Source organism: Lygodium microphyllum, chromosome 25, assembly GCF_053477565.2.
Source record: "Lygodium microphyllum isolate KBCC chromosome 25, Lygodium_microphyllum_v1.1.10, whole genome shotgun sequence".
NCBI classification, from domain to species: domain Eukaryota; kingdom Viridiplantae; phylum Streptophyta; class Polypodiopsida; order Schizaeales; family Lygodiaceae; genus Lygodium; species Lygodium microphyllum.
Genome location: NC_141159.1, coordinates 111,879,073 through 111,951,161, shown reverse-complemented (window position 1 = coordinate 111,951,161; position 72,089 = coordinate 111,879,073). Strand labels below are relative to the sequence as shown.

The following is a 72,089-nucleotide window of genomic DNA, read 5'->3' as shown; positions in this document are numbered from 1 at the left end:
CACTGCTCATCCTAAGCTTCTCCTTTTAACACTTGTAGTAGGATTGTAATAGTAGGGGACCCTCTGAAACCTATCCAATCATAAGATCCCTTTGTTTTGCAAAACTTTAAATATCACACTTGATAATGGCAATCATCATAATCGATTTTCTCTCTCCCTTTCGTGGCCCTCCCTCACTACACCATGGACAAAAGATTAAGGTGAAATCTCCTTTCTCCCCCCAACCTTTGTGGATGTGAACCTTCATACACTTGTCCTCAATATCAATTGTTCTATAAGAATACTAAAACCGGTTATTTTAATACCATGCCATAATTATACTCCTAAATCACACTAATATAAAGTAAGATCCTTACTAATAGCCACACACTAGCACCATTCTCTTTCTAGGGTTTACATGCCTATGATTTTGACACGACTAGGATGTTACAAAATTCGCTAATGATCTAGCTTTCACTATATACTTAGTCCATTTAATTAATACTCATACTTAGCTCTACAGCAATGGCCAATAATGTTTTTAAATAAGAACTCTTAATAAATAGTTACATCTCAATAGTCTATTAACGGAAAATGTTTGGGATGGAATCTCCTTCTCTTTCTTAACTCTTGTATGTGTATACCTCATTCACATTTTGTACCTACACTTATCGGTAATTTTATCTAGTCTATAGGATTACTAAAGCTTTGTATATACATTATTATCATGCTAAAACTTATAACTCACACTAGTATGATGATGGATCCCCACTAAGGCTCACACACTATTGACCACCCAATTGCCAACTATTTGGTTCTTACATATATCTAGATATGTTTTATATGTTTCTTAAACAAGAACTCTCAACAAATAGTTAGCTCTTGATAGTTTATTAGGGATAAGTGGTTGAAATGGAATCTCCTTCCCTTCCCTAATTCTTGTATGTATAAACCTCACTCACATACATACCTACACTTATTGATAATACCATCTAGTCTATAGGATCACTAAGACGTCATATATACATTACTCATGTGTTATCGTCAAGCTACAACTTATAATTCACACTAGTATAAATATGGGTACTCACTAATAATTGCACACTATTGACCACCTAATTAGCAACTAATGATTACTTGCATATATCTAGATACGTTTCGTAGTTGGCTTTCACTTGCCTAGGAGGCACATGTTTGCACATACCCACAATAAGTCATTGGGTGTGATCAAGCTCTCAAGAAGCCTCAATTATGCTACATCTTATGGCTATTCAATTAATTCATAAAGATAGATGGGTAGTATTGAATAGAACACCCCTTAATAAGAGGCTAGGGCCCCAAGCTAATCTTAGCACACTAGCATTATAGGTGTAGTAGGAAAATAATGGCATGGTGGGCAAGAAGTAGAGGCATGCCTGCACTAACATATGAACACACATTTCCTATCATGAATTGCATGGTGGGGTGACTTGCTTGAGTTGTTGCACCAAACACACACATATACATAAGAGAAAGCTTACTCAAGAATACAAGAATAGAGATGGAGGCCGAAATGCTTTCTTGCTGGTTTCTTCTTCTTCTTTCATACACAATACAATGTACACAAAGTATACATAAGATGCAACATAAAGAAAAGTGGCCTACTAAGTCAAAGAGTGCATAACTGACTATACTAAAATCAATTAGTGCTATAACTATGCCATAGGTAGGTGCAATAGGCTAAATATAATAAGTGACAAGTCAGTGGCCATGTGAGGATCATAATGACCATTAACATGCTAAGTGCAGATGTGTAGACCTATCTAGCCAACTGGTCTATTATCAATGTCCGCACATGTTGAGCTTGCTATCTCAACACTCCCCCTCAAGCTTAACTATATCTCTACAACTCCAAGTAAGCTTCAAAATTTTTGAAGCCTCTCTACGCTCAATGTCTTCGTGAAAATGTCAGCTATTTGATCATGTGTGTGTTGACATATACCAAGTCAATCTCTCCTACGAGTATCTTCTCTCTCATAAAGTGGTAATGTACCTCAATGTGTTTTGTTCGAGCATGGAACATTGGGTTCCTAGCTAATTGTATGCTGCTCATGTTGTCACAGTGAATGACAATCGGTCCGTCTCCCCACACATCCAAATCACCTAATAACTTTTGCAGCCATACCACCTCATCTACTCTCCCATAGTAGTACCTCTATACTCAGCCTCTGTACTCGATAAAGCAACTGTAGGTTGCATTTTATTGCTCCATGTAACTGCTATACTACCAAGGAAAAACATGAATCCGTTGGTAGATCTTCTATCAAACATGCTACCAGTCTCCAATCTATGTGTATATAATCCAAACACTTACATATCCTTACCTGCCTCATAAAAAATTCCATAATGCAAAGTGAACTTCAATACCTCAATATGCATCTAACTACATCCAAATGAGGCTTTCTAGGCATGCACAAATTGATTGGTAAGGCCAATAGCATAATAATAGCTCAAGTTTGACCTTGTGAGAGTCATATAAATCAAACTTCCTACTATCCTTCTAAACAAAGTAGGGTCTTCTATCTTATCCCTAACATCAGTACTCAACTTCACATTTTGCTCTATTTGCACTAAAAGAGGCTTACATGCTATCATACCATACTTGGAAAATATATCCAAGCCATACTCCCTTTGGAACAGCCATATACCATTATCAAATCTAATCACCTCAATACTAGGAAAGTACCTCAGCTCACCCAAATTCTTCATCTCAAACTTCTTCTTCAAAAGGTCCTTGACTTTAGCAATCCCATTGGCACTGTCACCTATAATAATCAAGTCATCCTCAGAGATGACTATGATGATCACGCCTACATCTCCCTTTCTCACATAAAGTGAGTGATCAACATCAAAAACATAAAAGCCAACGTTGACATGATACTCTCCAATCTTGTTAGACCATGCTCCAGGTGCTTACTTCAGCCCATACAACACCTTCTTTAACCTACACATATGTGGGATATTCTAAATCTTTATGACTTGTTGGTTGCTCCATATACACTTATTGTAATTCACCATACAAGAAGGCATTCTTGATATCCATTTGCTGCAAACTCTAACCTACTACCAAGGTAATCACATATCTAATAATTGCTATTCTAGCAACTAGTTTGAATGTCTCTTCATAATCTATATAATATGTAGCATAGCCTTTTGCAACTAGCCCAGCCTTATATTAGCTAACAAAACCATTTGAATTATGCTTGATTTTGTAGGCCCACTTATAGCCAATAGCTTTCTTGTCCTTAGGCAATGGTACTAGATGCCAAGTCTTATTGGCTTCTATTGCAACCATCTCTTCATCCATTGCTACATCCCAATGAGCATGACTAACAATATCCTCAAAATAAGTGGGCTCAACATCCTCAACCACCTTTACCATATAACCATAATGGTAAGCTATATAACCTTCAAAACCAAATCTTTTAACAAGATATCTGACCCTGTTAGATCTGTGTACTACTGAATCACTTAGTGGAGCCTTTACATTACCATGTACTCTTTGTACACTTGGTGTTCTAACTGAAGGAATACAATGCTCATTATCCAAACTCTCTAAACCATTGGAATCTCCATTAAATCCTAAATGACTAGTAGATATATCATTACCATTTGACACTTTCTTCTTCCCTTTGTCTTTGCCTGCAACAGTTATAGGTGCATCCAAAGACATGCTACTATTCGGGAGACTAAGGGCTAACTATAGATGTAGTACTAGATGATGTTTTTGGTTTACTAAGGCTTCATGATTCTTGCTTTTTTTTTAATGCACATAACTATCATGATTATCATTATCATCCAATGTATCACCACTAGATACCAATTGCTCATCTCATAAAAAATAACATCCCTCCTCTATAAAGCATTATTGGGGGTCATTCCATGAATTGTAGTTGTGGAAGTTCTATTCATAATATACACATCAATATGAAGAGTTTCAAACCAAAAATATTTTGGCATATCCTTTTCCATTATCAATGCTCATGTAACTTCTGCAACATATCTATTTTTCCTTTTTGCAAACCTCATTTTACCATGGGGTATACCTACAAGTAAATTGCCTTTTATACCATGAGACCTCAAGAAGGCATTGAGAACTCATTAGAGAGATACTCTCCCCCTCCATTTAATCTCAAGCACGTAACTTCAAGCCTTTTTTTGTTTCAATAATAGCCTTTAAATTTTTGAAGTGCTCAAATACATCACTCTTTTTCTTTATAAAATACACCCACAACTTGACCAATTATCAATAAGCGCGACAAAATATTTGTTGTTGCCACCAAGAGATATGTTATGTGTAGGCTCCCAAACATCTGTATGCACAACATTAAGTATGTTTCTGCTCAGATCTCTATCATACAAAAGATGTTAACTTGCTTTCTTATCAAACTGATATGCTTCACACACTTATGTTTTTCTACAACTCTAAAAGCAAGCAACCCTGTAACTAATCCTATGAACTACATTAGTTTTAGCCTTTGCACATTTGCATGTCCAATACATTTGTGCTATATTTCAATATTTGCAACTACTTCTTTGCCTTTAGCATACATGGCAGTATTCATTACAGAAATTCTAGCATCTAAAGTGAACATACGACCAACTCTACTTCCTTTTGTGACCAACCTACAGTTATCATTGAATTCTTCTACAAACAATCTTTTGCATTAAATTAAATCTACAACCCTTGCTCTACCATTTGGCTAATATAAACTAAATTTTTTGTGATTGATGGCACATAGAATACATCTAACAGACTCTTTGTCCCATCGATCATTATCCAAGGACAAGGAAACCTTTTCAGTGTGTGAAAGTGGATGGCATGAATCATCATCCATTTGCACATAACCTAAATTTTGTAAATCCTACATCTTTCCAAAGCATTCAATATGACTAGCCATATGATTAGATGCACTTGAATCAATATCTCATACATCATCATGTGTCCCCTTTCTATAATAGCATTCATTATATGCTATACAACAAACATACACTAATTTTTCCCTTCATTTTGTCATGAAGATGATGCATAATTTCCTTGTTGCAATTTACCATTGCGGATATTATCCTTCTTGGCATAACAATGGGCTGCAATATGATCTATTTTGCCACAATAATGACAAACAATACCAAAATTGCCAAAATGTTTATTCTATCGTCCATCTCTTTCTTTAGAGATCTCCTTATCTCTAAATTTTCCATAGCCTTATACAATTTACATTTTATCGATCTGCTAATTTAATCTATTTTGTTGGTTATCACCAACACGTTCCATACCATAGCCTCTTGAAGAGGATCTGCCATGTCCCCTTCTTGAACTTGAGTAAAATGCTTGGACTTATTCATAACTTCTTTCAAACGATTCACCCTATATATGATCTCTTTAGTGATCATGAGAGAGACCATCATCAAAAACTAGAAACAACTTTTGTATATACATAGAAGTGACAAATGATTTCTAGACCTTCTCATTATTAAGTCCACCCAAAGTAGATGAAACCAAATCATCATCATTAGACATTGCATCAATAGGTGCTTAGGCACTTGCAATGCTTCTCACTTTTAAAATATACTCATTTATAGTATCTTCTATTTCTTCAAAGTATTCAACTCTTGCTTGAGTTGAATCTTCGGTGCTTTTGTATTTACTAAAAATATATTCTAAAAAATTATCCAAGCTATATGTAAAGTTTCTACATTTTGTATATGCCCTGACATAGTATTATCAATGATTGCAGATAGCCAATACATCATCTTTTTGTCTTTTGCATTCCATTCTTTCCAGCCTTTAATTCATCTGTAATCATAAGGCCACTTAGCTTTGACTTCTCTTCTTCACTTGAAACAAACTCGTAAAGGCCTTTTCCAATAAGGAAGTCTGTCACACAAAATTTCCACGATGGTTAATTGTTCTTGTCCTAGCTTCTCAATGATGGGGTTTCCATAGTTCTTTGCCATTTTCACAAAATTTATACAAAATAATAAGCAAGTATTCTCCAACATTTCACAATAAGTACACAACAACACATGAAGTAGTCTTTTTCATTGATTGCTCAAAATAGTACATATAATATGTAACCTGTTTAAAGATAAAACTTGATTTTCTTTTTGGTAAATGCCTCAAAACTTATTGATTTATAATTTGTAACTTGTGTACCCACTTTCGATTTATAAAGTTGAAATTATAGTATATCATGGAACTATTGTCCACAACCTTGGAGATAAAAAACGGGATTTGAAATAATCCCCACCAAATCTCACAGCAATTTGAGATTTTTGCTTTGCCCTACTGTTGGTACCTCCATAGGCATTATCCAAGAGAAAGAGTGGAAGAATGGGAGAGCTTCTTACCCATTGCTTGCTTGCTCAAATCCTTGCTTCATCTCCTTTAGTTCAATCTTCAAAACTAATCTCTCTCAGTGGCGCTACTCTGATACCATGTCGTGAATCATGTGGTGGGGGACTTGCCTGTGCTATTGTAGCAAATACATCATACACACAAGAGGAAGCTCACTCAAGAACACATGAAGAGAGATGAAGGCCAAAACATTCTCTTCTTAGTTTCTTCTTCTTTTTTCACACACAATATACTCTACACAAAGTATAAATAAGACAAAACATAAAGAAAAGTGGCTTACTAAGTCAAATAGTGCATAATTGACTATACTAATTGACTGGTGCTACAACTATGCCAACTATAGGTAGGTGCAACTGACTAAATATAATAAGTGATAAGCCAGTGGATTTGTGAGGATCATAATGACCATCGATGTGCTAAGTGTAGATGTGCGGATCCATCTAGCCAAGTGGTCCATCATCAATGGCCATACATATTGAGCTTGTTGTCTCAACATTTCCTGACAATTCTAGTTAGAAATAACTAAATCCCAACCCCCCTTTCCCTATTAAGCTTGTTGGGATAAAGGGCAGTGCCCGTGTTCGCCCATAAGGGCCAGGCTATACATAGTACATATACCTATCTAAAACATTATTGAGGTACACTCTTCAATACCACAAATCATGTGTCTCTATCTCTTCTCTCTCTCTCAACCTGCATCTCTATACAGAAGCTCCATCGCAGTTAACTCAACAAACTGGTATCAGAGCTTGGTTCAAGCAATCGGGAGCTTGGCATTTCTTCAAGTGCAGGAGCTTGAAGTTGAAGAAGAGTTCATTGTGAAGAGTCTATAGGCAGGGCAACAAGATTTGAAGCTTCTTCTTGAAGCTTGAAGCTTCCCTCTTCATTTGATCTTGTTGGTACCATCATTGGTCACTTGGGGACCCTCCCCATCATCTCCAACACTTGGACTAGCATTCTAATCCCTTCAGGGTTGAAGGTGCCATCAGCATGGGTATGCAGATTAGTTTTCAGCATGCTCAGGACATATAGCAACTGCTCCTCTTTATTTGGCATCATGGTTGTGCTCCAAACTTTGCATCTAATGCTTAGCATTGAGCATTGAAGTGTATTTTACATTTGGGGTTGATACACATTCAACTTCACATCTAAAATACAGAGTATTCAGATATGTAATAAACAGGGAAGCACTTGCTCTCTTGAGATTGATGCTCATTTGATGGCTATTGGATGTATCTTGATGTTGGATGTCTCAGGGATCATGTGGCATTGTCTTGAGGTAATTCGAAGCTAATCTTGGCAATCATTTTTCTCAATTTTTAGACTTGTGGTTGGAATACACAATCCATAGCCTGCAATTTACACAGCTCTCTGTCCTTTAATGACATTGGTCATTGGACATGTATGTGAAAGGTGAGAAGGATCGAAGCTTGCACGCGAGCTATGGCGGGAGAGAAAGAGCAAGAAAGAGAGAGACAAGAAATGGGAACTCCAACAGTCACAATGTGTGACCGGGCCTTCCTCTATTTACTAGTCACTAAAATGAATGTAAAGAATAAAGTGACGTGACGGGTGCCCGCCACTTGCAGTGTGCAGTGGCGGATACTGTCAGTGTAGTAATACACGGGGCGGCACGGCGGAGGCTCCTTTACCCCAACAACCTCCCACTTAAAGGCGAATCTGCCCCAGTGAGAGAGAAAAGAAAAGAAAAAGACAGTACAACTGTACAAAGGTACAAGGGATGAGGAAAGGCAACATCTCATCCAATGCCCATCAATCTCCTGAGGAAGGCATAGCGCTCAGTAGTGAGGCTTTTCATGAGCAGATCTACAGGATTCTCGTCAGTGGAGATCTTGACAAGGTCAACAGACTTGTCCTCCACGACACCACGTATGAAGTGATACCTCACCTCAATGTGTTTCGTCTTTGCATGGAAGACCGGATTCTTAGCCAATTGAATGGCACTTATAGAATCCGAATGCAGTGTAGGTATAGCATCAATTCCAAGGTCAGCAACTAGACGGCCTATCCATATGGCCTCCTTGCAAGCCTCAGTGGCTGCAACATACTCGGCCTCAGTGGTAGGCAAATCTGTACACTTCTGAACCCGGAACATCCAAGAGATAGCACCTCTAGCATAGGTGAATACATAGCTAGAAGTGGACTTCCTACTATCTGCATGTCCTGCATAATCGGAGTCAGTGTACCCCATGACCCTTATATCCTGGCTGCCATAGCAAATACACATATCTGTTGTGCCCTTCAGGTACCTCATGATACCCTTCACGACATCCCAATGTTTCCTGCCAGGTGTAGCCATATAGCGTGCCACAACACCAACTGCAAAGGCAATATTTGGACGAGTGGCTATCATGGCATACATCAAACTACCCACGGCTGAAGCATAAGGGATCTGGGCCATCTCGGCCCTTTGCTCATCTGTCTGCGGACAATCGGCCTGTGATACCTTCACATAAGAAGGCAATGGACAGCCAATAGGCTTTACGTCCTGCATGCGGAAGCGCTCAAGGACTTTATGAATATACTCCCTCTGTGACAAGTAGAGGAGTCCCTGATGCGTGTCGCGTCTAATGCGCATACCAAGTATGTGAGAGGCCTGTCCCAAATCCTTCATCTCAAAGCTCTTTTTCAGCTGAGATTTAAGAGCATCTAGCTCATCATGAGCTTTCCCTGCTATCAGCATATCATCCACATAGAGTACCAAAATAAGCAATGAACCATCACGGGCTTTCTTCGTGTAAAGACACGGATCCATAGCACTCCTGCTGTAGCCCTGTGATTGCATAAAGGCATCAAACTTATGATACCATTCCCTAGGTGCCTGCTTCAAGCCATAAAGACTTTTCTTCAACTTGCACACTAGGTGCTCCCTGCCAGGTTCTGCAAAGCCCTTAGGCTGCTCCATATAGATCTCATCATGCAAGTCCTCATGTAAGAAAGCCATCTTGACATCCATCTGATATAGATCTAAGTCAAGCTGAGCAACCAAAGCCAAGACCAAGCGCAGGGTGGTCATCTTAACCACAGGAGAAAAAGACCTCATCAAAGTTTACACCATGCTCCTGCTTAAAACCCTTTGCTACCAATCTAGCCTTGTATGCCGGCTTGGGGTGTCCAGGGGTACTTTTCAGCTTGTACACCCACTTGCATGGCAAAGCCTTCTTGCCCTTAGGCAAGGCAACCAAATCCCAAGTCTCATTTTTATGCAAGGAGTCAATCTCAGACTGCATAGCCCTCTCCCAGGAGTGATTGTCACCCCTGCGCATAGCCTCATCATAAGTGAAAGGCTCTCCTGCATCTGTAACCAAAACATAATGCATAGAGGGCTGAAATCTATCAGGTGGACGTCTATCTCTAGCAGACCGTCTCATTGCAGGCTCTGCTGCCTACCCAGCTGCCTGTCCAACTGGCTATGCAGGAGCTCTAGGCTCCTCCTGAAAGATCACTTTGCGGATCTCAACCACCTTCTCAGGCTACCTGTGCATCTTGTCTTCATGGAAGACTACATCATGGCTGCGTGCTATTTTTCGCGCCTGCGGATCCCATAGGCGATAGCCCATCTCTCCTGAATCACCATAACCAAGAAAGATGCATTTAATGCTCTTTGGATCCAACTTACTCCTCTTGTCCTTGGGCACATGGCAGAATGCCTCACATCCAAAGACACGGAGATACGCATAAGAGGGTGGCTTACCAGCCCAAACTTCCTCTGCAACCTGGAAATCCAATCCACTAGAAGGCGATCAGTTTATGACATGCACTACCGTACTAACTACCTCTGCCCAAAAGCTCTGTGGTAGGCCTGCATGGCTAAGCATAGAGTGGACACGCTCCTGAATAGTCCTGTTCATGCACTCAGCCAAACCATTCTGGGCAGGGGTGTAAGGGCGGTCAACTGATGCTTAATACCCGTGTCATCACAAAATTGCTCAAAAGCACGTGAGACATATTCTCCCCCATTGTCAGTCCTAAGGCATTTCAGCCTATACCCAGTCTAGTTCTCAACAAGAGCAAGCCAACGCTGTAAGACTGTCAAGACATCGGAATTTTGCTTTATGGGATAAGCCCACACTTTCCTAGAAAAATCATCAATGAAGGTAACAAAGTACTTCGCGCCACCCATAGACATACACGGCATGGGCCCACAAACATCTGAATGAACCAAAGCCAAGGGCTCACTCATGCATGGCCTACCCGATTTCTTATGCGTAGACCTATTCTGCTTACCATAAAGACAATGATCACACGAGTCAAAACGTGCATAGTCCAAAGGCGGAAGATACTGCAAACCAGATAACATTTTCATTCCCTTCAAAGACATATGTCCCAAATGGGCATGCCAAAGTGATACATGTGGGATAGAGCCCACTGCCAAAACATGGTCTACAGAAGACCCAGATACAACAAGAGGATAGAGGCTACCAGCCTTGGCGCCTCTAGCAAGCACAAGTCTGTCTCTGGTAATCTTCCAGGCAGAATTCCCAAAACAGACATGAAACCCTGCATCATCCAACTGTCCTACAGACATAAGACTACGTGTAATCGCAGGTACATGACGTACATCCCTGAGCAAAAAGAAATTGCCAGTGGAAAATTGCAACTGAATATCTCCACAGCCCACAATATCAAGAGACCTGTCATCTCCAAGTTTGGCTGATCCAGATACAGTACGGTAAGAGTGAAACTACTCACGGTAAGGTGTCACATGGAAGGACGCACCTGAATCCAATAACCAGTACTGTGCATACATACTAGGTGTCTCAGTCAAGTGTGAGGCATCAGAAGAACTAGCTGCAAGTATGAACTCATCACCACCATCGGAATCCTCGGTCTGCGTGACATTAATTTCCTCAATCTTGACGCTGGACTTGGCAGGTACTATGCTGCGATCAGAGGACTTCTCCTGCACTTTCTCTTTCCCCTTATCCTTGCGCTTCTCATTGCGCAACTCATGACACTGTGGTCTGATATGGCCCTTTTTCCCACAATGATGACAAGTGACATTAGCGTTGCGTCCACGCGACTTACTACACGACTTTCCACGAGATTTAGACCGACCCTTTTGCGAGTCACGGCCACGGCCATGACCACAATCATTCCTATCATTCCTGCCTCTAACTGTCAAAGCATGTGAAACACGAGAGGCATCCAAGTTTTTGTGATTAATCTCTTTTTGCAGAAGAGCACTCTCAGACATCATTCAGTTTCAGAGTAGCACTAGAGGCACATAGGGCAGTGCGGAATACATCCCATGACTCATTCAAAGTCCCAAGCAAGAAAATAGGAGTTACTTCCTCTCCAAAGGTGATATCTTGCGAAGTCAGGTTCTTCAGTATAGCATGGAACTGGCTCAAGTGAGCCGACATAGCCGCATTATCCTTCATGCGCAGATCCATAAGCTGCTTCAACCAGTGCATCTGACTCGCCGGACTTTTCTTATCATAAAGATTCTTGATCTTATTCCATAGATCCCATGCACTCTGTGCTTCCTCAAATACATTATAATGTACATGTTCAGTGAGAGACAATACAATCGTGGACTTGCATAGCTCATCAAGTTCAAGCCAGTCGTCATTGTCCATAGTTTCAGGCTTCTCCCCGCTCAACCGAAGTGGCTTAATATGAGATTTCTGCACCAAAACCTACCAAATTTGACTCTTCCAATAAGAGTAATTGGTACCATCCAACTTTGTGATGTTAAATATGGCATTATCAGTCGAAGAGGATGCCATAATGCAGGCTGAAAATGCACAGACAATGTAAAACTGCTGGCTGTTTTACTGCAGAAAATGCCCAAAATCCATTGAAATGAGCTCCAAATGGCGAGAAAAGTGTGCCAAAAGATGCTGCCCACTTAGTACTAGGTGCGACCAAATCAGGATATTTTAGCATAAAAAATACTGCTCAGTCCACCAATAAATGCTTGCTGTAATAAATTTCAGAACTGCAATAATGAGAGCAAACTATCCCAAAACTGGATCTAATGTCAACTAAACAATGCTAGGTCCAAAGCCGGCATAAAGAGGACAAAGCAAAGCCAAATGACAGTGAAAATACATGATCATAACACCGAGAGATGTCAAATAGCATCTGCCAGTAAGAGGCACACCCCCAGACAATCTAGGCAAAATGTACCTGCAACTGCCAAAACCTGACACAAATGAGTGTCTGCTCAAAAGAAAGCGGATCCAAAACTGAGACTCAGCTCATAAGCATCTTGTGAACCAAGACATATACTCAATGCAACATCCAATTGTCGGAGTATAATCCCAAAGTCTCAATACATCTGTAACTGCTCAATGACATAGACTGCTTCAATACATGTAACTGCTCCAATAGCATGTAATCCCTGCTCAAGGTCAAGTAAGCATGCAAGATGCTCCCACTGGCACAAAAGGCGTACAAACGAGCTCAAGGGCTCAAGCAACCCAAGACAAAGTACCAGTGACAAGTGACCAAGTCAATGCGTCATACGCATCCCAAGAGCATGACATACATGAAGCAATTGATGGAAGCAACCAAGTAAATGATCAAACTGAGTCGAAATGCTCAAATACATCCAAGGCAAAGCTCCCAATGTCGGTAAAGCATAGACGAACCAAGCGGCATATATCACGAACCAAAGCATGTAATGTATGAAGCCTAAATGTCAAGCATAGACATGAGGCATAAGCGGTCCAAGAGCATGCCAAGTCAGTCCAAATGCCAGTGAATACCAACCAAGACGGAGCTTATGCATAGCTCAAATACATTCCATAGATTCAAACATGAGCTCAAAGTCGTCCCCAAATGTCAGATACATGATGGCAAATCCCAAAGCATACATCCGGTACCAATAGGTAAGTGACAAAGCATCCAAAGTACCTTCAGCCCACTGTTATTACAGCCAAGTTTGACAGTCAAAACTGAGAAATTTCAGCCAATATTTCAGGCCAAAATCATGGCATAATCATGTGCATACATTCCCAAGGCACTAGGCATCATGTAGGCTGCATACGGGTATCAAACAAGGTAACCGAAGTAGAGTATAAACATCAAATGCCAATGCCAAGTGTGGCTGCCCTGTTTCCAGCACTGTATAACAGTAAATGACAGTCCCAAATCAGCCAATATTTCAGGCCAAAATCATGGCATAATCATGTGCATACATTCCCAAGGCATTCGAGCATCAAATAGCACAACCGGAATGGAGTGTAAGCAACAAATGCTAATGCCAATGGTGCTGCCCTGTTTTTAGCCTGTTATGATAGTTTATGATAGTCCCAAATCTAAAGAAATCAGCCCCAAATGATCAAGACCAATGCCCAAAGCTTGAATGACATCAAACATGAAGTCTAATAGCCCTCTTGATCAAGGTAGAGAGCAAGAAGCAATGGCCAAGTGTGGAGCTGAAGTAGACGAGTGCTAACAGCCTGGAAAAAATGGCGCAATCTACCCTGTTGGTGCTGAACTTGCTGCTGCTCCACATGGGCTGAAAGGGGGTAATGGGGGGCTCAAGAAGGGCCTATCAAAGGCCTATGACAAGCCTCTTTGAGCCTTGATAGGTGTAAGGCACAATATGAGGGGAATAAGATTCAAGGGTTTGAAGCCATGGCTGCCCTTGCTGTTTGCAACCTGTAGACTGAAATAAAACCATGAAAGAATGATCAAATACCTCAGTACCAATGCCTTGAAGGTGCCTCAATAGGCCGGGAAGGTGCTCGGGAAGCCGGGGAGTGACGGGAGCTTGGGGAGATCGGATATGGCTGCTGGGATGGAGATCCAATGCAAGAAGGGAGTCAATGCGAAGCTAAGCAAGCACTGAGTCGAGCTCGAGCAAGAGGAAGCCAATCTCTGATACCAATTGAAAGGTGAGAAGGATCGAAGCTTGCACGCGAGCTATGGCGGGAGAGCAAGAGCAAGAGCAAGAAAGAGAGAGACAAGAAATGGGAACTCCAACAGTCACAATGTGTGACCGGGCCTTCCTTTATTTACTAGTCACTAAAATGAATGTAAAGAATAAAGTGACGTGACGGGCGCCCGCCACCTGCAGTGTGCAATGGCGGGTACTGTCAATGTAGTAATACACGGGGCGGCACAGCAGAGGCGCCTTTACCCCAACAGTATGTTGATGTGTATACATGCTCAAGTGATGTCAAGACACTAAGGAATGATATGCATGTGTATTGAAGTGCATTTGGACTGATTTTGACTGAGATTTCACTCAGTTTTGATAGAGATTTGGTTGTTAGAATAACAGGGTTGAATGACATTTTGATTGCATATGCATTATGTCTTGCTGCTAGACTTGGTCTCGGGCATTCTATGCCATGTATTCATGCTTATGGTTGACGCTACATGCTTGAATTTGATTCCAGAATGCATTTGAATAGTGATTAGAGCTCATTTTTTGGATTAACTTTACTTATTACATGTCTACTATTGTACATTCACTACAACTTCCTGCATATCCAAGAAAACATACCTCACTGTTAGGAAATTTGATGTTTTGAGCATCTTTGCATGGTCTTTAGAGCCCAATCTCAGTTAGTTTGAGAGGTAATTTTAGATATGAATTTTCAGGATAGAGTTTTCCTAATTTTTTGGGGGATTGCACTCCTGAATTGCAGGATAGCCACCTGTATTGTTAAGAATTTCTGGACTACACTCTGTTTTTTAATAGAAAATTGGTATGTTTTCTATCATTGAATGCTTTTGAGGTATTTTGGGCAATGAACTGATGTATGTTCCTACCGTACATACTTGGGGATATTCCTAACATACTATTGAGTGGATTTTGGAGCTTTCATTGCTTAGCATTAGCTATCATTTACTATCATACAATTATTTGGCTGTGAATCATGGCTATCAATAATGATAATCGTCTTATGTATATCAAGGAGCACACAACTTTGCAGTTTGGCAAAAGCAATGCTATAACATCTTGTTGCAAAAGAAGCAAGCAAAGCCAATTAAAGTCAAGGGAACAAAACCAGCTGATGTAGAGCAAGACGGCTGGGATGAGCTATATGAGCTTGCACACTCAACCATTGAGCTATCAATTTTTTATGCCTTGCTGTTTAAAATTGAAGGGTTGGATTCTGCTTATGACATTTGGAAGTGACAGGAAGAATTGTATGCCCAGAAGAGTGCTGTAAGCAAAGTCTACTACATGAAGAAACTCATGGATTTGCGTATGAAAGAGGGTACTACAATGTCTACTCACCTTGGCGAGTTTAACTTCATTTTCAACCAGCTTGCCGCTTTGAAATTCAATATTGATGATAAGTTCAAAGTTACATTCTTGCTTTTTTGCACTCTGCCAGAGAGCTGGGATACCTTTAGAACTGTTATGAGCAATTCTAATGCTATGCTTTTGTATGCTGATGTAGAGAGTGCTCTACTTATGGAAGAAATGAATCGATAGAACAATGCATCCAGTAAGTTTTTCAATGCTTTACATACTAGAGGCAGATCACAACAAAACGGCAAATCTGAAAGCAAGGGACGCAGTAAATCACGCGGTAATGATGTTGAATGCCATCACTGTGTCAAGAAGGGTCACTTCAAATGTGACTGCTATAAATGGAAGAAAGAGAAAGGAAAGGGCAAGAAGACGGATAACAATAAGGAAGAGAAGAAAGAGAGTCAGCTTGCTAAGAAGAGCAGTGTAAAGATCGAAGAAGTGAATGTAGTCAACCATGAGAGCGACAGTGGGAATGATGTACTTTTTGTCTCTTCATGTTTTAGCGCACGTGATTTGATAGCCGATATGGATGATGACATGCAAACTTGGATTTTGGATTCATGTGCCTCTTTTCATGTCACCCCTCACCATGAGTGGTTTACAGACTATATAGGAGGTCGACATGGTGTTGTCCATCTTGGGGAAAATTATGCAAGTGACATTGCAGCTCCATTGCAGGCATTGGTAGTGTGCAACTGCAGTTTTAGCATGGATTTGTCTTCACTCTTTAGAATGTAAGGCATGTACTGCAGCTCAAGAAGAGCTTGATTAGTAATGATCAGCTAGATGATGATGGTTTTCATACCACCTTTGGTGATGGGAAATGGAATATCTGTAAGGGATTTAGGGTTATTGCTAGAGGTTGCAAGAGTGATACTTTGTATCCACTTCATGTATCTAGTGTGTGTGACCATATTGTCACCGTGAGCGAGCAACCAAGTGTTTCCTTATGGCATGGCTGGTTGGGACACATGAGTCAAACAGGAATGAAAGTACTTTCTCGTTTGGGTTACTTGCTTGTCTCTTTGTTATGCTGATTTTGAGCACTGTGATCATTGTGTTTATGGTAAGCATGTGCAGACATCTCATAAAAAGTCTCTTTCACTGAAATCTTTACCTCTAGAGTTAGTACATTCCGATGTATGTCACATGCCAGGGTTATCTCTAGGAGGAAAGAAATACTTTGTCACACTTGTCGATAATGCTACTCGAAAGGTATGGGTTTACCCTATTCGTAGCAAGGACGAAGCGCTTGACAGGTTTCAAAAATACTTGGCATTGGTTGAGAACCAAAATGATAAGACACTTAAGTATCTTCACTCTAAAATGGTCGAGAGTATGTATCCAAAACCTTTCACTGCCCCTCATGATAGGTTTCAAAAATTATTGGCATTGGTTGGGAACTAGACTGATAAGACACTTAAGTGTCTTCGCTTTAACAATGGTGGGGAGTATGTGTCCAAAGCCTTTCAAGCATTTTGTGACAGCAAGGGGATAAAGAGGGAGCTCACTGCCCCTAATAATCCATCCTAAAATGGAGTTACAGAGCGCATGAATTGGACCATATAGGATAAGGTCCATACGATGCTGCCTCATGCTACATTACCCCATGGCTTTTGGGCAGAGGCTATTATGACATCTGTTCATCTGATTAACAGGTCACTAAAAAGGTCTTTAGGGGGGAGAGTCCCTCAGGAAAAGTGGTCGAACAAGCCACCTTCTTATGCTCATTTGCGAGTATTTGGCTGCGAAGCTTTTGTGCACATACGGAAAGAAGAACGCAGGAAACTGGAACCAAAGTCCTGTAAATGCATATTCCTAGGATATGATGACGAGGGTGAGATGGGGTATAGACTTTGGGATCCCGAGAAAAGAAAGATAGTACGCAACAATGACATCATCTTCTGTGAAGATCGCATGCATAAGCAGCCCAAGAAGACTGAGGAAGTATATATGTTGTAAATACTCCTAAAAATGTAAAAAATAGTGCTGAAAATGACCAACAAGGTATTGCCCATGATACACCATAGTTTCAGCTTGAAAACATGCAGTTATGATAGTCTGAACTATCAGGACAACATGCTGGAATTTTAGGACAACAACCAGTACATGCAAAATTATAGGCCCGTATTTTAGGACAACAACATGTAAATGTAGATTTGCAGGCCTATCAGTCGGAAAATGCTGAGCCTTCGCTCCGTAGGTCGACTCGACCATCAAGACCACCTGACAGGTTTGTTCTTGGTGCGCAGTATGCTGCAAATTATGTCATGTTGACGAATTATAGTGAGCCATCATGCTTCAAGAAAGCAATGACTAGAACAGATAGCAAGAAGTGGTTCAAGGCCATGCTGTCGAAAATGGAATCTCTTGATAAGAATGGTACTTGGTGCATTGGGACTTGGCACAGCTGCCTAAAGGGCAAAAAACTCTTCCATGCAAGTGGGTTTACAAGATGAAGGTCACTTCTAGTTCTTCGCCAAAGTACAAAGCACGATTAGTTGCAAAGGGGTACAAGCAGGAACATGGAATTGACTTTGATGAGATCTTCTCTCTTGTAGTCAAGATGACTACTCTAAGAACCATTTTGGGCTTGGTTGCAGCTGAAGATATGGAGCTCATACAGATGGATGCAAAGATTGTATTTTTACATGGTGATTTGCATGAGGGCATATATATGCAAGTCTAAGGGTTTTGTTGATAAAGGCAAAGAGACGATGGTTTGTAAATGAAAACAGAGTTTGTATGGGCTGAAATAGGCACCGAGAGAATGGTATCATAAGTTTGATACTTTCATGCAGTCTCAAGGCTTTTAGACAAGTCAAGTTGATCACTGCTTGTACACCAAGAAGGTAGTAGATGGCAACCTAATTATCTTGGTTCTATATGTTGATGACATGTTGATTGCTGGCAGGGATACTCATGCCTTGGAGATTCATTGAAGCAAAGTTTTCATGGCAGCTTTGACATGAAGGATCTTGGTGATGCCGATCACATTCTTGGGATGCATATACTCAAAGATAGATCGAAGGGGTTACTCTATCTATCTTAGCAAGAGTATGTATCCAAGATTTTGCAGCATTTCAATATGGAGGGGGAAAAGCAATTGGAGTTCCATTGCCTCCATATGTGAAACTCAGTGCAGAGGACAACCCTACATCTAATGGTGAAAAGGCTAAAATGGCCAAGATTCCATATGCTTTAGTCGTTGGCAGTTTGATGTATGCTATGGTTGCTACATGTCCAGACATTGCCTTTGTAGTGGGAGTGGTTAGCAGGTATATGGAAAACCCTGGCAAGAAGCATTGGGAATCATTGAAAGGTGTTATGAGATACTTCAAGGCACAAAGGATCTATGCATCTTCTTTGGTAAGCAGAAGACATATGTCATTGGCTTTACGGATGCAGAATATGCTGGACATGCAGACTGCAAGAAATCCACTATAGGATATGTGTTTAACTTCACAAGGGGATCTATCTCTTGGATATCCAGGCTGCAGAAATGTGTTGCACTGTCTACTATGAAGGCAGAGTATGTGGCTACCACTGAGGCATACAAAGAGGCCTTATGGCTGTCTCGTTTGGTTGTTGAGCTTGGGATTACTGAGGTTCTTGTTCTCCACTATGATAGTCAGAGTGCTATCATGTTAGCACGGAACCTTGTCTTTCATGCAAAGATAAAACACATATAGGTGAAGTATCATTTCATCAAAGAGATAATTGACAGCAAGAGCATTGAGCTGGTCAAGGTGCACACTAATGATAACCCTACATACCTTCTCACGAAGGATCTTCCAGTAGAGAGGTTTGCCCATTGCTGGCAAATGATGGGTATTGGATAGGTATAGTCTCTTCAGTTTTGTACATACTTAGCTGATTCTTTTCCTCTACCTTTGGGCACATTGCCTTTAGGGGGGAGGTTGTTGGGAAAACGGGCATGTGCCCGTGTCCGCCTGTAAGGGCCATGCTGTACATAGTACATATACCTATCTAAAACATTATTGAGGTACGCTCTTCAGTACCACAAATCGTGTGTCTCTATCTCTTCTCTCTCTCTCTCTCTCTCTCAACTTGCATCTCTACACAGAAGCTCCATTACAGCTAACTCAACAAATCTATTTGTAAAGGCAGCCATAGGAAACAACTAGAACCAAACCCCCCTGGTTGTGAACCAATTGTAAAGGCTACCTTGGATTCATTTTAGCCTCCACCAATACATTGGCCTTGGATTAATGGTGATTGTACCTTGGAAACCAAAAGCCTTAAACATTGGTCCTAATTAATCCAAAGAACGTGCCTAAATATCCCCTCCCTACAATTATATAGGTATTCCCCTACCTCTATTAGCTTGGTTGAACACCATCCATGTCTCTCCCTGCGATCTTTATCATAGTCTTACTCCTGCCAACCCTTGTCTCTGTAGTAATACTCTCATGCATTTTTCATGTTACACTTCTCACTAGTCTCATATGCGGCTCACTAGTTGAATGCCATCCATGTTTCTCCCTAAGATCCTTATCATTTCTTAGACCACAAGCTAGCCTTAGCCTCAGTATCCTTATGCTGGTTTCACAGTATGCTTCTCTCCCAATTTCAACCATGGCTTGCTAGTAGCCTAAAATGGTCACACAACCTACCATCCTCCATGATTAATTGTCTACCACATCACCCCTATGGTTAATAGTGCATATTGGCACTCCTAGAATGTTCTCACCAAAGGGGTGGCTCACATTATTGCATGTGAAGCATATTGGGTTGTTGAATTAGTCAAGGCCATTGTTAGTTAGTGACAAGATAGTGCTATCCACATACCATGGTCAATCATCATCCCCGTATGATCTTGAAGAATGGATTTCAAATTAGAGGCTTATTTTGAGATTCTCTTATGGATGGATGACCAAAAGATACAATTTACTACTGCACACTTGGAAGGGTTTGCACGCACTTTTAGTGGTGCTATATGGAAAGAGAAAATTAGCTTATAGACACTTCGGATAAATTCAAGGAACTTTTGGCACATGTCTTCATCTCCCTAATTGCACAACTTAGAGTAGCATGGATTTACCGTAAGGGAGTACACCAACCAATTTCTTAACCTTACCATGCACATGAAAAGCATTTAGTGATGATGCAAAGTTACATAAGTACATATATAGGTTAGATCCAAGTTTATCCACTAATGTAATTATGCAATTTCCTAAAATTTATTCAAGCCTATTGCACTAGTAGAGAGGTATTCTAGGAAGTATCAGAGAGAGCCATCACTTCAACCATCTTTAGGACAAGGTATTATTCAAATCATGGTCAATTTGGAAGAAAACTTGGAAGGTCTAACTTATCAATAAGTAGCCCTAGAGTTCCTACTTATCCCTATTTCAATGCTATTAAGTAAAGAGTTGATTATTAAAAACCAAATTATTGATTTAATCTATTTTGTTGGTTATCACCAGCATATCCCATACCACAGCCTCTCGAAGAGAATCCGTTGCATTTCCTTCCTGAATTTAAGTAAAATGCTTAGACATGTACACCATTTTTTTTTAGATAAGTCACACTACATATTGATATCTTCGGTAATCATGAGAGAGACCAACTCATAAAAATCTGAAAATGGCTTTCATATATATATATAGAAGTGACAAATGATTTCCAAGCCTTCTCATTATTAAGGCCATCCAAAGTAGATAAAATCAAATCATCCTCATCAAGCATTGCATCAATTGTTGCTAAAGCATTTGCAATGCTCCTCACTTTTAAAACATACCTATTGACAGGCATTTTCCCTTTCTTCAAGGTATTCAACTCTTGCTTGAGTTGAATCTTCCATGCCTTTGTATTTACTGAAAACATGTTCTAAAAAATTATCCAAGCTCCATGTGAAGTTTTTGCATTTGTGATATGTCCCAGTATAGTATTATCAATGACTATGACTGCAGATAGCCAATACATCATCTTTTTGTCCTTTGCATTCCATTCTTTCCACGCCTTTAATTCATCCCTAGTCATAGGTTTACTTGGAGCTATAAACTCATAAAGACATTTTCCAATAAGAAAGTTCATCACATGGAATTTCCTTGATGGGTAATTATTCTTGTCCAGCTTCTCAATGATGGGGGTTTCTACTGGCCCCTACCATTATCACAAAAAAGGGTACAAAATAGTAAGCACGTGTTTTGCAATCTTGCACAATAAGTACACAGTAATATACCAAGAAATCTTTTTTACCAACTGTTTAACCGTACATGTAATCTGCAACTTGTTTGTAAATAAAACTTATGTTTGCTTCTTGTAAATACCTCAAAACTTACAAATTTGAAATATGTAACCTATGCATCCACTTTCGATTGACGCTAAAATTGCAATATGCCTTGAAATTGTTGTTTGCAACCTTATGTGTCTAAAATGGAGCCCGAAACAACCTCAGATACCCAAAAAGGGAGTGGATAAGTACGTGAAGTTCTAAAGGAATTATCTGTAGAATATACAGTCCTTTGCTCCCATATCAAATCTCACAGCAATTTGAGATTTTTACTCTACCCTGCTTCTAGTGCCTCCACAGGCACTATCCAAAAGAAAGAGTAGAAGAATGGGAGAGCTTCTTATCCATTGCTTACTTACTCGAATCCTTGCTTCTTCTCCTTCACTTTGGCCTTTAAAACCAGCATTTCTCAATGATGCTGCTCTAATACTATATCAAGAATCGTGTAGTGAGGGAACTTGCTTGAGCTGTTGTACCAAATACACATCATACACACAAGATAAAGCTCACTCAAGAACATAAGAAGAGAGATGGAGGCCAAAACGTTTTGTTACTCATTTCTTCTTTTTCTTTTTCACACAATATAATATACACAAAGTATAGATAAGATACAACATAAAGTAATGTGGCCTACTAAGTCAAACAGTGCATAATTGACTATACTAATCGATTGGCACTATAACTATGCCAGTTGTAGGTAGGTGCGACAAACTATATATAATAAGTGATAAGTCAATGGCTATGTGAGGATCATAATCACCACCAACGTCCTAAGTATCGACGTGCGGACCCATCTAGTGTGGTGGCCCATGATCAATGTCCGCATATGTTGAGCTTGCTATCTCAACATCTTTCTCTAGTAAAAATCTCCAAGAAAGAATCTAGCTCTTCAAGGGAAAGAACGCTCAAAATATTCTAAAGCAACTCTTCCTTCTCCATCTAGTCCTTCCAAGGGAAGGAACACTCTAAATATTCTAAGTTAATTCTTCCATATGCTCTTCTTTAGGAGCAAGATCTCAAACTTCATTAGGTTATCTAATTAATGAAGAGATATGATCTTCATCAAGTGACTTTTCCATAATAACAAATATTAAAGTAGAGATTTTTGTGCATGCATGCTTGTAAATATTGTGAGATTTGAGGATTGGTTCTACCATTTGAGTTCTCATCTTTCTCTTTAGGTTGTGCAACTAGGACAAAGAGCCTCACAGTCAATATCAGAGTCAACTCTCGACAATGGAACACATGGTTATTGAAGTCGAGAAATCCCAAAAATTCCACTCCTATGATGGAGACATCATATAAAGTGCTTACATCATATAAAGTGCTTATGATGCAAGTGGAGGTGACATGTGCGATAGCAAAGGCCACATGCTTCAGATCTCGCTCATCAAGAAGGAGCATCATAAGCATATAAAGTGCTTATGATGCAAGTGGAGGTGACGTGTGCGATAGCGAAGGCCATATGCTTTAGATCTCTCTCATCAAGGAGGAGCATATGGTATGTCAACGTAATTTAACCATTTCAAAGTTCCATGGCACTCAAGACTTAAAGCTCATCTACACATGGGTGCAAGAGGTGGATACATGTAGCAAACATGTGAGCACTTAGGATCAAGATACACTTTGCTATTCTTAAACACTTTAATGAACTAGAGATTGTGACAATGGAAGGAGTGGCAATTCTTTAGGCAAAAGCAAGGGGAAGATCTAGTCACCTCACTAGGGTCACCAAATTTCTACTTACGTACCCCTTTCCTCACTTTGATGATGAATCTCTAAGTCTATCTCAAGGAATGCACCTCAAAAAATGCAAGTATACCAGATGCAATTAACATAATGATTATTTTATTCAAAAAATTCAAGATTATAATTATAAAAAGGTTCTTTTTACAACTATTTGAAAAATCTACAAGTTTCCTAAGAAAAAAAAAGATCATTTTATCCCTTTATAATATATATAAGGAAAATGTATTTTTTAATACACTTGGAATGCACATGATATATATGGTTATTTGTAAGTGCACCTCCCAAGTAGTTTATGAACAGCCTGCATAGCCCTAGTTCAAGTGATGTAAAGGCACAATGTCTGAATTCCTTGGATTGAATGGGCCATGCTAGCTACAGCCTCTAAGAGATGGGAGAAGTTGAGGGAGTATAGACAGCCTTATACGTTTGCTCCCACAAAAGCCAAAGCGAAGGGCGAGTCCGAAAGTAGTGAGGGAAACTCTTTTACAAGGACAACTGCTCATGATGTGGCACAAGGGCTATAGGGGGAGCCATTGTTTAAGATAGCAACCAAGAGCTTTAGTCATATATATGCCTTCTATACACATGCACCCACAAGAGATTATGATGTTTATGTTATAAGTGATTATATCAAGCTACCTATACAGATTATGATGTTTATGTTATAAGTGATTATATCATAGATTCATGGATACCCACACCCTAATTTATGGTTCGCGTTTTTACTCTTTATTTGATTAACTCCTTTATTCTTATTTATAGGAGGGAGAGTGGCCATAGACATTCATTCAAATACTTGTATAGACCTTGTAGAATCTTGGTGTCGGAAGAGGAAGCTTGTGGAGTGTGTGAGCTAGCACTCAACTGCTGTACTCTTGATTCTGGTTGTGGATTCTTGTTCCCAGTTTACTCTTGTGCATCATCGCTTTCATTGATCTGATCTTTTCATTATTCAGCTGCTTGTTTAACACTACAACATGGTATCAAATGTTAAGGTTCGCTGAAGGAGTTATGCTCATGCTTGTGCTGTTTTGGGGTATGTCTTGTGTAATTACCAGCGCTTTATGACGGGAAGGCACCAAAAGGGCATGGAGTATCCAGAGTTGTAGAGCAAATAGAGGTAAAATTGTACTGCTAGAGAGGTATTTTCAGTGTGTAACCATCCATTCGTCAACACTGGATGCTAATTCGCAGCCTGCTCTTATACACCATGTTTTAAATCACATGCCATCTAGATCCCTGCTAATCCTGCCACCATCGCTATGATGGAATAATAGACAGTTTTAACAAGCGCGTTCCGGGCAATCAGCTAAGACATGAATCTGCAGGTAGAGCAGAGATTATAAGGGTCGAATTAGTCAGAGTCCTGAAGATTGGAACAGCCAGACGTGACCTCTGTACTAATCTCCTACCAATGCCCATCACATAGCACTTGAAGTGAAATGCCCTCTCGTAGCTTCAAAATTGATTCATAAGTAATTGTTGTAAAAAATTTCGTACACTGGATAACACCAATACGGGCCTGGACCAGCAATTGCATACTAAAGAACAAGAGAGTCCTAACAAAAGTGGATGTTGAAGGGCTTCATACATTCCAATTCATATCTACTAAAGCCATCCCCTTTGTGATTGACACAACTATTTCAAAGCCTGCTTGATCTCACAAGATACTTCCATAGGAGACTTTTCTGCATGAAGAATAGCCACTATCCCTTTCTGTTTGTAGTAGTCAATCACCTGATATCAGTAGACGAGATCGCATGAGACCAAAAGTTTCCAGGATGAAGACTTGGTCTAAAACCAGGCTCAACACATACTACCAATTATCAGAGAGATGAAAGTGTTAATGGTTGTTACCGGTTCTGTTTGCTTGTGGAATGCCCCTAGCCTGCTTTTCAACACCTCAGCATTATCATCTTTACGTTGGACCAATGGCTCACCTGTAAGCTGCAATGGCCCTTCAAATCAGCTTAATTTAACCAGTCAACACTGCATGCATGATGACCTTAGAGTCCATGCTAAATATATTAACGTGGCCAACCATTCTTCTGCTGTCACTCACATCATCCTTTCCTGGAACCTTTGGTGGTGAAAATTTAGTGTGGTAAGATCGTCCACTGGCTGGGTGAATCCAGCAACCAGTTATTCTTTCCTCCAAAACTGAGTCAGCAATTTCAAAATTCAGGACTTTGTCCAATTTGACTCCTTTCTTCTCTAGCATAGCATCAAGCTGCAGGTTAACACACTCCAAATATAAATGAACCGTAAAACGATTCCCACAGCGGTTCAAGATGCGCCAAAGAGCAGATCTGAGAACTGTGGGGAAATTAAAGAAACCCGATGTACATAGTAACTGCACGACTGGCATGCAAAATGAATCAACCATCCAGAGCCAGGCCACAGCACTGGTACAAAAATATTTGTTTCAAAATCCTTAAAGTTGGATCATGCAATACCTTTCCATCTCTCTGACATCCTGCACACGTCTCCTAGCATTTAGTAGATCAGTGCAAGATACCTACAATGACTGCTCTCCCATATATGCTAAACTTCTGACCCATCTAGACAGACGGCAGATGCAAGCATAGGCTGGTGCCCTAAAGTAGAGGACAAGGAAAGCTTGCCATCAGAAGGAAATGAGAAAGCATATTCTATGCACCAACACATCCCCTGAATTGACTGCTGCTACCTCACCTGCTACACCTCTGATGTTCTGAATAAAGAAACATTTTCATGTATCAAGTTGACATTGAATGATGGACGTTGTCTGGAACTGTTTCAATCTGGTTCAGATATTTAGTGTGTGCACATATCCTTGGTAACGGGTATGCAAAAACACGAGTATGTACATATCCTTGGTAAAGAGCACACACTTCTAAGATGAGTGTGGAACATGCAAATGGTATGTATCATATAGAAAGTGGGGGATAGTACTCACTCTCAGAAAATGTGAGGGCAGAATCACAGATAGAGATAGTATCCACAGGTCCTACAAAGAGTGAGGGAAGATACACATGAGACAGATAATACCCATTCCGTAAGGGAGTGGAAGATCCATGGATTGTTAAGCTAGGTCGAAATAAATCCTTGATCATTGGTCAATTGGTTCAAAATGTTTTATAAAAGGGGACTACAGGTATGCCACTCTTTATCCCAAATCATCATCACTTTCCACTGCCAAGTTGCTGCTATCATCATCATCCAACTGCCATTGCCATATATATATTTCAGTCTGCCTCAGCATTCCTGCTTCTGCCACACCTACTAAAGTCATTGTTTGGGGTTGTGAAAGAGATAGGTGCTGCTGTCCTGGCGACCAGCATGCTGCCTCCTCACCATGAATGTTGCTGTCCAGAATCCAGGCTTGCCCCTGCTGCAAACACGACATGCTCTGGCTGCCAAAGACTGCTGGACGCCTCTTTTTTGCTGTCTTGGACCTGCCCTTTCAGCTGTCCTCATCAATTGCAGCTGCTAAGTGACTTCTCACCCAGATACAGCTCACACTTTGCGGTTTCTCTGCCTGCTATGTTGTTGGTCAGCATACTTCACACACATTTCACACAGTTAAAGACACAAATGGTGGCTGGCTGCTCTGGCCAAGATCCTTTCAAGTATGGCACACTCTTGCTTATTTGTGTCATCAATGACTCCTTCAGCACCCCTCGCCCCACACTATAGAGTGATAGGATCTAAGTGGGCATCCTACTCTTCAGCCAGCACCATTGAATGACAGGTCTGTTTGGATCCCTTTCTGCCTCTTCCTTGAGCATCCGCCTACACTCCCAACTATATTTCAGTTGGCCCTATTCATTGTGTTCAGTATATTTGGTGGTTGTGTTGGTCATACATCTCTGGGCACTCTCTGTTAGCCCTAGTGTTCTTACTTAAGGTGCTAGAGCTCAGATTCGCACATGAACGCAATCTTGTAATGTAAGACATGATGGTTCTAACATGGATCATAGGGTCCAGTAATTGAACCTTGAAGTAAATGTTGTGAAGAGGAAATTTTGCATTTGCTTTCATAATGTGCAAATGTATGACTATCTGACCTTTTTCATTGACATACTTATAAGAACTGCTTGTCTTTATTGTTTTAGTGAAGCTTTTCTGATGTGGACATTGCTTGAACCTCTATTGATCTGCCAATTGAAAGTTTATGGTGATGATCACGCAAAGACCTGAATCATGAAATGATGAACAAACTTGAATTTGTGAATGGTTTTGTTTGCCAAGTAAACAGATCGGACATTTATTTCAGATTTCAGACAAAGATGCTTTTGCGTGCTAAATATTTGTGTAAGTCCAATGTGCTTCTTTCGATATTTGAGGCCAAACAACACTGTAGATTGTTGCAGTAGGGACTGCTACATTTAGGTCTTAATTCCCAAGATTGAAGAAACTTCTGGAGTATTACACTGATGTACTCTTAATTTCCAAGTCAGCAGAGTACTTAGTCTGATGCTGGTTGCTTGGTTGACTCTACTGGCTGCTTCAAATCCACTTGGATTCAGAGGAAAACTGCATACTAAATATTGCTTTGATTTTTTAAGTCTACCTTAACGGGGGCAAGTTGAATCTTCCAGAAAGCTAAACTCGTCATGACTCTCTCATTAGTGTTAGGGAAGTGGGGAATCCAATCAGATACTAAAATTATCACTAAAGCATTAAGCTCACACTCAAGCATTGCCAATGGAGGCCAGAAGCCTCCACTATGAGCTCGATCAGAAACCCTACCACTGATGAGAAGCAATGATAAAAAAGACTTTCTTGAAGATTTATGATGAAGCAATTGGTCTTAGAGCCTATAAAATCTGAGAGTTTGTAGGAACTGTTAGTTACCTGAAAAATATAGGCAATGGCTGTTAGAGCTTGGCATCTCCCTGGACAGGCAGTCCATACAGGCAGGCTGGCGACACGTAGCAGGTCGGACAGCTGGTCAGACAGCTGGTCCAGTTGGCTGCAGCATTTATTAAATGCAGCCGACTTGTTATTTTTGGCATTTTCTTGCTGGCCTATTTATTGGCCTCGGTCGCAGTCACGGTCAGTTGTGCTCCCAGTTTTCAGGCTGCAGACCGTGGAGACTGCCCTTGAGGTTAACAAACATTGAGATCTTCAAGGTGGAGACATACGCAAAGATTCTCTTTGCACCCATGTATATTTCTAAATCCTTATACAGCATTCTTCACTACAGATTTTCTGTGTTTCACTATCACTTTCTCTCTCTCTTCTCTCTCTGTTCACTCTTTGTCTTGGTCATTCACTTCTTCACTCTGACATGGTATCAGAGCATTGAAGGACTGACCTAGGGTGGACCTACCTGAAGATGAGATTTCAGCGCAATACAAGGCTGCATTTTCAGCGTTCAAGGGTGAGCAGGAGGGTTGCGCATCAAAACAAGGCTGAGGTGAGCGTGAGCATGCAAGAAAGGAGAAGATTTGTTGAAGCTGCTACTGGTTTTTGCTGTTAGAGAAGGAAGAAGGCTGCGTTTTAGGCCTTCAAGTGCAGATTTTATCTTTTCATCGGCTCCGGCAGGTGAAGGAGAGGGAGAAGTGGTAAAGAGCCCTAGCAAGCTGCATTCTCATAGTCAGAGGGGGCTGCTTTTTGTGTTTTGTGCAGGCATTGTAGGTGAGGATGAGTTTCATGCGATCATGGACCGAAAAGTGCCTGTGTTACCAACTCTTCCATCAAATCAAAGGCTCAATGGCAAGAATTATTGCATCTAGTGAGTCATGATGCTGGCCATTTTGGAGTCCTATGATTTGGAGCTTGTTACGAAGCCTATTCATTGTCCTTCACAAGACAAGTCCAAACTCCCTTCCAGTGATAAGGTGGAGTTGGCAAAGGCTTAGGCACATTGGGATAAACTCAATGCTCTCATCTACTCGTTTTTATTTCTCTTATGTACTACAGATGTTCTCTCATATTAAGCATTTAATGGTGGCCCAAGAGTAATGGCTCGAGCTTTATCGAATGTACAATCATATGACCGTCATGAAGCGCATTTCTTTAGAAGTGCAGATGAGGACCATGAGTGTCAACAAGTCATCTTCCATGCACGAGTATATTAACAAGCTGAGGTAGCTTCAGATGCAAGTACAAAACGCAAGGAAAGTGACCACTTCTAAAGACATGGCGATAACTCTTCTTTCACAATTACCGCTCCGTTTTAGTGGTTTTTATTCTGCTTTGACTGCTTTAGGGTGGTCTGAGATTCTTCGGTGGGAGAAGTTGATTCCTATGGTCTTGGACCAAGAGAAGCAATTGAAAGGAACCAATGCTTCTAAATCTAAGGTTTTGGTTGGTCAGACCAGACTAGATAGCTGAAGAAGAGGAAGGAGTCGAGCAGCCACTGTCTCTCGAAGGAGCAAACTGACGAGGAGACAGTATCAAATAATCACTGTCTCTCGATGGAGCGGACTACATATCCGTAGGTCATGGAAGCCACTGTACCTGAAAATAAGTGGAAGAAGACTGCCATTGGCATTGCGACGATCTCCAAGAGATTATAGCGCCAATTGATCCTCTATGTGCTTGAAAGGACTTAGTGCGCATCGGATGCGTCTTATTGCCTTGAGCATAGTACTTTGATAGCCGATGTAGAACGATCTCTGTGGCCCAAAAAGGAGAGGTGGCACAAGGAGTGCCTGATGGAAGACGCATATACTCCGGGGGGTTGGGGAGCAAAGGTCGAAGTCGACAAGTATCGGTGGTGTGTCCGGTGATACCACAGTAGGAGCACCTAGTAATCTAGTCATCTGTTGGTAAAGAAGCCATGGATACCAGTGTGCCTTGCTGAAGAAGGAAGAGGTCAGCCACCATGAACCACGAACTGCAATGTCCACCTCAAGGGGTGTGAGGGCAGTGTGAAGCACGAACTGCAATGTCCGCCTCAAGGCGTGTGAGGGTAGTGGAAGGGCTGGAAGTGAGCTGCTAGTGGGAGGAGGATGTAACTAGCAATAAGAGGTTGCAACCAATAGAAAAATGCAAGTGAGGAGAGAGAAAGACTAAAAACGCAAGCAGGACAACTTGCAGGAGAGAGAAAGACTAAAAATGTAGACAACAGGTGAGAGAAAGACTAAAAACGCAGACAGTAGGAGAGAGAGACTAAAAACGCAGGCAACAGGACTGTGATGACGTGGTAGACTGTACGGCAGCAGGTCTGCACAAGAACAGCAGTCGCCTGGCTGGAATCAGCTCCAAATTGCGTGAAGAGGACTGGAAATCAAGCGCCAGCTGATAAAGACAACAATGGACAGCTTCGGCTGAGATATCCTTTGTGAACGGGGTGTGGGCAGCAAGCTGAAACACTTGAAATCTACAAAAACGAGATTTTGATGCAATGGAAGAAAAAGAGAAGTGGATGCCAAACCCGCCACCGGTCTTTGCCTTCACTGGAGTGAAGGATCTTCGTTGCTAGGTGAGCAGATCCAGCTTTGATACCATGTCAAAAGATGACTTACCAGCGAGACAAAAGGATTTGCGAGAAGGAACACGGAGTGAACTCGACAAACACGGAGAAGAGAAGAGAAGAGAGAAAAAACTCTGATGAATGGAATGATGAAGATCTGAATCATGGAGTGAATGTGATACAAGGGAACAAGGGTGCCGTAGCACAAGGAAGATGATGAAGACAGCTGTGAACCACGAACTGCAATGTCCTCTTGAAGGGGTGTAAGGGTAGTGGAGAGGTTGGAGAGAAGAGGTGACGAACTAAATGAATCAGCCGTAAGAAATGAATGAGAGAGTGGCCTATAAATAGGCACAATCAGTCTAGGATGGCGCCCCTTTTTGGGACTGCAAACCCTAAACACAAAACACAGAAACGCAAAAACGCAAATTGCAGGTGAAGTGTGAAGGGTTTCTCAACAGCTTTAGCATGCTCAGTTTGGCCACCTCAATTATGATTACCTTCGGAAGGTATCAAAAGGGATAGCTTGTTCACGGTTTGCCAGATATTGTGGTGAGCCAACAACCTTGTTTATCTTGCATCCGTGGAAAGCAAACTCATGATGCTATTCCCAACAAGGCTTCGAGGCGGTCTTCAATACCCTTGGAGCTTGTTTCTACTGATCTTTGTGGATCGATGAGGATGAAGTCCCTTCAAGGCATCTTGTATTTCATGCTCATTGTGGATGATTATAATAGGATGACATGGGCTTATTTTCTAAAGCTAAAGTTGGAGACTTTCTCCAACATTAAGGATTGGCTGCTCTTTAAGGAGAACCAATCGGGCCGGAAATTAAAAACCTTAAGATCGAATAAGAGTGGAGAATTTGTTTCTAATAAGCTTGCTTATTTTTGTGCAAATCATAGTATTCATTAAGAGTTTGCCAATACAAACACCCCTCAAGAGAATGGCATATTGGAGTGAAAGAACCGTAGTGTGATCGAGATGGCCCATACCATGATGGAGTATCATCAGACACCTCAGTGTCTCTGGGTTGAGACTGTGGCTATTGTTGTTCACATCTTTAATCGATCCCCTACTTCCATTGTTGTTGGTCTAATCCCTTACAAGGCGTACTTCAAGTCTGAGCCAGACGTTTCTTATTTTTGGGTTTGTGGGTGTGATGCCTATGTTTACATCCCAGAGACAGCGTGACAAATTTGAAGCAGCTTCCAAACGACAGGTGTCTGTGGGCTATAGCTCCCAATCTCACAACTACTGATTGTATGATCACGTTGAGCAGGATGTCTATACAAGTCGTAATGTTCGGTTCGTGGAAGTTCCAGCCTCAGAGGGGGTTGAGGATGTTGGGTGTTGGGTGTTGGGCATAAAGCCCCTTCAGGTGTAAACTCCCATTTATCCCTTGTGTATAAACTTACGAGTGTGAACACACCCTTTACTTGTACCCTAACATATAAATACATTTTTATTCCTTGTGTATCGTGCATCACACTAGTACACACCTACCCGTTGACTCACTCTCAAACTAACTCACTGTTCAGCATTGTTCAGCACCTCGGTTGATGTGCATGCTCTCTCTGCTTCCGCCTGTACTCATCAAACTAGTATCAAAGCGCAATGGTGCAAGCCGGCAATCACTGCACACAGTGCAGTCGTCATCATTGGGACCAACAGGCGACAACTAAGTTAACACTTGCTGCAGGCGTAACAGACTGGCGGGCTGTTGAGGAGCAGGCAACACTCGCAGCTGACAGGAAGCAGTAGCAAGCGACAACTTTGCGATGCCATGTTGCGGGTGATAGCTTGTTGGGGCAAAAGGCATACACGACCTGCACGCGACCAAGACCAAGTCGACGGGACAAGCTCAGTCAAGTGCGCAGGCGATAGGAGACAAAGGCTAGGCACGCGTGGTGGGCAACAGGAGACAAAGGTCAAGCGACTGACGCAGCATGTGTCGGGTTGACAAACATGCAAGTCAATGGCCCCCCTTCATTAAAGCTAAAATTTTCAGTTTTCTTTATTCCTCCTCTTCTCGGGTGTTCACAGGCATAAGCACAGATCATAGATCTGTGCAAATTTGTTCCTCAAAACTTGGGGCTTTTCCTAGATTTGCTGCTGGACACATGCTTCAGTGATTCCTGATCCATAAATTGCAAATATTAAGTGCATGGGTCTTGGAAATTTTGGGGATTTTTAGATGCAAGTGAAATTTTTGCTTGGTTGAGCCAATTTCTTGGAAATTTGTGTACCCTTGGACCCTGAATTTTGGGGCTTTTGCAGAATTCGTAAAATTTCAGCAACATTTGCCCGCACTTGGTCTGGGGTTTATGTATTGATGCAATCAGTTCAGATTTGTCAGTAAAATTTTGGGAGTTTTGATGAAATTTGAAAATTTTGGAAAAAAATGATATCTGAAATTTGGAAACATTGCTGATGCAATCTTGGTGCTATAAGCTGTGAGATTCATTCCCCACATGTGAAATATTGAAGAAATTGCAGAGAATCTTGGTTTCTTCTGTGCATTAGAAGTACTTGGTCACACATGTATACAGTACATATGTTGGGCAACTTCCATTGAGTTGATGTATTGCTGAACAATCATTTTGCAGCAGTCTTAGTGATCATTTGCAGATCTGGGATTATTGCAAATGTACTTTTGGTGTTCTACTGTTGTATATGTACTTGGATTAAACCTTGCTCTCATTGCTTGAAAATTAGGGCTGATATTAACTGAACATTCAGCTCATTGTTTGCTGTTATAAATTGCAGTTTTTTCCTTTTTTTGGGTACATTGTTGAACAATGGCTGCAAATGCTTCAAGCAACAATGACACTAAATCCCTTCTTGAAATCAAGAGATTTGATAGCACTGGTTTTGACTTGTGGAAGGACAAGATGCAAGGCATTTTGTTTCTCAAGGATTGTGATGATGCCCTTTTGGAAGTCAAGCCTGCAGCTATGACAGATGAGGATTGGGCTAGACTCAACAAGAAGGCCATTGCATACATTAAAATGGCCATATTTGATAATGTACTTACGGACATTAAGCGCCTTGATACAACTTATGCCATATGGAAAAAGTTGATGGATACTTATGAAAATACAACTCCAGTAAATCAAGTTCATCTTATGTGCAAGCTTGTAAACATAGAGTTGGATGAGTCTAAGCCCACATCGGAGCATTTGAGTGCTTTCACAGGGATTCTGAGCCAATTACAAGACTTTGGTTTGCAGCCCTTCAATGATAAATTGAAGCCCATTTTCTTGTTGATGACTTTGCCTGATAGCTAGGAGTCTTTGGTTGTTTCATTGAGCAACAACCTTGCTTTAACCTTTAATGGTGTTAGGGGCACTATTCTCAATGAGGAGATTAGAAGAAAGTCCAGTGGAGAAAGCAGAGGTTCAGCTTATCATCTTAGAGGTAGGTCAAAAAAGAGGGGTAATGCAAGAAATAAAGGCAAAAGCAAGAGTAAAAACAAGGGCAAACAACAAGATGTCATTTGCTATCAATGTGGACGTAAAGGGCATAAAAAGCCCGATTGTCGCCACTACAAGAAAGAGCAAGAAAGAAAGAAACATCAAGGAAAGAAAAAGAAGGGTGACAAGAAAGATAATGACAGCTCTCCCTCAAAAGAAGTTGCAAAAGCAAATGTTGCATCTAGTGTAGTTATTGAAGAGCTCTTTGACACTGGAGAGATACTTGTTGCAACCTCATGTAATGATGCAGATATTATGGCAGCAATAGGTGATATGCACATCACTAAAAAGGGGGTGATTGATGCCTTACTTTTAGTTTATGATGGGCTGTCTCAATCATGGATAGTGGACAGCCGTGCCTCTTTTCATGTCACTCCCTCTTTTGATTCATTTTCTGAATACACTTCAGGTTGCCTAGGCAAGGTTTACTTGGCCAACAATTATGCATGTGGAATAGAGGGTGTAGGGTACCATTCACTTGGCCCTTGAAAATGGTCAAGAGCTGCTGTTGCATGATGTCAAATATGTACCAGCATAAAGAAAAGTCTACTATCAATTAGGCAACTTGATGCAAGAGGGTATTTTACTACCTTTGGTGGTGGATCTTGGAAGGTCCACAAGGGCTCTATGCTGATTGTTAAAGGCAACAAAAAGGGGACTTTTTATTATCTACATTGTAAAGCATTACCTAGCAAGTTTTTTGCTGTGGCTGAAGTTCATTCACAGATGGAACTTTGGCACAAAAGACTTGATCATATGAGCCAGAAAGACCTTCAAGTTCTCTCCTCTTCAAGGAGATTTGATGTAAAAGGCTCTGTTCTTGCCTTCTGTAATAATTGCATATATGGAAATCGTGTGAAGTCTCCTTACTACTCGGGTGTTGTTAAGAAGTCCAATACTCTTAACTTAGTACATTCATATGTGCGCACTATGCCTATTAATTAACATGGGGATGCACAGTACTTTGTCACTCTTATTAATGATTTCAATAGAAAATCATGGGTGTATGTATTAAAGAGCAAAAAGGAAGTGTTGATGTTTTTAAAAGGTTTCATGCCTTTGTAACCACACAGAAAGGGCTTAAGTTAAAAGCTATAATAACGGATAATGGGGGTGAGTATATCTCTAATGAGTTCAAAAGATTTTGTGAGATGCATGGCATTAAGAGGGAGTTGATAGCCCCTTACATCCCTGCATCAAATGGCGTGGCTGAAAGATATAATCACACACTTTGTGAGAGACTCAAATGCATGCTATCCATAGCTAATCTCCCGCAACAGTTTTGGGGAGAGGCTCTTAAAACTGCAATTCATTTGTGCAATCGCTCTCCCAATCGTGCGTTGAAAAATGGCGTTTCAGAAGAGGTTTGGTTTGGCAAACTTGCTTCATATGACCATTTGCGTGTCTTTGGTTGTAATGCTTTTGTGCATATTCCTATAAATCACAGAACTAAACTAGACATGAAATCCATCAAGGGAAACTTCATGGGATATGGAGATGAGGGAGAGATGGAATATAGAGTTTGGCTTTTTTAGGATAGGAAGATAGTACGCAGCCGAGACGTAGTATTCAATGAGGCATAGTTGCTGAAAAATGCTACACATGGTGACCTTGACAAGAAGTAGGTCAAGTTTCAGCATGAATAGCCAGCCATTCAACAACCATTAGCTGAAGATTCTATCCCTTTTGATGCTAACAATGAGTAGCAACCTATTGTGCTACAGCCAGAAGATAATGGACAGCAAATTGATGCACATGATGGAATAGGACAGCAAGAAGAACATGCTGAAAACAGGTTACAGCAACAAGAAAATGCTGAAAATCAGCCACTAGGTGATGGTGTACACATACCTGAGGATGTAGGCCCAATGCCTATCAATACAGATCATTGGGTAAGAAGGTCTACATGGGTCAAAAGGCAGCCACAAAGGTTTTAGCCATCTTTGGATTGCATTTTATTGACTGATGAAGGTAAGCCTGTGACACTTAAAGAGACACAATCATGTGAAAACAAGAGAAAGTGGGAGCTTGGTATGCAGGAAGAGACGAAATCTCTATATGTGAACAGCACATGGGAGCTTGTATCTTTGCCCAAGGATAGGAAGGCTATTCCTAACAAATGAGTTTATAAGGTGAAATGTATTGATAGGAAGCCCAAATACAAGGCACGTTTGGTTGCTAAGGGCTATACACACAAGGAAGGCATAGACTTCCAAGAGGTTTTTTCACTGGTGGTGAAGATGACTACGCTCTATGTTTTGTTTGCTCTCACTGCATCCTTGGATTTAGAGTTGGATCAGATGGATGTGAAGACTGCTTTTCTTCATGGTGCCCTAGATGAAGAGCTGTACATGAAACAGCCCGAAGGTTTTGCTATTCCAGGGAAAGAGCATTTAGTTTATAAGTTGAAACCTAGCTTATATGGGCTGAAATAAGCCCCTAGACAGTGGTATAAAAAATTTGATACCTTTATGCTCAGCCATGGATTCAAACGCAGCCATGCAGATCACTACTTATACACTAAGAAGGCTAATGATGGAAGCCTTGTTGTGCTAGTTTTATATGTGGATGACATGCTGATTGCAAGAAAGCATATGAGTACTTTACATACTCTTAAAAGGCAGTTGAGTTCAGTCTTCTCAATGAAAGATATGGAAGCACTTGAACACATTTTGGGCATGCGCATGAAAAGAGATAGAGGACAGCACTTGTTGTTTCTCTCACAAGACAAGTACATCAGCAAAGTACTTGACAGATTTAATATGGCTGATGCTAAGTGTCTTGGTGTGCCTTTACCACCATGTACAAAGCTTAGCAAAGTTGATTGCCCAAAAGATGATACAATTGCTATTGCGATGAAAGGTATACCTTATGTATCAGCTTGTGGTTCTTTGATGTATGCCATGGTTGCAACTCATCCATTGCCCATGAAATGGGAGTTGTTAGTAGATTCATGTCTAACCCTGGCAAACCACATTGGGAAGCAGTGAAATGTATCTTTAGATAGTTAAAAGGTACGCAAGACAAATGTATATGCTATGGAAAGGGTACACTAGAGCTGCAAGGGTTTTGTGATTCAGACATGGCAGGAGATCTTGACACTAGAAAGTCTACCAGTGGGTATGTCTTTACTTTGGCTAGTGGAGCTATTTCTTGGTGTTCAAGGTTGCAGAAAATTGTAGCACTGAGTACTATAGAGGCTGAATATATTTCAGCCACAAAAGCTTCTAAGGAAGCTATTTGGCTTGGCCGTTTGGTCAAGGATTTTGGTCTTTCTCCCCCTACTCCAATGCTTGGTTGTGATAGCCAGAGAGCAGTATGTCTAGCTAAAAATGCCATGTTTCATGCCCATACCAAACACATAGAAGTTCGGTATCATTTCATTCGACAAGTCTTGGATGATGGCCTTGTCACATTGACTAAGGTCAAAACCCAAGATAACCCTGTAAATGTTCTCACTAAAAGCCTTGCAAAGGCTCAACATGAGCATTGCATTCGACTAGTGGGAATTGGATAGCTTAAAGGCACCACTTCGGGCCTTTAAGTGGGAGATTGTTGGGTGTTGGGTGTTGGGTGTAAAGCCCCCTCGAGTGTAAACTCATATTTATCCCTCATGTGTAAACTTACCGGTGTGAACACACCCTTTACTTGTACCCTAATATATAAATACATTTTTATTCCTTCTGTACTGTGCACCACTCTGGTACACATACCCATCAACTCACTCTCACACTGACTCACTGTTCAGCACCTCGATTGATGTACATGCTCTCTCTGCTTCCGCTCGTACTCATCAAAGAAACACCCTATTCTTGGAGATCCCGATGATAGTTGGGCACCCGCAATTGTTCCTTTGGAGATTGTGCCTCTTGAGGACTCTTCTTCGATTGAGGAGCTTAGTTTCCTGCCGCTAGATTCACCGATTGCTCCCCGCCCCCGTCAATGGACCTTCATGAAACTTCAGCAACTAGTAAGCTATGAGGTGAGATCGGGCCTCCTCCTCATTGGGCTCATGACACTCTTCGTGATGCAAGGATTGAGGGGGTCCCTGAGGAGTGGCAAAGTCACAAGATGACCCGCGACGTTTTCAAAGGAACCAAGGACACCACACCGAGCTTGTTTACACTAATTACTATTTCATGACTCATGCCATGCAAGATGGAGAGCCCACTCCGTAAAGGAGGCTTTATGGCATGGTCATTCACGGAAGTAATGGAGCAACAGCTGGGGTTGATTAAGAGGAATCGCACTTGGTATCTTGTGTCGAAGCCTCCTCATAAGAAGATCATTGGAGTCAAATGGATCTTCAAGACCGAGTGCCGCAGTGATGGCACGTTGGACAAGTACAAGGCCTGCCTTATTGCTAAAGATTTTACACAGTGCCCAAGCATTGATTTCCATGATACTTTTGCCCCTACAGCTTGGATGGCTACTATTCACACAGTTATTGCCTTGGCTAGCCAAAGGAGATGGCCGATCTATTAGCTGGATGTAAAGTCTGCCTTCTTAAATGGGGAGTTGAAAGAGGAGACCTATGTTGAGTAGCCTCTAGGCTTTGGTTCTTTCGATGGTAAGGTGTACATGTTGAGAAAGGCTCTCTATGGCCTTAAGCAAACTCCCTATGCTTGGAATGAGAAGATTGACTCGTTCTTCCAAGAGAAATTGGGGTATCAACGTTCCAAAGCCGACCCCCAGCTTTATGTTCACACCTCAAGTGGAGGTCATGTCTTATTTGTCCTTTATGTGGACGACTTGGTTGTGATAGGTGACCATACTCAGATGATCAAGTAGACAAAGACAACACTTCATGAGAAGTTTGAGATGACAGATATAGAACTTCTTCATTTCTTTCTATATCTGAGATCTATCAAACTCCACGAGGGATCTTTATTTCCCAGCAGCGATATGTACAAGAGCTCTTGACTACGTATGAGATGGAGGGATGCAAGTCTCTTACAACTCCTATGGACTCAAATTGAAAGGCTACAACTCATTCCGATTCTCCTTTAGCCAATGCTACCTATTATAGGCAGTCGGTTGGCTCCTTGATTTGGCTTCTTAATACTCGTGTTAACTTATGTCATATTGTAGGTATGTTGGCCAGGTTCATGAGTGAACCCAAGAAGATGGTGCATTGTGTAAGTGTAGGGAAGAACGTGAGGATGACAATACTTGGAACTTAACCAACTTGATTAATTATCACCATGAAAAATTACGAGAGAGAGAGAGAGAGAGAGAGAGAGAGAGAGAGCAGTCCACACCAAGTTAAGAGAGGAACCGGCCCCTTTCCCTTTTCACGAATTCATTGAAACAAAACCACGAGCACCAAGTGCCTCAACCATATACAGAAGGGCTAATTTGTTGCAATTCTGAAAACTAGGTTTTTGAAACCCTAATTTCTACAAACTCCAAACAACAAGTTGATTCTCTTCTTTAGTGCTTCAATTAGATCAAGCTAAGTAGAAAGTGTTTCTTGGATGAGAGATAGATAGGAGAGTACAAAGCATGCGGCTGAAATTTCAGCACAAGAGATTATTTTAAACAAAGAGAGAGTCCTCCAATATATAGGTATGGGGCTTGGGTGCTCAAAAGTGAAAAATAGAGGCTATAAATGATAAGTGTTTGTTGAAAACGACAAGTGTAAGGACACTTATCTCTTCAAAATGACACATATCCTCTTCTAGATGCCACATGCTACTTTTCTATAGAAAGAAGCTTTCAAACCTTCTACTCTAAAAATCTCTCAAATGGTTAAGAATTTGTAATTGCTGCTGAAAACAAATTTGTTTCTTGTGAAATTTCGAAGCCTTTGACGCGAATAGAATTTCCATTTGAGTAACTTCCAAAAATAGTAATCTCCTAAATTTTAGAAGTTGCCAAATTTAGCTTTTGGAAAGCTTCATTATATAGGTTTACGGGTTCATGGTTTGTTTCTTTAATCATGAGCATATGGTTTCACTTTCTAAAACCACTCATTATATAGCTTCTAGTCAATGTGATTATCTAAGTGTAAAAGTCGTAGTCGTCTGAGCTTTCTAGTCAATCTAACCACCCAACTAAAACTTTTAATTTCTTTTGAGCATCTCGTCAATGATGACCCAAGTATAATTATAGGGCGTTCTAGCCATTGACCACCCTTAAATAGAAAGATGAACAATTAATCATATCTTAAAATACTTAAATAATACAAATCGCCTTTCAAAGTACATGAGCATTAAATTGATTTGGAATCATTGAGCCTATATGTGTTGGTAATAATTAATATACAAAAGGTTTGTTACACATTGGCAAGCTGCTCAGAGGATTTTGTGGTTCCTATGGGGGACTCTTGATCTTGGGATCTATTATCCAACCGGTACCAATGATGTAGACTTGGTACTTACCGGATGGAGTGATTGGGCAAATGTGAATGAAACGCTCACTACCAAAAGGTAGACACGCTAAGAATAAAAGAAAGTAAAAGGAAAAATATGCAGTGGAAAAGATAAGGTAAACTAGAGCGTGCCCTACAAGGATTAAGTGATGTGCAAGTAGGGAGTGTTGGGCTGGCGACATGGACCATTGGAGATCCACGACAAGTTATTGTTTTACCTTGGGTATTGGTGTTGTTTCATGGAGCAACAAGAAGCAACCCATAGTTGCCCTATCTTGGACTGAGGCGGCGGAGTATCGGGCAGCCTCTTCTACTACAAGTGAGACAATTTGGCTTCGCAGGCTCTTGGAGGAGCTTGGTTGCCCATAGAGAGGTCCTACAATTCTACAGTGCGACAATGAGAGTTGCATTGCCTTAGCTAGAAACCCTATGTTTCATGCTCGGACGAAGCATATTGAGATTCAGTATCATTTCATTCAAGAGAAGATTCTGGATGAGACTCTTTCCCTGGTCTATTGCAAGACAGAGGACAACCTTGCCAACTTGTTTACGAAGATGCTTCCTCAGGCTTTACTTCGACAGCTCTCCAAATTTCTTAGCCTTTTGCCGTGTCTAGGATCTGAGAGGGGGTGTTAGAGCTTGGCATCTCCCTGGATAGGCAGTCCACGTAGACAGGTAGCAACACGTAGTAGCAAGCACATGACACATGGCATTTGACGTGGCAAGTTGGACAGCTGGTCTAGTCGGCTGCATTAAATGCAGCCGACCTGTTATTTTTGGCATTTTCTTGCTGGCCTATTATTGGCCTCGGTCTTCGCAATCTTGGTCAGTTGTGCTCCCAGTTTTCAAGCTGCAGACCGTGGAGGCTGCCCTCAAGGTTCACGGAGATTGAGATCTTCAAGGTGGAGACATACGCAAACATTCTCTCCGCACCCATGTATATTTCTGCATCCTTATAGAGCATTCTTCATTGTAGATTTTCTGTATTTCTCTGTGTGTGTGTGTGTGTGTGTGTGTGTGTGTTCACTCTTTGTCTTGGTCATTCACTTCCGCACTGCTTCACTCTAACATTGGCCTTCTTTGAAACCAGAAGTAGAACCTCTTAAAACATTTTGGTTGCGGATGCCTTGGAGGCTTGCTCAACCTCAAGAATGTGACTAGGGTGTAACTGATCAGATTGGATACCCTCTTAGAAGCCTATCAAATCGCAGACTCCATCCATGCCATCATCTGTTAAGTGCACTATTGAAGCTAGTGAATCTCCTGTAGAGCAGCGGGGAAGACACCACATGTGTGAAAAATATAGCACAAGTAGGGAAATTGGAAAGATATGGAGAGGAGGGACCAGAAACATCTGTTCAGTTGCTGTATACTAAGAAAAACATGAACAGGGAAAGTCTGTTCTGTAGAATTTGTAGAGTGAAACGCGGGTCTAGAAGGCATGCAGCAATGTCAGTTTACTACGAAAGCTGATCCTTGCAAAAAAGCAGCCATTCTAGGACCAGTCTCTGACAACCTTTGGGAAGAGTTGATTGCTGAATGCAGCTATTTGGGGCCAGAAATGCTGGAACAGCAGGCAGCAATTGCTGCAATTTAGATGCTGCACCCTTGCACGGACCGGAAAACACAGAAATTGGGGCAGGTCTGATGCTGAAATCTTGTTTGATACTAACTCTAACCCGCTGCATACATGGCAGTGGCCATGATCTTGCTGAGTGCCTTGAACACATGCACCAGGGAACTGAGGACGGAAGAGAATTGTGTCGAAACCGCTGTACACTAAATCTTAGCCTACCCGCTAACTCTCCGAATGAGGTCAAACCTGATTAAATAATCACCTAGGCAAGAAAACTGCTAGAAAGTGTTTGGAACATACAGAAAGGCTTCAAAAAGATATGAAGGTCAGTGCAATGTGGTAAGCATGCCACAACGATCTTCAAGAAAAACTGTACAGATTGTATATGCTGCTTCATATAATAGCAAGTTTGTTATCTGGCATCATTTCGCTGTCACATCATTCATAAGGATTTATCATCCATGACAACATTTCCATCTGATGACATCATCGCCCCCATCTTTTTCAGGTTGTCGATGCTTTTTCTTGATGACAAACTTCTTCATTGTTGTCAACATTCCACCTCTGGTTGGTAGTTGGAAGTTGTCTCTCACTGATTTTGGGATATCTGAGGTATACTTTGTAGAATACTTTGGCTTAGATGAGAAAAAGTTGTGGATCTAGTGTAGGATATGGGGAATTATTCTGTGTTTCTTTATCTGCAGTTGGTTGAGAAGCTTGGGAAAGATATGCCCAGCAAACTTGAGCCAATACAAAAAAATTTGTCCCCAGGACAGGGAGAGCATTTCTTCTTCTTCAAACTATCAACTCACGGAACAAACACATCCTCCTTAATCAAGGGTTGAAAAATCACACAGCTCATATCATATTCCCTCATCATCCAAAAGATATCAAGACAGTGCTGAGAGAGGAAGTGAAGCTATTGCAGAAGGAAGTGTCTTTGAGAAGCTACTGTGGACAGAAGCTTCTGGAAGAAGCTACCCTAAATTCCTTGTTTTCCCTTTTAAGCTCGCTAAGAAGACATGTCAATATTTACAGCACAGGTTGGTACTAGGAAAATGTCAAATCTACTGCTGGAACCAGTATATCATTTGTCCAGAGCATCTCACTTTTGGACTATCTGTAGGCTGACTATTACGCAATTACATTAGACCCAAAGGTCAAAAACCAAAGGATCCAATTCACAATTTTTGTCACAAACAAGGCAGAAGGGTAGTGGACACTGAAGACCTTGGAAAAGTGAGCAAATGTTTCACTAGGATACCAGAATGCTATTAGAAATGAGATGGTAAAGTTCAATACCTATCCTTCCTGGGCGGTCCCCATTTCACTTTCTTTGGTGCCATTGCATGCTTAATTGGAAGGTCTCTACAATTGGCCTGCCCATTTAGACTCCAAAACCTAAGGTCATAGAGGACCTCTAGCCTACCCATATAGTTGCAAAACTTCTTTAAAGTACTAGATTCAATCCCAGTACTGACAAGCAAGGTTCACAACTTGGGCTTTCATAGCATGGTAGAAAATGTTCAATATCTCTTTTTGATCTCCTATGAAGGAGATGCCGAACACACCATCTCGTTTTTAAGGAAAGCCAAATTCTCTTTGGTGATGGTGAGTCACTCTACCCAATTGCATTGACCTTGGCAAAGACATGAGGCTCTCGAAGGTGGAACAAAAGAAGAGGTTTTGAACTTAGCAATTTTATTGTTTTTGCTCTCTTAGTGATGGACCCTTATGTGAGTATTCGTACAATTAAATTCATCAATGATATAAATGACAAAGAGTATGTTGTATACTATATCTATTTGGATGGCAAACATGGAGCACAAAAATATAAGAGTAAAGCCCAAACCTTCTCAGCTTGGGCAACTGTCCTTGGAAATCCATCAAGAATAAATCCTTTCTCACATGATGGTTTCTTCATAGCCTCATTGATTATACCTACAACCAATTCATCGGATACAAGATCTCCCTGAAGTTCATCAATCAAACTATATGTTCAGGCCTAAATAGAATACTCAATAAGAGAGTAAAGATGCATAGAACAAAAGACTTCAGGCATCAAAACTCATTTACTTACCTTTTTTTCCGAGAGTCACTTCCTTACCTTGTCCATGGCTTCCTTGGCTTTTAGTCCTAGAGGAGTCTTTGCAGCCACTGCTGCACGGAGCATATCTCCTGTTGCCAAGTGGCACAGGCAGTATTTGTCTTTCAAAAGAGGAGATTGGGTCCCTTTGCCAGATCCTGGTGGGCCTGCAGAGATGGAGGGTGGGAGCGAACCCAGGACATTGTGTAGCTATGAGTATTAGAAAATTTATACCATCACTTTCATACCTTAGGCCTGATCCTGACAGCCTATGATTAACTAACCTACGCAGACAAATGATGCCCTTGATTAATTGAAAGGAGAAGAATACACATTTTTCTCCCGAAAATGTGTTCACTTCTTTCTGATTTTGTAATTGTTGACACAACTCCAAAGTAAAGCATTGATCCTGGTAAAAACACACATTTTTCTAGAACTGTGTTCCCTGTGTTTTCAGTATATGGGTGCTTGTACATTTCCAAAGTGATTTACTGATCCTGGTTAAAGTCTACCTAAAATGTGTTCAGTGCCTTGCGATTGTGCAGTTGTTTTTTAGACCTCCAGATTTGGAGGAGGTAATGGCAAGCATTTGCATTGATGGGATGAGGAATGCATACCGATGAGAATCACGCGCTTGTCGGGCTTCGAAGCACACTTCATGCGACGAAGCAGCTCGCTCATGAGGTCTTTGGTCGGGACATCAGCTAGCTCCGCTTGAGCAGCCATCATTCATGGGAAGAATATCCACTCGCCCAGTGGATCTCCTGTATCTGAGGCAGGCTACTCTGATGAGATACAAATTCCGTTACCAGATTCGAGGCAAATCAGTCATGTGCACCGATCAGCGCGAATTGAATGGAGACGAAGTTTAACTGCACAATGCCATGCTAGGCTCTATCGATTGCAGGGCAATCTCTCTCTCTCTCTCTCTCAGAGCACCCAATGCACACACTCTCTCAAAGTGTTTGTTATTAGAGTAAGAAAGGCATCAAACGTATGCTTCTCCAAAAAGCGATCGAAAGTAAGAAGAGGGATGTTGGAGATCGATTAACGTGACTTTTAGGAAGATTGAGTCGATAGTAAGCTTTGTAATTATTCTAATTGAGTGGGGTGGCCAAGCACATACAAGTGTTGCCTCCTATGGCAAATTTGCACCATAAAATTCCATGGATTTTACACGGAATATTACCTCCTGTAACAAAATATTTAATGTGATTGTGAGTTGTAAGCATTAATTAGATTATCATATTGCAAAGTTAGCGCTAATTTTTTGTATCCATTGTGATTCTTCCACTGAATGATTTCTATACTTAACTAAATACATATGGTATTGAGTTTATGTTCCAATAGTAGTATGGTCATGATAAAGGATTACTTTGGGAACTAAAACTTCAATATTAACCTCTAGCAAAGGTGGATTTGCAAACTACGAGAGTAACTAGAGGTATTCCCTTAAATGGTTTCAACAAATTGATATGAGAAGAATTATATATTTGCTTTCAAGGAGGAATATCCAATCTAAATGCATTCTCATTAATCTTGTGGCTAATTCTAAATGGGTCATAATATCTAGGTGCTAACTTTATTTTCAAATGCTCTTCAATGGATTGAAGTCTCTCTTTTCAATTCTTAACCAAATAAGATCGTTTTCTTGAAATTTAATAGCCTTGCATCTTTTGTTGGCTTGGGTTGTGCTTCTCAATTGAGTTTGTTTAATCTTATCAATAACTTCTTCTAAAAAAATTCTATGGTCAATAGCTAAAGAGTCAGCAATTGGGACATCCCTAGCAATAGTAGTCGTAGAAACATGTAATTTATTTCCATAAACTACTTCGAGAGGAGCTCTATCAGTTTGCAGAATGTGGGATATTATTGTAAGAAAATTTAGGAATAGGCAAATGCTTGTCCCAATTATTAGATTGCTCAATTGTATAAGATCTAAGAAGGTTAAGAATTATACTATTGGTTGCTTCAGTTTGTACATTACTCTCAGGATAAAAATCTAAAGTAAAATCCATCTTAGAGTCTAGATTCTTAAAAAGAGCTACCCAAAAATGATTGTAAAATTGGCCATCTCGGTCAAAAAGGATAACCTTAGGAAACCTATGATGAGAAAATATTGTATTAATAAATAACTTGGTAGCTTTGGGAGTTTTTAAGTCTTTTTACATGGATTAAATAGGCTTGTTCACTAAATTGATTAAAAATGGTCCAAATCATGTCATGATGAGAAGATGTAGTAGGAAGGCTAGTGATAACATCCATAGAGATTTGCTACCATGGGCTGTTAGAAACTAATAAAGGCATAAGTAAACCATATATTTTTCCATGGTGACACTTAATTTGTTGATATAAAATGCATTCAAAGACAAACTTGGTAATGACATGCTTCATATCATGCCAATAGAAATACTCTTTACATGCAGCTATGGTAGATTGAATATCTCTATATTCCATATATGCAGGTTGATGTATCTCAAACATAGCAACATGTTTAAAAGGCACGGTAATAACAACTTGTATTGATAATACAAAAATCCATTTACAAAAGAGTAATTATCAAACATAGTGGTGTTAAGTATTTTGAAATTTTTGCCAAATAAAATAGAAATACAGATTAATAATATACATAAAAATCATTGTATCAAATGTTTGAGTTTCTACAATAGAAATATGATTTGTGCACTCTTTTGATTTTATCAAATCCAAGTGGATAATGTGATGTACTACTTTCATGTGGCCTACGACTTAATACATATACAATAACATTAACATGACCTAGTTGATATTGTATCATAGGATTAAAAAATTAAATGAAGAAAGCCCATTTAATATGTCAGTTAAAAATGAGAGATGGCCCAGGTACTGTCAATGTAACTAATACACAAGTGGCTAGGTACATATGCCTTTATCCCCAACGGCCTCCCACTTAAAGGCAAATGTGTCTCAATGATGAGGAGTTTTTTTTTAAAAAAAAACAGCATATACATACAATACAATAGCATAAGAAATAGATGTCATCTCATCCAACTCCCATCAACTTTCTAAGAAAGGCAAAGTGCTCCATTGAGAGACTTTTAGTAAGCAAATCTGTAGAATTTTAGTCAATTGAGATCTTGATAAGCTCAATGGACTTGTCCTCTCAACGACCTCTCGGCGAATAAAGTGGTAACACACCTCAATGTGCTTTGTCTTCACATGGAAGGTCCGATTCTTGGCCAACTAAATAGCACTCATAGAATCCAAATGCACTGTAGGGACCACATTAGTAATGCCAAGGTCTACCACCAAGTGGCCTAGCCAAAGAGCCTCCTTATAAGCCTTAATGGCTACAGCATACTTTGTCTTTGTAGTAGAGAGGGCCGTGCATTTCTATGCCCTGGACATCCAAGAAACATTACCCCTAGTAAAGGTGAAGCATAGCTAGAGGTGGACTTCCTAATGTATGCATGTCCTACATAATCAAAGTCAGTGTATCCCATAACTCTTGTATCTTGGTTACCATAATAAATACACATAGCTATTGTGCCCTTTAGATACCTCATGATATCCTTGACAACATCCCAATGTCGTCTCCCAAGTGTAGCCATATAGTGTGTCACAACTCCCTCTACAAATGCCATGTTAGGGTGAGTGGCTATCATGGCATACATCAAACTGCCCACTGTAGATGCATAAGGGATCTTGGATATCTTGGCCTTCTACTCATCAGACTACAAACAATCAGATTGACTAACCTTCATGTGAGAAGTTAAATGACAACCAATACGCTTAACATCTTACAGATGAAACCATTCAAGGATCTTCTATATGTACTCGTTCTGTGACAAGTAGAGGAGCCCCTTAGAGCAATTGCGCATAATGCGCATTCCAAGAACATATGAGGCATGTCCCATGTCCTTCATCTCAGAGCTCTTCTTGAGCTGGCCTTTTAAGGCATCTAACTTATCATAAGAACTCCCAACAATCAACATAAATTCCACATAAAGGATCAAATCATAAGGCTGCCATCATAATCCTTCTTTGTGTATAAACACAGATCCATATCACTACAAAAATATCCATGTGAATGCATAAAGGCATCAAACTTATGATACCATTCCCTAATTGCTTGCTTAAGGCCATAAAGACTCTTTCTCAATCAACACACTAGGTGGTCCCTACCAGGTTTTGCAAAGCCCTTAGGCTACTCCATGTAAATCTCATCATGCAAGTCCCCATGAAGAAAAGTTGTCTTGATATCTATCTGATAAAGATCCAAGTCAAGTTGTGCAACCAAAGTTAGTACTAAACGTAGGGTAGTCGTCTCCACAACAAAAGAAAAGATTTCATCAAAGTCCACAACATGCTCCTACTTGACACCCTTAGTACCCAGTCTGGCCTTGTATGCCAGCTTGGAACATCCAAGGATACTTTTTAACTTATACACCCAATTGCATGGCAAAGCACGCTTTCCACTAGATAAAGGAACCAAATCCCACATATGATTTTTCTACAGTGAGTCATACTTAGACTACATGGCCCTCTCCCAAGAGTGACTATCACCTTTGCACATGGCCTCATCATAAGTAAGAGGCTCACCAACATCTGTCACCATAACATAATCCATTGAGGGCTCAAATCGTGTGGGTCGTCATCTATCTCTAGTAGACCACCTCAAAACAGGTTGGGGGCCTAGGTGGAGCATCACGGATCTGGGCCACTGGAGCATCAACCACTATTGCATGATATCTAAGTGGCTATACAGTGGTAGGAGGATCTTCCTAAAATATCACCCTATATACCTCAACAACATGCTCAGACTATTTATGCATTTTTTCCTCATAGAAAACAACATCATGGCTACAGATAACCTTTTGAGCGCCTATGGATCCCATAGGCGATAGCCCATCTCACCTCATTACCATAACCAAGAAAGATACATTTCCTAGACTTAAGATCCAACTTATTACACTTGTCCTTAGGAACATGGCAGAAAGCCTCACAACCGAAGTCACGCAAATGCTCATACAAGGAAGGTTTTCCAGATCGTACCTTCACTGCAACTTGACAGTCAAGAGCAATACAGAGGGACCAAATTATCAAGTGGATGGTAATAGTAACTGCCTCAACCCAAAAATATTGTGCTAAGCTTGCCTTGCTAAGCATACTATGAACTCACTCTTGAATTACCCTATTCATGCACTTAGCCATACCATTCTAGAGTGGAGTGTATGGAGTGGCCAACTGACGCTTAATACCATCTCATCACAAAACTACTCAAAAGCTTTAGAGACATATTCACCCCCATTATTTGACCTTAGGAATTTTAGCCTATACCCATACTACTTCTCAACTAAAGCAAGCCAATGTTAAAATGTAGCCAAGATTTCCAATTTTTGCTTAATAGAATATGCCCAAACCTTATGCGTATAGTCATCAATGAAGGTAATGAAGTATTTCGTGGGACCTAATGACTTGCAAGGCATGGGACCATATACATCTAAATGAATAAGAGCCAATGGATCACCCATGTATGTCATACTAGATTTTTTATACGTATTACATGTCTGCCAACTATATAAACAATGATCACAAGGCTCAAAGCATTTATAGTGAAGGGGTGAAAGATACTGAAAACATGTAAACATTTTCATTCCTTTCAAGGACAAATGCCCAAGGCGACAATGCCAAAGAGATACATGTGGAACTACATCCATTGCCAAAACATGGTCAATTGCAACCTCAATACAAGCAAGGGGTAGAGAGTACGAGACTTAGCACTACGTGCAATGACAAGATTCTCATGGGTAATCTTCCATAAGGAATCACCAAAAGAAACTACATAGCCTACATCATAGTGCCAAACAAAGATAAAGCTCTTCGTAACATGCAAGTTGAACCACAACCTGAACCAAATTGCAAGATATCACACTACCAACTATCTCTAGTGCCAAGTCATTACCCAAACGGACAGATCCAGTCAAGTTGTGATAGGAGTGGAACCACTCTCTATGAGGGGTCACATGAAAGTAAGCCCCTGAATCTATCGGCCAACATTGAGTATATATATTAATCCTAGTGCAAGAAAGGTCAAAAATGAAAAGAAGAAAGCATAATAAAATTTTAAAATATAGGGCAAAGCAGAAAAAGGCAACCCAATAGTAGAAATAAGAGAGAAAAGGTCCAAAAACACAAAGACACCTTAAAATCTCAAGGTGATTCACTCTCTCACTCTCACTCACATATACACACACTCTCTCTCTGTGCATGTAATTAGCTCATTCTCTCTCTCTTTCTCTCTCTCTCTCTCTAATTATGCTACATATCTTACCATCACCATCACCATCTCTCTCTCTCTCTCTCTCTCTCTCTCTCTCTCTCTCTCTCTCTCTCTCTCTCTCTCTCTCTCTCTCTCTCTCTTGCAACTCAAAAATAATTTGTGCTAGCACTTTAGATTGATAGAATCTATATTATATTGTATTATAAAAGGTGTTTCAATAAATAGTTCTCTCTCTCTCTCTCTCTCTCTCTCTCTCTCTCTCTCTCTCTCTCTCTCTCTCTCTCTCATGTTTGCAATATGGAAATATTTGTGCAAGCACTTGATAGAACTTGTATTACATTGGATTGTGACGTGTTGCAATGAACAATTCTCCCTTACTAATATATAGAGCTCTCTCTCTCTCTCTCTCTCTCTCTCAATACAAAAGTATTTGTCCAAGTACTCTAGGTTTGACATAACTTATTTTACATTGGATTATAACATGTGTTGCAACAAATAATTTGTTATTTACTTGTAAATAGTTCTCTCACACGCACACACACACATGCACACAATATAAAATAATTTCTACAAGCAATTCGGATCTAGATTTATATTACATTGATCTCTGGCAAGTGTACTATTGTTCCTTGATAGACAATGATAGTAAAATATTATCATAAATTTAATCATAGCTAACCAAGCAAGGTATGTTTATATTTTCTCAACAAAATAAAATGCATTTGCTCTAAGAATTAACAATCTTTGCTTTGCTAGTTACACTATGGGTGACATTGAATTTTTTTTTCTCTCTTTTCAAATATGAGATGTAAGTTCTCTTCCATAAGCATGGATTGGTATATAAACATGTCTATATTTGCATCCATTCCAAATACTCACTAAATATTTTTATTTATACATAGCTCTAGCAACCTCATTAAACATTGGTTAAAAAATAAAAACTCATTATTAAAGCTTACACATTTGTGGATTATTTATTATGGTGGCAAGAAGGGATATTGATTGGTGAAAATAAGTATAAATTTGATGCTCAATCAATATGCTTAATGAGAGAGAGAGAGAGAGAGAGAGAGAGAGAGAGAGAGAGAGAGAGAGAGAGAGCATCATTTTGATCTCTCGTTGTGCATGCCTTTGCTAACTTGGCATCATATTGTTGTAATATTAATATTCATAGGCTATAAAATATAGTTATAATTCTTTGAACTAATCATATGTGTATACATGTGTGTGCGTATTGGGACTTGTTGACTTACATGTATCTATGAGGTGATCTGTTGATTTCAGATGATGTAGATTTGGCCTGGTATGTGGGGGATGTAGTTTTGCAAGCTGTTTTGTATGTCAACTATCTGGAGTTGCAGATAGATGACATGTTCCAGTGTTATTCCTCAAAAGTGGCTACTTGCCCTGACAATTCATGGCACTCAATGATTGATTCTATGGTCTTGAATCAACGCCAGAATACAGTTTCTACTTATGTGCAGAGCACTAACCAACTGAGGGTGGATCTCCTAGCTTATCTTTCCAAGAACCATCCATTTGATTGATCCTTTTTTTATGCCTATCATAGAAGATCTGTCTTAGGTCCCTCTGTTCCTAGCCTATTGTGCTATCAAAAAATGGCTTATCGCTATGATACAATATACATATATAAATACATGCATATATGTGTGTGTGTTATTGAGAGAGAGGGAGAGAAAGAGAGACTCTTGGTGATAATAGTTTTTGAATAAGAGAGATATATAGAAACAAGTTCTTAATGAGTCACACACACATATGCATGCACACACACATACATATAGAGAGACAAATCAAAGTATTTGAATAAGAGAGATATATAGAAACAAGTTTTTAATGAGACATGCACGTGCGTGTATGGATGCACACACACATACACATAGAGAGACAAATCAAGGTAGGTTTATCTATTGCATATTACAAAATTAAAGATATAGCTTTAAAGATTATTGCTCATACAAACTCTAATCCACCTTGACTAAGTAATTCATCAATGGTTTGCCTAGTCTTTAAAATCAAAAATATATTCTAGATACTTTGAATGTAAGGAATTTCAATTGGAAGGGTAGTAGGACTCAATGGAGAAGAGAGGGAGGAGAAAGAGATAAAAATGACTTTTGGATTAGAGAGAGAGAGAGAGAGAGAGAGAGAGAGAGAGAGAGAGAGAGAGAGAGAAACAATTATTGATGAGAGACAAGAAATATGTGTTTTTTTCTAAAATCGCACACACACACACACACACACACACACTCTCTCTCTCTCTCTCTCTCTCTCTCTCTCTCTCAATACTACAATATTATTTTTGGGCCTTTCTTACACATTAATAGCTTTAAATTTTTATCAAAACACATACACAATCTCTCTCTCTCTCTCTCCTTGTAGCTTAAAAAAATTCTAGTAACTCTCTCCTATAATACCACAATACTACCTTTGGACTTCTCCTATATTAATAGCTTTGGATCTTTATTACCACACACACGCATTCTCTGTGTGTGTGTGTGTGTGTGTGTGTGTGTGCATATGTGTATATATGTATCTGTGTGTGGCTTTAAAAATTCTTTTAACTTTCTCTTACAATACTACATTTGGGCCTTTCCTACACATTAATAGCTTTGGATCTTTATTAATGCACATGCATATGCACATACACACTCTCACTCTCACTCACTCACTCATTCATACACACACACACACACACACACACACACTCTCTCTCTCTCTCTCTCTCTCTCTCTCTCTCTCTCTCTCTCTCTTTATGACTTAAAACAATGATAGCAACTCTTTTCTATAATACTACAATACTACCTTTGGGCTTCTCTTACATTAATAACTTTGGACCTTTATAAAAAATGCACACCCACATTCTCTCTCTCTCTCTCTCTCTCTCTCTCTCTCTCTCTCTCTCTCCAACTTGAGATCAATGTCCTCTATTTAAAAGTTTTTGGTCTAAGTGTAATTAGACGAAAAAGTCACATTTTGATTACAATTTCAATAGTATAAAGCTTTTTTAAATCTTTGATAAGGTCTATTTTTCCAAATACACAATGCAAAAGACAACAACCATTATATGTTATATTAATTATTAGTTTTCTATGGACTGTTTTTTATTACAAGGTTCAAACATTTCAATATAGTTCATTCAAAAAGTCTCAATCTACTATGTCTCATATTAAAACATATCATAAATATATACATAATTTGATCTTCCTGGCTAGTAATTATTTTTTATCTCTTCTTTCTCATCAAACATTATTTTAAAACTTCCATCTATATATTCTCTATTGACTCTATTGAGTCGATGACTCTAGAGAGAGAGAGAGAGAGAGAGAGAGAGAGAGAGAGAGAGAGTTGCAAGAGATACACATAGTGAGAAATGAAGATAAGGGCCATGCAGAAACACATACACATACACATACACATACACATACACACACATACACATAGAGAGAGAGACGTATATACACATGCACTATTTAATTTATTACTTAGTTAATAACTTAATTATTAATTATTTTTAACTTAATTACTAAATAGAAATATAAAGAGAGGGGGGAGAGATAGAGATGAATGCGAGGAGAAAACGAGAGAGAGAGAGAGAGAGAGAGAGAGAGAGAGAGAGAGAGAGAGAGAGAGAGAGAGAGAGAGAGAGAGAGAGAGAGAGAGATTACATGACTTACTTTGACTTTTTTTTTGTCGAGAAGGGGGTTGCTAGTAACTCATCGAGAAGAGAGTTGCTTGCAACCCCTTCTTGAGATGAAATTTTTTTTCACAAGTCTCCTCCATCATTTCTTTGAGGGAACTTGTGAAATTTTTTTTGGCCAAACAAGGGGTTGTTGGCAATTCCTTCTCAATGAAATTTTTGTTCACAAGTTCTCTCTTTAAAAAAAAGTCACTAAACATAGAGGCTGTCAACAACCCCTCCCCAACCAAATTTTTTTCCATAAGTCCTCTCAGAGAGATAGGGGCAACTTGTGAATTTTTTTGCTGAGAAGGGGTTGCCGGCCCCCCCTGTTTGGTGACAAAAAATTTCACATTCCCTTAGACATATGATGGAGGGGAGTTGTGATTCAAAGCTCTCTCTCTCTCTCTCTCTCTCTCTCTCTCTCTCTCAGTGAGAAGGGTTTGCTGACAACCCCTATTCGGCAAAAAAATATCATGTCTCCTTATAGAGATTATGATAAAGTCACATAATCTCTCTCTCTCTCACACACACACACACACACACACACACACACACACACACACACACACACACACACACACACCGAGAAGGGGTTGCTGGCAACCCCTATTCAGCAAAAAAAAATTCACATCCCATTAGAGAGATGATGATAAAGTCACATAATCTTTCTCTCTCTCCCTCTCTCTCTCTCTCTCTCTCTCTCTCTCTCTCTCTCTCTCTTAATGAGGAAACTACTACAACATTCAACTGGACAAAGATTTGTTCTTCTCGCTCACATAGGAGATAAAGAGAATTTCAAACCAGATTTTGATATTGAGTCTCAAAAGTCATGCAAGCTAGTAGCATGGAGACTTCTCTACAAACATAAGTTGGTATCCTTTTATAGAAGTATATTTGCAATGGTATCTTGTTGATGTGTTCTCTATATGTAATAGGACTATGAATGGTAGGTTCGTGTGTGGGTAATTGGAAAAGAAGATATTGCAAACTTTGCTAAGAAAATGTACAGATTAGGTGCATTTGAAGGAGGACTACCTCATATATAAAGATCACCAGATTGAGCAGCAGTGGAATGAGGAGGTGTACTGGAGATGTCCTATCTTCCTCGACTACCTAAAGATGAATTCCCCTCCAACAAGGAGGCATTATACCAAACATTCTTGAAGGAAAAAATATGCAACAGACATAAGGATCTAGATTCCGGTAAGTAATTCCACATGTATTCTTTAGAATATGTCATACTTTTATGTCTCCTTCTAAAGAGAATATGGCTGATCATAGGAAAGTAATACCTCCAATGCATTTCTTTTTGTAATTCATTCTTTGATAAGGAGTCAGAGTGAAGCCACAATTTCTAAAATGTTTTGATGATATTGAATGGCCACACTTTAGCCCTACAATGATACTATTTGTGGATGATAGCATAAAGAAGATACATTATAACCCATCTAACTTCCTTACATATTCATTTACATTTTAAGAAAATCCCATGGATACCATCCTCGTCAAACACACGCTTCCCTACTTGATTAAGGTAAATCATTTCAATAGTATTGTCTTAGAATACATGCTTCCATGTTTGATTGAGCTAGCACATTTTCACGGGGGGAGTCTAGGAGTTTGTTAGAGAACATCATTTTACCCTCCATCAATGGACATTTGGATTGATATTTAATGTTTGCAATAAATATGTTCATTTGCTTTGTGCATAGTAGCTCACTAACTTGCAAATGTATTTGTGGATTTAGTATTTTTTAATAGTTTTTATCATAAGTTCATGAAATATATCAGTACATTTAAATATTTGATTGTTAAAGTCTGGAGTTTAAAATGAAGAATTCTTGAAAAGCATAACAACTACAAGTAATGAAGCAATATGGAGCTATATTTTATGGAGATTGTGAAACAATTGCTTGCAAGGGTCTATTGTAAATGAATGTATAACTTCAATCCATATGTAAGCCTAATCAAATGAGGAAGAGAGAGAGCAATGTGCAAGTATAAGTGGATGTCTGTAGTTTGCTTGTGTATGCATAATCAAAGTACTAATACATCAAGATGTAATTATAAAATATGTGTAAAGAAATGTATATATAGTGTGATATCTCATATATATGCATAATTGAACCATTAACATTGTAATAATATTATCAAAGATAAGCACATCAACTTAATCTAGTGATGTAAATAAGTTAAGGAGAGAGAACTACTAATGTATTGTTAGAGAGAGAGAGAGAGAGAGAGAGAGAGAGAGAGAGAGAGAGAGAGAGAGAGAGAGAGAGAGAGAGAGAGATGTGTAAGTGTAAGTGTATTTGGTTTTACTCATGTCTACACAATTGAAGTACTAATACATCATGACGTAATTATAACATGTATGCAAATAATTGAGAGAGGGGATGTGAATGTATATGGAGTGTGATATCGCTTGTGTATATATAATTTGACCACTAACATTGTGATAATATTATAAAAAATAATAACATAAGCTTAATGTAGTGATGTAAAGCAATTAAAGAGAGAGAGAACTACTAGTGTTGAGAGAGAGAGAGAGAGAGAGAGAGAGAGAGAGAGAGAGAGAGAGAGAGTGTGTGTGTGTGTGTGTGTGTGTGTGTGTGTGTTATTGAGGGGAAGGAGGAGAGGGAGATGCATGTTGTGGGTCTCTAAGAAATGAGAGAGAGAAAGAGAAATGTTATTGAAGGGAGTGAGATGTCGGTGGTTGGTCTCCAACATGGAAGAGAGAGAGAGAGAGAGAGAGAGAGAGAGAGAGAGGAGAATTGGTTGTAGTTTTGATGAGGAGGAGGAGAGTAAGATGTGGTGGTGTAGTGGTAGTGCTAATGGTAGTAATGTTATTGAGGGGAGTGAGATGTCGGTGGTTGGTCCCCAACATATGAGGAGAGAGAGAGAGAGGAGAATTGGTTGTGGTTCTAATGAGGAAAGGGAGAGTAAGAAGTAGTGGTGGCAATGGTGGTGCTAGTGGTGGTGGCAATGGAGGAGTAGCATTGGTGCTTGAATATGCCCAAAAGGAAAAGAGGACCAAGTGGACTATGTGGAATAAAACTTGAGGTTGCAAAAAAAAGCTTGCTCCAAAAGCTTGCTTCTTGCATGCACTCCTAGTCGCCCAAGATACTCAGGATCTAACACCAATCCCAAAACTGGTGAGCTCAACTTGGGGGACTTCCCAATTGACATCCAATAAGAATAAATCAATATGACTTGCAGACTAAAATGGAGCACCATGGAAGAGGAGTCGAGGATATCATAGTGGACCTCAAGGAAGAGCAGAGACTTGCAAGGGAAGTGCTTCAAAGAATAGCTGCCTATAACTAGGGGCAGCGAACTCAGAGGCTGAGGTAGGAGATAGAAATGTGAGACATTCGGTGAGTGTTAGTGCTTGCCAATAGAAATAGGATAAGACCTAATGTGGAAGGGGAAAGAGTGCTTGAAGTAGACCTTATGATGATCGAGCTTCTCATGAAGCGACTCATAGATAACATAGTTGCAGAGCAGAGTAGAGTAGCCCTAGCGAGTGTTTGTGCTTGCCAATAGAAATAAGACAAGACCTAATGTGGAGAGGGAAAGAGCACTTGAAGTCGACCTTATGATGAGCGAGCTTCTCATGAAGCGACTCATAGATAACACAGTTGCGGAGCAGAGCAGAGTAGCCCTAGCAACTTTGTTGCTAACGGGACTAGGTATTATTCCGAATTCAAAAAGCCAAAAGAAGATACCCTTAGTTGCCGACAAGTATCAACCCAACAATGACCCATATAGTTTCGTAGAGCAGTTTGAGCAGGTATGTGAAGCGAATGGCATAATGGACCCTGCTCAATGCGCACAGGCTTTTGGTCTTTGTCTTGGGGATAAAGGATGGACATGGTACACCAGTTTAGACAATGCCGAACGGAATAATTTCAACAACCTCAAGAGTCTCTTCATCAAGAGGTTCTCTGAGGCAAGGTACTTAGATAGTCTTATTGTTTGACTAATGAAAGCCAATCAAAAGGACAAGGAGAAAATTTGAGACTACGTCACCCATTGCAGAGTCTCTTCAAGAAAATCCCAATTGCAGAGTGATCCCCAACAAGCAGTCTCCACAGTGTTCATAAGTGGAATCCGAAGCCAAGAGCTTTACAAGGCATTGGTGGGCAACTCGAACCTACAAAGGGATATACTAGCTAGGGTCTTTGAAGAATCCATACGAGTGGACGACTTGCTCAAAGAGAGAAGCTCAGGGACCACAAGCCGAGATAGTGCAACCTATAGAGGAAGGGGTAGAGGCTTGGGAGGTCAAAACTAAGAACCTATCGCACAATGGACTTGCAGCCACCTAGAACACGTCTCATCTCATTGCATTGAATGAGAGCAAGCTAATTGAAAAAATGCCGACTTGACATGCTTCGAGTGTGGAATCACTCATTTGTATGCTAAGTGCCCTAGGCAAAAATTGTCCACTAGTTCAGCTATCATGCCATCCGTACCTTTGGGGCTATTTGGAGTCAAGACACTTGATGGCAAGGCCACTCCCATCTCATTGAATGTCACGACTAGGGCACAGACAAGGCATGTCAGTATCTCATTACGTGGACCTAGAATGCCAAGCCCATCTTAAAAGACGAGATCAACAGGCTCTCTAGTGTCAGCACGCTTGTCTCACCTACTCACATAGAATCTAGAGAAGCATCTGTAGCCCATGTAGCACCACAAAGACAAAGCCTAGGCACCATAGGCGGATAGGCTGCTCAAGAGCAGTGGCAAAAGAGTGTAGAGCATAGTGAAAGGCAAGCAACTAGTGGCTTTCTTATAATGTTGATATCGGCCCCACTGGTGACTTTGCCAATGAGGGATCTGCTTAGGCAAAGTTCCTTATTATGGCGAGAGTTAAAGCAGTGGGTGGAGGGATCTAATGAGCCAGGAGAAGTCGATTTGCATGATCTCGACACGGCCACACAAATATTGAGCCCAACGTTGAATTCAATGCCTAAGTCCTTGCATGTAAATGCTTTTTGGGAAGGCACAGAGATGCATGCATTCATACTAGTGGTAGCATTAGGTGACATCACGAGGAAGCGATTTGTAGACACAAGAGCGGGAGTTAGTGTGCTTAGCCAACCAGGAAATCCTACGGGCATGGGGTAAGCCGGTAGTGGAGATTGCAAGGTTTAACATAACATTAGCTAATGGCATGAAAGTTAGGCCTTTCGGGGTGTTGAAGGACTGGCCCTTAAAAATAACGGATGTCCAGTTCTCAATGAACTTCATAGTTATGAAGGGAGTAGGCTATGACATTTTGTTAGGCCGACCCTGGATGCAGAACCCATAAGTAATCAAAGACTGGGGTAACCCTCTTATATTCCTAACAGATCAAAGGCAGTAAGAGTCAAGATGGACACCTAGAAGACCACATTGATCAACTTGGATGCCATGTCCTTTATCTTGAAGGGAGACTCATAGGCCACAAATTTTTATGGGCCATTAATGAAGTATATTCCCTGTTCTGAAGATGAGCAGGGTTCGATGTATGTGCTAGCCACCATATTGACCTGCCATTTTTGAATGAAGAAGATGATTATAAGCAAGCTACAAGGACAACATGTGAGTCCTGCAAGGCCACCACATCCTAGCTAATGAAGGATAAGACCACACATTTAGTGCCACTTTGCATGATGGCCAAAAGTTCTAGTAGACAACAAAATCTTGCCCCTTTCCATATCCCTTCTAATAACAGACTCAAGCTCCAAGGGATTCTTGAGTACTTGTTATGAGGTAGCTAGCTAGTAACCCAGCCACCAATTTCAAGCCACTCCAAGACCTCATGGATGAGCTAAAATGGAAATGGACCAAAGTGTATGACCTAAACCTTATGCACAATTGGACACAAATCATGAATGAGAAGTGGATTGAGAATAGGGACCTAGACAATGAGGAGTAGTCAAAATGTGGCAATTTAGATGACGAGTATGAGGACTACTACTCCACAAATGAGGAAAGTGAAGAAGAGGCCAAGTCGATAAAGTATGACACAGACAGTCGATTGATCGAATAAATAAGTGTAGACTCCAAGCCGCAGAGAGCCAATGCATTTAGGATTGAAAGAGGAGTCTTTAGAACTGAATGTAATCACGCTTGGTTGGATCACTTAGGCGTGATGGGCTATGAGTAAGTAGGCTAGTCCAGTCAAGTGTTGCCCCTCTCCTTAGAATAGAATCAACGTCGGAGCTGCAACTGCGAGGGGAGACTCCCTTCTTTAGCGACGGTTGTGAGTTTAACTCAAAATCAAAAGTAAGCTCTGAGAGTAATCCAGACATACCCCACCGACTACCTAAAATCAAATGCACCAAGGGGGACTTGCTGGTCCGTTTGAGGCATAGATGGTTGAAGGAGGAAAGGAGAGGACAACCAAAGGAATTGGAGACCAAACAACAAAGGAAGCCCTAGGGCCTACGAAAGTGCTTCACTAAATTCAAGAAGGGAGATATGGTAGTGATATTGTTGGGAGCGAAGAGGCAAGGACAGTCAAGTAAATGGATAGAAGAGTCTACCAAGGTCAAAAAAGTCAACTTGGCTAGGGAAGGGGAGAAGCCTCAACTTGTGTTTATAGCTAATGACTTGACCAAGAAAGAGGAGGCTAATCTCATTACTCTCTTGCAAGACTACATAGACATGTTTGCTTGGTCCTAAGATGGACTTAAAGGAGTCGATCCGAGAGCTGTAATGCATAAGATTCCAATGGCTCCTAATGCAACACCAATAAAGCATCGACCTTATCCAATGAATTTGAAGCATGCTCACATCATCAAAGAAGAGATTGATAAACTATTTAAGTTCGGATTCATCTACGAGATTGAGTAGACAGATTGGGTATCACCCATCGTGATTGTCCTAAAAAACAATGAAAAAATATGAGTGTGCATAAACCACAAAAATTCAATGCCGTGACTAGGAGAGACAATTATCCATTGCCCTACATGGAGTACATGCTTGAGAGAGTAACAAGAAAAGAAGCCTATAGTTTCTTGGACGACTTCTCGGGCTATAACCAAGTTCAGGTGCACCTTGATGATAGACACAAGATGGCATTTGCCACAGAATGGGCCATGTTTGCTTACATAATCATGCCATTTGGGTTGACTAACACACCTACCACCTTCTAATGTCTAATGTGCACCTTCTTCAAGGACATGCTTAGATGAGAACTAGAGGTATTCATTGACAACCTATGCATACACTCTAGTTGGGCAAAACACCTAGATAAGCTCTGCGCAACCTTTGAATGGTGTAGATTATATAGTCTCTCTTTAAACCCTTGAAGTGCTAGTTTTGGGTAAAACACGAATGTATCCTAGGGCGTGCAGTGTCCAAGAATAGCATTACCACTGATGTCTCCAAAATTAGGATTATTGTTGACTTGCCACTACCAACAAATTATAAGGGAGTTCAGTGTTTCTTGGGACACATAGGGTACTATTGACGCTTTGTCTTGAACTATGCATTGAATGCTAGACCACTTTACAATATGACGATCGTATTTGAGTGGATCGAGGAGTGCCAACGTGCTTATGAGGAATTAAAAAAGGCTCTCACTACAACACCTATTCTATGAGCCCCAGATTGAAACATAACATTCCACTGCACATTGATGCATCAAAGCATGCCGTAGGAGTTGTTTTGTGTTAGCATGGTGAACACAATCTTGATTATCTAGTGAGCTTTGCTAGCAAAAAACTCACAGATACAAAAATGAACTACTCCACAATGGAGAGGGAAGGCCTTCTTGTGGTATTTGTTGTAAAGAAGTTTTGGCACTATCTTTTGGTTACACCTTTCACCTTCTTTGTGGACCATTAGGCTTTGCTTTATCTTGTAAACAAGCTTTGTGCTATAGGATGCATAGCTAGATGGTTGCTTCTGCTTTTAGAGTTTGACTTCTTTGTGGTAGTATGCAAGGGCAAGTAGCATTGCATGGTTGACCACATATCCCACATACCTATAGAGAAGCCACTAGACAGGGGATTATAGAGATAACCTACTCGATGCGCACTTGTTTAACATGTCTAGTGAAAAAGACTTGTTCAGGGCAAACTTAATGCCATATTAGGTAGATGATGACATAGTTCAAATCTTAGAGCACGGATTACTTGAGAGACCTATCAAAAAGGCTAGGTTAGCATGCCTTATCCTCAATATTCAACCCTATCAGTTAATTGCTAGCTAGATCTATAATTGGAACAAGATGGCTTATTGCAAAGATGCATGTGTGAGCACGAAATGCATGATGTGCGAAGATGCATGTGTGAGCACGAAATGCATGTTCTGACTGAAGCGCATGCTGGAATTGTTGGAGGGCACTTCACTGGGAATACCATGGCTTGCAAGGTGCTACAATATCAATTGTGGTGGCCCACCCTATTCCGTGATGCTACCAAATTTGTAAAGCATTGTGATGAGTGCAAAAGGACCAAAGTCCTTGTTCGTAAAGATAAAATGGAGTTGATCCCAATCATAGCATGATAACCCTTTGAAAAATGGAAAATCAACTTTGTTGTGCCGATCAATCCTGCAGCATAGTAGTCCAAGCCAAGCATATCATAGTAGCCACTGACTATGTCACAAAATGAGCCATCGGAAAGAACGACATTAGGACTATGGCTAAGTTCCTTTGGGAGTAGGTGATCTCACGATTTGGTTCCCCCATCGAGCTAGTTAGCAACCAAGGCATGCACTTCATTAATGAAGTGATTCCTCATTTTCTATCCACATTATTCCTGATCATCGATAGGAAGTCATCACCTTACTACCCTCAGGTCAATGGTCAGGTGGAATCCATGAAAAAAATCCTAGTGAATGTCCTGACCAAGGTGGTCTCTACCTCACGTAATGAATGAAGTTTAGAGGATTAGGGTTTTTCAAAGTCTGCAACATTAGTCGAATTGGAAATGTCAAGCTTGAGACCTTAGAGGGCAAGGGCATAGGCTTCTTCAATGGTAGTTGCCTCAAGAAGTACTATCCTCCAACCCATCTGTTGCATGAGTCTTCAATGCGGCAATCACTTGTCAATATGAGAGTAGTCACCATCATTGAAATCAAGGATATGGATGAGGAAGAAATGGAACCTGCTTACTTATGAGTCACAATCACTGCTCAAAAAATGCACACCTTTGATGTGCTCATCGACGATTGAGGGAGCTAACTTCAATATCCTTATCCATGAGTATTGGAGTCTCATTGGTTGCCCTAGTTGTAGCCCACTAATCCGAAGCTCAAACCATTTGGGGTACATGCCTATCCATTGCTAGGGAAGTGTAAAGTTGCGGTCTCTATTGAGATTGAAAACCTACCTATGACATTCTATGTGCTGCCTAACTCTAAGGGCACTGGTAAGCAATCACTGCTAAGATGCACGTTTAAAAATTATACATATTGCAATATTGACTATGACTTGTAGTACATCCACCTAGCTATTGGTAAAGTCTGCATAATGACAACTTTTAGCAAGGGCAGCGTGGCCCCATTTAGGCATGTAGAGCTACCAGTGTAGGGAAACTTAGTGCAAAGTCTAAGGGGGGGGTCATGACTCATCCCACCCCAATAGGACAAACTAATTGCAACCCAAAAAAGACATGGCCCAAACCATTGAGTCACATCTCAAATGGGTACCTAAATGATAATCACAGTTGAGGCATGCTCGCCCCTCAACTACCAACTCCTAACCCATCCCCAAAACCTTCGAAGTTGCCTGAACTAGAAGCCACCAAACCCAGCAAGCCTCAACGAGTCTATCGACCAAAATTGCAGCTTGCTACTCTGTTGCTACTAACCCTAAATTGATGATTCCCGACACTCCCAATGTCCTTGATGTTCCACAAATAGGAAGCAGTGCAACCTCAAAGCCCCTAGAAAAGCCCCTCACACAAGTCGCTGATGATAAACACTCTCCACGTAGCAAGCATCAATTACTAAGTTATCTAGCCCAAACCTCCCTCGTAGGTCTTAGACCCTCCTATGAGCATTGATCTATTCTCACTTTGGCCTTTGATTTAGTTGCGGGGGATGACTTGGTCACTTGCATTCGCTGTTTGGATGCCACCTTCACTATGCTTGCTAAAAGCTATGAGCGGTGGACTTAGGTCTCCTGGAAGAACCTTTGGCAACTGATGTACACACCCTCCCATGCACCTAGGAAGAATCTAAATTCATATTCATCAAAGTCCCCATGGTAGATAAGGAATCAATTGTCACACTGAGATTTCTAGAGAGCAAGCTTATAAACAAAGGCTAATCACCTCCTATAGCAAGAGCAAAGCCTTTGCCATAAGCTAAGAGCTAGAAGAACTTAAAAAGCTGGCCATCACTTACTCCTCCTTCTATAAGAACGACTCGATGAGCAAAATCTCAATAAAGAGCCAAGATAGATGTATGCATAGCTGACAATGACCTGACAGAGGTCAGTGCTAGTCCAAGATAAGTGTTACCCTCAAGGCATAAACTTCAGATGTATAGCATGTAAGAGAGCTTCTACATAAAGTGAATATCCCACTGTGTCAATAATCAAGCTCAACTGCATAATGAAGAGCTCTATGTAAACATTAAAGTCAATGAAGCAGCTCCCGATGGAACAAATTCGGATGTGGAATGAGCAAGCAAAGCTCAGATACATCATGTGCATAGCATCAGACATTCGAGATCCAAGTGTATACCTCTGGAGCATCCAAGTGAAAGTAGTCGAGACTCAACAAAGCATCCATTGTAGCATCCAAGCAGGTAACTGACAACCAATGTCAATGTCTAAAGCTTTAGAATAACTCATATTTAAGTCAAAGGCAAAGCCCAATGTTCGTCAAGCATAGTCAAGACACGTAGCATCCATATCGGATATCTAATAGCCAAGCAGATAGCCTGAGTATCATCCAAGGATAATAAGCATAAACTATCTCAAAGAATGCTTGTTATAGACAAATGACAGACAATGTCAATCAAAAGGATCTTAAATCACTACTCAAAAGCATTCTCGAGTCATGACAAAGCATGTGACATAAACCGTAAACATCGGTATATCAATCCAAGTAGTCAGTAAGTAATAGATATGTATTGCACTGACAAAATAGCCTTTAGCCCTGCTGATAACACTAGCCAAATCTCTGTCAAATTGAGCAAGAATAGTCTCAAATCAGTGCCAAAATGAGCTCAAATCATAGCATATCATTCTGAACATTTTGAAGGCATGTATGAGGTTGGGGTTTGACTAGGCTAGATAGCTCAATGAGTGGTGTCTGCTGCTTCAACTAATATTTAGAATACATGTTAGTCACTTGTGTAAGGGGCACGGTTTGGGAATTAGACATTGTACTATTTGTTGGTTGTGGAGCTGTTAGGGCACTAGTAGTGTGAGTTTGAGTCAATTTAGGGGCAACCAATTGTGGTTTTGGTCGGTAGGCTTGTTGTGTTTGCCAGGAGGCATATTTCACGGTGGATTCCGTGCCATGGTGAATTCTGTGAGGTTTTAAAGTGGATTCCGTAAACTTTGATGACCGGGGCTCATACACAAAGTGGATTCTTTGTGCAAGAAGTTGATGGGGACGCCTATCCTTTTCGGGCGTTTCATTAATTTAGTGTGTACATGGGTGATTCCATAGCGGGTGATTCCGCAAAATGCATATTAAATTAATAAACGTTTATGAGTTTAGAGTGCGCACTCGTAATAAATTAAGGTTAGGATTGATTTCTATCCAGTTGATTTATTTATGTAGCTGAAGATTGCTAGGTATTCACTTTTGTCGGTTTAATTGTATTATTTTACTAACGATTGTGAATGCTTCAGTTGATGTGTAGAGATAGCAGCAGTGGTGGAGGAAAGCATTGGAGGATAGCGAGTATTCGATTTATTATTTATATTTTGATGGGCGCATACTTTAGGCATGGCGTCTATATTTTGTCACGCCTATTTATTGAGGCGTTGGATATTTATTATTATTTTGTATGCGCATGGGCGCACGATTATGTTATTTGTCCTTGGACATTGTATTGGGTATGCTAGACTCTTTGGGCACCACGCGTTAGCTTTATTCCTATTTTGTGCTAAAGCAAACTCAAAAGCAAAAGCTTGCTATTTTGTAATTTGGGCTATTATTTGAGCTTGAAGATGATTAATACATAAAATACATGCTTTGTGGAGCGCTCACACAAGGCATGGGGGAAGATTGCACCCAATTGGTCTCTTGTTCATGTCATTCATGCTTTTTACATTGAATTTTGTGCAAAAAATAGAGTTCTATTGTTCTTGGGGACCTTCCGGCATTCACTACGCGAGCATACGACATCCGATCTGTGCACAGTGGTATCAGAGCGAAGCTGAGATCAAGAGCTTCCAATCGCTACCCATCTTGTGCGAAGGCGGAGCTCCTGGAATGATCGAGCTCTACGGTCAATCTCGTTGCGAATGGTGGATACAGGCGGATTCCTGGTGATCAAGAACCTCTGTTTCCATCATTAGACTGCGAAGGACCGGCCTGCAGCAGCGGAGGACCACTCCTACATCCTCTTCTTCAAGTCGTGGAGTTTCAGAGAGATAAGTCATAAATTCCATATCTCAAAGCTTTAAAAATTAAAGCTTAGAAAGCTTAAAGAAGCTTCAAGCTTCAAAAATTTTTCGTGAGGTAACTGAGGATGTCTGCGCATTTTTCGCCGCGTTGAAAAATGCCCCCCCCCCCCCCCCCCCCCCCCCCACGATTCGCCGTTTTCAGTAAGATTAAGCTTATAAGCTTAATCACTTAAGCAACAAGTCAGTTAAGTCTTACAATTCAGAAGTACTGCAAGTTTCTCAAGTCGAAGTTCTACAAGTTACATAAAGCAACCAAGTTCTGCAAGTCTACAAACTCTGCAAGTCACATAAGTCTGGTACTCTACAAGTCACACAAGTCACCTGAAGTCAAAACTGACTTCTGTTCAAAACTCATAGAAGGGCTATTCCTGCGCAGAAACTCAGAACTGCAAAGTTGTTCATTGGAAGGTACTCTATGCATACGCAGGTTTGCTGAAGCATTTTCAGCATATGAAGAAGGATAAAACACAGATTTTTCAAAGATTGTGAAAGCCACACCCAAAGAAATATATAATCCTTGTATTCCCGAACTTGAGCTACGCTCATCCCGCTAACTTGACTTTGAGAGTGAGAGGTCTTTTGAGTTTTGCAGGATGACGGAACCACATATGGATGATTTAATGGCTGAAGGCGACCTACCTGAACCTATGATGGAGCAAAAGTTGGATTTAATTATGATGCAATTGGATGAAGAACGACGAGCTAGGCAAGCATTGCAAGTTCAATTGGCTAATTTACAAAGATCGACTACCGACATAGAAGAACCTCAATCTGAAGATCTTATCCGACGTACCATTGACGCGACTCTCGAAGCTCAAACCATCCACAAGGAATCAAAGATAAGTAAAAGAAATTTCAAATTCCGTACTTTCAATGGCACTCGAGAGGGAAAAACTATTCTTGCATTCATTAGTCAGTTTGACAACTACTTTCATGAGAAAACCTATGCAGAAAAAGATAAAATCAAGTGTGTCACTAATCATTTAGTGGATAGAGCATCTCTTTGGTGGACTGTGGTACGCAAGAGTATAGATTGTCCCACTACCTGGGAGAATTTCAAGAAGAAGTTTATGCAAAATTTTCTTCCTCCACAATTTCATGAGAAAGCCATAAAGCAATGGGACCTTCTTCAGCAACGGGATCGTGAGCCTATTCCTCAGTACATAGAGCGTTTTTGGAATGCATTACTCCAGTTACGCATGCTTGAAGACGTACCTGAAGCGACACACAAGCACAAGTATATGTTTAGACTCCTTGGGCATTACTACGCTGAAGTTAATATGTTCAAGCCTGCCACACTTGAAGACGCAATTTCATTAGCTCATGACACTGAAGACAAGCTGCGAGGAAGAGACAGACGTCCACAGCAATTCCAAGCTAATGGTAATTATGGATCTAAGCAATTCAACTCAAATTTTAGAAGATTTAATCAAGGTCGTTTTCCTTCATCATCTTTCTGTAAAAATTGGGCAAAACCACGTGCTTTACCATCCAATACCAACCAAAACCCTAAGCTTATTCCACAGCCAAATCCTAATGTACCTAGACTTCTTGTCGTTGCAAATAATGTAACCAAAGCCAAGCCTATAGTATGTTATAAATGCCACCAGCCTGGACATCTAGCAGCAAATTATCATTCAAAGAAGCCACCTGTCCATATCAACTACCTTGGAGCAATGGAAGAAGATGAACATGAAGAAATGCCTGATTTCACGGAAGATGAGGACGACACTACCACTCCTTCGGATACTCTACCAGGTATGCCAACTCCACATTCTTTATTGACTATGAAATGTTTAGTGCATGGAAAGGAAAAGATTATTTTGCATGATGATGGTAGTACTCATGATTTTATTTCTTCAAAGCTAGTAAAAGAATTGAAGTTACAGACTGTATCTACGCATTATCGCATCAAAGCAGCATTCTTAAGCACTAGGTATAATGGTACACAAGAAGTGCATGACTTAGAGATTCAAATTGGTGAATACAATGAAAGAAGAAATTTTCTAGTTGTCCCATTACAGTCGAGTGACATTATTTTAGGTATGCCTTGGTGTCACCAGCATAACCCTGATATAGATTATTCCACACATTCAATTAACATTAAATTTCAAGGAAAACATATTACATTGTATGGTATGCATGCATCTAATGCTTTTCCACTGCTTTCGCATACTCAAGCTAAACGTGCATTACGCAAAAGTAGTAAATCCTATCTCATTTGGGTAAATGAACTGCAAGTTAAAGAAAATCATATGCACCCTAGGCATAAAGAATTTCTTGCACATTTTAAAGACTGTTTTGCCGAAGATCTACCACCTGGTTTACCTTCTTCACGTCTAGAAGACCATAAAATAGATTTGATTCCTGGTACACAACCACCTTGTAAAGCACCATATAGGCATAACCAGATAGAGCAAAAAGAAATTCAAAGTCAAGTTGAGGAATTACTAAATAGAGGATTGATTAGACCTAGTAGTTCTCCATTTGGTGCACTTGTTCTGTTAGTAAAGAAAAAGAATAATACCTATTGTATGTGCATTGACTATCGAGCTTTAAATAAGATCACTATAAAGAATAGGTATCCTATTCCTAGAGTCGATGACCTTATGGATAAACTGCAAGGTTCTGCTATATTTAGTAAAATAGACCTTAAATCTGGTTATCATCAGGTGAGACTAGATAACTCTGACATATTCAAGACTACATTTAGGACACAGTTTGGTCATTATGAATTTTTAGTGATGCCTTTCGGATTGACTAATGCACGTGCTACATTTAGTAGAATGATGAACCGTATATTTTTGAAATATCAGTATTGTGTTATTGTCTTCTTTGATGATATTTTGGTATTTAGTCAAAATGAGAAAGAACATTATTAGCATTTGTCATTGGTTTTCTGGTTATTAAAAGATAATCAATTGTATGCAAATCCGGAAAAGAATGAATTCTTTAAAACATAAATTGAGTATTTAGGTCATATTGTATCATCTGATGGAATTAAGGTTGACCCTAAGAAAATAGATGCAATATTGAATTGGCTTGTACCTAAAAATGTGCATGAGTTACGATCATTCCTAGGTCTTGCTAGTTTCTATAGGAAGTTTGTGTGTAATTTTTCATTACTTGCTTTACCATTAACCAAACTTCTGAAGAAAGGTATTGTCTATCATTGGTCTGAAAATCAACAGAAATCCTTTGACTTATTGAAGCATGCATTAACCCATGCTCCTGTCTTACAGTTGACTGATTTTAATAGACCATTCTTTTTAGTAGTGATGACTGATGCTAGTGGATCAGGAATAGGAGCCGTACTTATGCAGGATAATCATCCCATAGCCTATTCTAGTTGTAAGCTGAAACCCTCCGAACTGAAATATTCCACATATGACAAAGAATTATTTGCTGTTGTGCAAGCCTTAAGACAATGAAAACACTACTTAATGGGTTCAAAATTTATGATTAAGACCGATCAGCAAAGTATTAGACATTTACTTAGCCAACCCCAAATATCTGACCGACATATCAAATGGGCATCCTTTATTCAGAGTTTTTATCCTATCATTCAATATCAACCCGGTAAAGAAAATGTAGTGGCTGATGCATTAAGTAGAAGACTTGCCATTCATAATATTTCTGTTATATCTTTTGATTCTTTGATTGCTATGAAAGATACTTATCATCAGGATATTACTTTTCATGCTGATTGGAATAAATTAGTTCAAAATAACTTGATTCCTATTGATTCACTATCTTATAATGATGGATTCATGTTTTATGAAAAGAGATTATGCGTTACAGTTCCATTCAGATCTTTTGTTTTGAATGAGATTCATTGTCCTCCATATCAAGGTCATAGAGGTATCATGTCTACTTTACGTACATTAACTGAGGATTTTTATTGGCCGCATATGGACACTGATGTATCTAACTTTGTTTTTGAATGTTTGATTTGTCAAAGAGTTAAGAGACATCATGGTAAACAGTATGGATTACTTATGCCTTTGTCTATTCCGTCAAGACCATGGGAATAAATTTCTATGGATTTTATTACTGGTTTACCTAATACTAAATCTAATCATGATATGATTTGGACAATAGTAGATAGGTTTAGTAAACAAGCATATTTCATTCCATGTAAGAAAACTTTAACAGCATCACAAGCAGCACAATTGTTTTTGAAAACTGTTTTCACTAACCATGGATTACCAAAAGTTATTATTTCTGATCATGATTCTAGATTTTGTAATAACTTTTGGATTACTTTGTTTGCTAACCTAGGCACAAAAATTGATTTCTCATCTGCATTTCATCCTGAAACTAATGAACAAACGGAAGCCACTAATAGCACTATTTTAGATCTTTTACGTGCTTATACTATTTCTAAACCACATACATGGGATACACATTTGCATTTATTATAGTTTGCATATAACAATACACCATACACATCTACAAAGAAAGCACCGTTTGAAGTGATTTATGGTTATAGATTATCTACACCTATTGCATCTTTGTCAAATAGAATTCAGAGTGCTGATGATATTGCTACTATGCATAATACTATTTTTGATGAGGTTAAAGCCATGATTGCCAAAGCCCAGCAACAATCATATACCAAACAAGCCAATAAAAAAAGACAAGCAATGAATTTCAAAGTTGATGACTATGTTTGGTTGAGAATAGAAAAACGTAGACTACAAAGTGTAGATAGACACCCAGTTGTGAAATTAGCACCTAGATTCTATGGACCATTTAGGATCATTCATAAAATTAATGACAATGCATTCAAGTTAGAATTACCACCTCACTGGAAAATTCACAACACATTTCACATTAGTTTATTAAGACCATTTAGAGGCCAATTACCTGTACACCCTATTTATGAAAACCCACCTTTGTTAGAGGAAGAGACTGAAATACTTGAACCTGAAGCTATCATAGACACTGACTTTCTGACCACTAGAACTGGCCGAAGATAT

General features: G+C 40.1%; 1 protein-coding gene and 1 long non-coding RNA gene across 2 annotated transcripts; one reads left to right on the top strand and one right to left on the bottom strand.

Annotated features, from left to right (window-relative positions):
• The first annotated feature begins 24,429 nt into the window (after positions 1–24,429).
• LOC148014634 (uncharacterized) lies at positions 24,430–44,320 on the top strand. Its single transcript, XR_015688633.1, has 4 exons — positions 24,430–24,515; positions 24,690–24,751; positions 42,973–43,076; positions 43,169–44,320. It is a non-coding gene; the product is annotated as an uncharacterized LOC148014634 (long non-coding RNA).
• On the bottom strand, positions 25,065–45,539 carry LOC148014633 (adenylate kinase 4-like). Its single transcript, XM_087666685.1, has 6 exons — positions 45,168–45,539; positions 44,572–44,717; positions 44,317–44,436; positions 25,694–25,861; positions 25,489–25,578; positions 25,065–25,368 (listed from the first exon to the last, which is right to left on the bottom strand). The coding sequence occupies exons 1-6, from the start codon at positions 45,277–45,279 to the stop codon at positions 25,270–25,272; spliced, it is 735 nt and encodes a 244-aa protein (XP_087522811.1). The 5' UTR covers positions 45,280–45,539; the 3' UTR covers positions 25,065–25,269.
• Between the last annotated feature and the right edge of the window lie 26,550 nt (positions 45,540–72,089).

Coding starts and splice junctions, on each gene's coding strand:
- LOC148014633 (XM_087666685.1), bottom strand. CDS start 45,279: ATGATGGCTGCTCAAGCGGAGCTAGCTGATGTCCCGACCAAAGACCTC. Junction 44,437..44,571: donor CCAAGGAAGCCATGGACAAG/GTAAGGAAGTGA, acceptor GATGAACTTCAG/GGAGATCTTGTATCCGATGA. Junction 25,579..25,693: donor AGGTTCCAGGAAAGGATGAT/GTGAGTGACAGC, acceptor GGGCCATTGCAG/CTTACAGGTGAGCCATTGGT.